This window comes from Salvelinus alpinus, chromosome 23 (genome assembly GCF_045679555.1).
Source record: "Salvelinus alpinus chromosome 23, SLU_Salpinus.1, whole genome shotgun sequence".
NCBI classification, from domain to species: Eukaryota; Metazoa; Chordata; class Actinopteri; order Salmoniformes; family Salmonidae; genus Salvelinus; species Salvelinus alpinus.
Window position 1 is genome coordinate 38,857,520 of NC_092108.1, and position 60,948 is coordinate 38,918,467.

Sequence of the window (60,948 nt, forward strand, 5' to 3'; positions counted from 1 at the left end):
CAGAAGTCAACAAATGAGGGTGACTGGGGACATGCAGGGCCTGGGTTTACCTCCACATCACCCGAGGAACAGAGGAGTAGTAGGATGAGGGTGCGGCTAAAGGCTATCAAAACTGGTCGCCTAGAGCGTTGGGGACAAAGAATAAAAGGAGCAGATTTATGGGCGTGGTAGAATAGATTCTGGGCATAATGTGCAGACAGGGGTATGGTGGGGCGCGGGTACAGCGGAGGCAAGCCCAGGCACTGGGTGATGATAAGAGAGGTTGTATCTCTGGACATGCTGGTCTCAATGGGTGAGGTCACCGCATGTGTGGGGGGTGGGATAAAGGAGGTATCAGAGGTACGGAGAGTGGAACTACAGGGTCCATTGCAAACCAAAACAATGATAATGATAACTAGCCTGAACAACAGTATGCAAGGCATATTGATATTTGAGAGAGACATACAATAAGGCATAAAGTGATTGCAGGTCTTGATTGGGAGAGCTAGCTAAAACAACAGGTAAGATAACAGCAGCAATAACAGGGTGCTAGTCTAACACAGCAACAACAGGTAAAAATGGCGACGACTAGGCAGAGAGGGTCGGATTAACTACACACAGATCCTGAGTTAAAGCACAGAGCCGACAGATAAAACACAAATAAACAGAATGGAGTACCGTGAATTAATGGACAGTCAAGCAGGCATCAGCTATGTAGCCGAGTGATCATAGTGTCCAGGGGGCATCCGTAGATGGAGCAGGGAGGCCTCCACTAAGCTAGCACGCGGCGTTTAAAGTTAGTAGCCCGGGGGGTGGTCTGCTCAGACGGAGGGGGTCTGCTCAGACGTGGTCGTGTCGACAGAGAATCCAAGCCGGATGGCGGTGGCGAAAGAGAGGTTGTGAATTGTAGAATTGTGTTTGCTAACTGGTGCTAGCTTCGTGGCAGTGGCGCTAGCTGCGCTAGCTGCAAGCTAGCTGTGAGGATCAGAAGTAGTGGCTCAGGGATTACGGCAGGAATCCGGCGTTGTTGTCGAGAGACAGTCCGATGCTGGTAAATTGGTGAGTAATATCCAGGCTAATAACAGGGCTGGTGTCTGTGCAGAAGGTAAAAGCTACTAGCAGCGGCAAAAAAAATGGCTAAATTAGCTTGTAGCTGATTTAGACCAGTTGTGATGGATTGGCAGGGCTCTGTGTCGGCAAAAAAAGGTCCAGTCCAATTGGCAAAAGAGGTATTGTAGCCCAAGAATTCGCTGGTAGACCTCTTCGGCTAGCCGGCAGATGGGCCTAGCTCGAGGCTAGCTCAAGGCTAACTGGTGCTTGCTTCGGGACAGAGGTGTTAGCAGCCAGTAGTAGCCACTCGGTTGCAGCTAGCTAGCTGTGATGATACGGTGTAATTGTCCAGAGCTTGCGTCAGGAATCCGGTGATGTGGTAGAGAAAAAGCAGTCCTATATGCTCTGGGTTGATATCGCGCTTGCAGACTGGCAGGTATTGGCCCGAGCTGAAGCTGGCTGTGTCCGAGTTAAGGGTGAAGACCGCAGCAGTGGCTAACTGACTACTAGCTAGTAGCTAGTTATCTGGCTAGCTTCTGATTGGGGTTACGGTTCTAAAGTATAAAAAATAGCAGGTCCGTACCACATTGGGTGAGGCGGAATGTAGGAATGTATATTCAGTTCCTAGATGGAAAGTGAAATTAAAATATATACGAAATGTATACGAAAAATACGAGGACTATTTACACGGGACAAGACAAGACAAAGACACGTCCGACTGCTACGCCATCTTGGATTATGAAGCAAGTGAGACTATCATTTGTTTTTCAACAGGACAATGACCCAACACACCTCCAGGCTGTGTAAGGGCTATTTTACCAAGGAGAGTGATGGAGTACTGCATCAGATGACCTGGCCTCCATAATCCCCCGACTTCAACCAAATTAAGATGGTTTGGGATAAATTTGACTGCAGAGTGAAGGAAAAGCAGCCAACAAGTGCTCAGCATATGTGGGAACTCCTTCAAGACTGTTGAAAAAGCATTCCAGGTGAAGCTGGTTGAGAGAATGCCAGTGTGGCAAAGGGTGGCTATTTGAAGAATCTCAAATATATATATTTGGATTATTTAACACTTTTTTTGATTACTACATGATTCCATATGTGTTATTTCATAGTTTTGATGTCTTCACTTTGTCTTCACTATTATTCTACAATGTAGAAAATAGTTTAAATATAAAAAAACCTTGAATGAGTAGGTGTTGACCGCCGTTCTGTCCCGAGCTCACTGGCGCAGGAAACTCTGAGGGCCCGGAATAGGCTAGTTGATAGAATGTAAGTTCGCTATAGAGACAGAGTCTGGCAGGACCGTGATGATTTGATACAATGTTGTACTTCACTATCAATAGCTCAAGTCAAGACAAAAAGGGAGGCTAACCACTGGCCTAGAACAACACATCACCATAGTTGCTCAAGGCAGTACCCTGCCCAACCACAGGTTACTGTTGGGAGGGAAGGGTAGCACCAAGCACAGCTAAACTCACACGTGAGGGTCAGCCACATTTACCTGGTAAAACCTTGCAAAGGTACTGGGCGATACCCAGCTGGCAGCTGCTCATATATCCGAGAGGGGAACTCCCTTAAGCAGTGCCCAGGAGGTGGCAACTCCCCTGGTGGAGTGCGCTACCACAGAGGATGGGGCTGGGCGGCCAGCTAGATAGGCTATATGCTTGCAGGATAGTGTCTACAATCCAATGTGACAACCGTTGTTTTGAGAGAGAGTACAGGGTAAGCCTATCTCCAAAGTACATAAACAGCTGATCAGAGCGACAGATCGCCTGAGTCCGCTCCATGTACGCATTTAGGGATCTCACAGGACACAGAGCGCGTACATCAACATCAAGAGCCCCAGGGTGCATGGGGCTCTCAGCACCATTTCCCTGTTCACGTGACCTGGCGGCAGGACCTTTGGTAGGATTAGGCCGCAGAGTAACGCTTTTCTTACCCGGCCTAGATGATAACACTCATCACTTACAGATAAAGCATGGAGCTCGCCAACCCAGAAACGCTGTCTTAAGAGAGATATTTCAAGTCTATAGCGTCTAACGGTTCGAAGGGAGGTCTAACAGTACTCAACAGATTCCCTTACAAAAAAACTTTTTTCTGCCAATCGGACCATCCTGCTCTTCATCATGGAATGCTGAAATGCCAGCTGCATATATACCTTAAGTATGGATGCAACTCTGCCAGCATCGAACAAAGACCTCAAGAACTGGAGCACAGTTTTTATACAGCAAGATTCTGGAGCAACCCCCTGCTCCCCACACCACTGGCAGAACACGGGCCACCTCGTGTCATACGTTGACGTTTACGCCAGACTGTTTACGCTGTTCAGCGGCGCGGCGAAGCCCACAGCAGCAGACGGGAGGGATTCAGATGCCACAATGTGCCCTCAGCCTGTGACAATAGGTCCGGCATCTGAGGTAGTTCCCATGCTGTCCCCGCTAGGAGTGACCGTATTTTGCTGAATCAGTGGCGTCTCGTCCATCTCGGGGCAAATATTCAGTCCAGAGTCACTGGAAACAGCGGGATCGGGGGGAAGGTGTATAGCCTCTTCCTCATCGCATCTAGGCCAAGTGGCCCAGGAGGGGTTGGACATCGAGAACCAGAGGGAGCACTGTGTGTTTCTCTCTGAGGCCAGCAGATCCACCTCTCCTCTTCCGTAGGGCCTTCCCTGGACAGCATGTCCGCTACAGTGTTCAGGATCCCTGGGAGGTATACAGCTTGTAGTGGGGACAGATTCTTATGTGGCCACAGCAGAAGGGTATGTGCCATCTGGTGGAGGCGGATGGAACCCAGATCCCCTTGGTGGTTTATGTACTCTACCACTGTAGTGCTGTCTGTCTGTACCAGCACATGTTTATCCCGCAGTTGTATGAGAAAGTTGAGCAAAGCTAGTTGGACTGCTCTCAACTCCAGCATGTTGATGTGGAGTTTGGACCAGCTGGGGCTCCATGTCTCGCTGGCCACCCTCCCTCTCAATACTGCTCCCCAGTCTCTCAAGGGGGCATTTGTTTGAACCAGTTCCCTACAATGGACTCTGCCCAGATGTATCCCACCTGAAAGGAAATTCAGGGATCACCATCTTGCCAGTGCTCGTGTGCATTCCTTGGACACAGTCAGGCAACAATACCTGTGCTCCTTGGGATGTAAACCTTGAGCATTGAACCTTTGAACCAGACTTTGTATCCAAGATGGCTTAGCAGTTCAGACGTCATTTCTGTTTCGTATTGTCGTGTCCTGTATATATATATATTTACACCTTTCTTCGCATATCTTTTATATATTTTATTATCCAAGAACTCAACTACAAAAGCTTCCCTGCAAAAGCTTTCCTGCAACCCGCTTCACCAATTACAAAAAAGTATTATTTACCTCAAATCTGAAAAACCACCGTGGAAGCTAGCCAGGGGCTAATTCAGAAGCTAGCCAGAAAGCTAACCAGAAGCTATCCGATAGCTAGCCAGAAGCTAATCTGTAGCTGCCCAGAAATTAGCCGGTCTGCTGGCTAGCGTTGGTGTTTCAGCTGCCCACGTTTTGTGGTCATCAGCTATTCCTTTAGCTCGATAATCTACCGCCACTTTTGTGCAACGCGACTCGGACCGGAGCATTCCGGGACTTTTTTTCTCTCAGTTTCCCCGGATTTCAGCCGCAGGCTCTGGACATTTGCAGCTAGCTAGCTGCAAACCGTGTGACTACTGGCTTACGTCGATCCCGGAGCAAACTCAAATCATTCCGGAGCTAGCCAGCTGAGGAGTTCCATCAGCCATTCCTGGGCTACAGTCACCTATCCGGACCCGTTTTTTTGTTGTTTTGTTGTTGCTGCAGATACGGAGCCCCACCGGGCCTTCACGACTGACTGCCGACGTTATCTGCCCGAGGGAGTTATCCAACTGGCACCTCCGTCCCGACGTTACCTGAACGCTCATCTGGGGCCCGCTAACCGTTAGCTGTCTTATCGGCTGCTATCTGAATAAGTATATCGGACAATTATTATTATTATTTATTTATTTTTATTTTTTTCTTGGGTCACTATATCTATTTTGCCAATTTGGATTGATCCCCTCTACCACACGGAACCCCACTAACCTACCGACGGAAACGCACGAGGTATCTACAAATAGACTTCCATACTATGCTATCTTGCTACCGATAGCCATCTACCCGGCCAGCTGTCTGGATCGCCGTGACCCCAACCAACCTCTACTCACTGGACCCTTATTGATCACTCGATTAAGCATGCCTCTCCTTAATGTAAATATGCCTTGTCCATTGCTGTTCTGGTTAGTGTTTATTGGCTTATTTCACTGTAGAGCCTCTAGCCCTGACCACTATACCATATCCAACCTCACAGTTCCACCACCCACATATGCGATGACATCACCTGGTTTCAATGATGTTTCTAGAGACAATATCTCTCTCATCATCACTCAATACCTAGGTTTACCTCCACTGTATTCACATCCTACCATACCTTTGTCTGTACATTATTCCTTTAAGCTATTTTATCGCCCCCAGAAACTTCCTTTTACTCTCTGCTCTAGAAGTTCTAGACGACCAATTCTCATAGCTTTTAGCCGTACCCTTATCCTACTCCTCCTCTGTTCCTCTGGTGATGTAGAGGTGAATCCAGGCCCTGCAGTACCTAGCTCCACTCCTATTCCCCAGGCGCTCTCTTTTGATGACTTCTGTAACCGTAATAGCCTTGGCTTCATGCATGTTAACATTAGAAGCCTCCTCCCTAAGTTTGTTTTGTTCACTGCTTTAGCACACTCTGCCAACCCGGATGTTTTAGCCGTGTCTGAATCCTGGCTTAGAAAGACCACCAAAAATTCTGACATTTTCATCCCCAACTACAAGATTTTCAGACAAGATAGAACGGCCAAAGGGGGCGGTGTTGCAATCTATTGCAAAGATTGCCTGCAGAGTTCTGTTTTACTATCCAGGTCTGTTCCCAAACAATTTGAACTTCTACTTTTAAAAATCCACCTCTCTAAAAACAAGTCTCTCACCGTTGCCGCCTGCTATAGACCACCCTCTGCCCCCAGCTGTGCTCTGGACACTATATGTGAACTGATTGCCCCCCATCTATCTTCAGAGCTCGTGCTGCTAGGCGACCTAAATTTTAACATGCTTAACACCCCAGCCACCCTACAATCTAAGCTTGATGCCCTCAATCTCACACAAATTATCAATGAACCTACCAGGTACCACCCCAATTCCGTAAACACGGGTACCCTCATAGATATCATCCTAACAAACTTGCCCTCCAAATACACCTCTGCTGTTTTCAACCAAGATCTCAGCGATCACTGCCTCATTGCCTGCATCCGTAATGGGTCAGCGGTCAAACGACCTCCACTCATCACTGTCAAACGCTCCCTGAAACACTTCAGCGAGCAGGCCTTTCTAATCGACCTGGCCGAGGTATCCTGGAAGGATATTGATCTCATCCCGTCAGTAGAGGATGCCTGGACATTTTAAAAAAATGCCTTCCTCACCATCTTGAATAAGCATGCCCCATTCAAGAAATTTAGAACCAGGAACAGATATAGCCCTTGGTTCTCTCCTGACCTGACTGCCCTTAACCAACAGAAAAACATCCTATGGCGTTCTGCATTAGCATCGAACAGCCCCCGTGATATGCAACTTTTCAGGGAAGCTAGAAACCAGTATACACAGGCAGTTAGAAAAGCCAAGGCTAGCTTTTTCAAGCAGAAATTTGCTTCCTGCAACACAAATTCAAAAAAGTTCTGGGACACTGTAAAGTCCATGGAGAATAAGAACACCTCCTCCCAGCTTCCAACTGCTCTGAAGATAGGAAACACTGTCACCACCGACAAATCCACTATAATTGAGAATTTCAATAAGCATTTTTCTACGGCTGGCCATGCTTTCCACCTGGCTACCCCTACCCCGGACAACAGCACTGCCCTCCCCTCTGCTACTCGCCCAAGCCTTCCCCATTTCTCTTTCTCCCAAATACAGTCAGCTGATGTTCTAAAAGAGCTGCAAAATCTGGACCCTTACAAATCAGCCGGGCTAGATAATCTGGACCCTTTCTTTCTAAAACTATCTGCTGAAATTGTTGCCACCCCTATTACTAGCCTTTTCAACCTCTCTTTCGTGTCGTCTGAGATTCCCAAAGATTGGAAAGCAGCTGCGGTTATCCCCCTCTTCAAAGGGGGGGACACTCTTGACCCTAACAGCTACAGACCTATATCTATCCTACCCTGCCTTTCTAAGGTCTTCGAAAGCCAAGTCAACAAACAGATTACCGACCATTTCGAATCCCACCATACCTTCTCCGCTATGCAATCTGGTTTCAGAGCTGGTCATGGGTGCACCTCAGCCACGCTCAAGGTCATAAACGATATCTTAACCGCCATCGATAGGAAACAATACTGTGCAGCCGTATTCATTGACCTGGCCAAGGCTTTTGACTCTGTCAATCACCACATCCTCATCGGCAGACTCGACAGCCTTGGTTTCTCTAATGATTGCCTCGCCTGGTTCACCAACTACTTCTCTGATCGAGTTCAGTGTGTCAAATCGGAGGGTCTGTTGTCCGGGCCTCTGGCAGTCTCCATGGGGGTGCCACAGGGTTCAATTCTTGGACCGACTCTCTTCTCTGTATACATCAATGATGTCGCTCTTGCTGCTGGTGATTCTCTGATCCACCTCTACGCAGACGACACTATTCTGTATACTTCTGGCCCTTCTTTTGACACTGTGTTAACAACCCTCCAGGCGAGCTTCAATGCCATACAACTCTCCTTCCGTGGCCTCCAATTGCTCTTAAATACAAGTAAAACTAAATGCATGCTCTTCAACCGATCGCTGCCTGCACCTGCCCGCCTGTCCAACATCACTACTCTGGACGGCTCTGACCTAGAATATGTGGACAACTACAAATACCTAGGTGTCTGGTTAGACTGTAAACTCTCCTTCCAGACTCACATCAAACATCTCCAATCCAAAGTTAAATCTAGAATTGGCTTCCTATTCCGCAACAAAGCATCCTTCACTCATGCTGCCAAACATACCCTTGTAAAACTGACCATCCTACCAATCCTCGACTTCGGTGATGTCATTTACAAAATAGCCTCCAAAACCCTACTCAATAAATTGGATGCAGTCTATCACAGTGCCATCCGTTTTGTCACCAAAGCCCCATATACTACCCACCACTGCGACCTGTACACTCTCGTTGGCTGGCCCTCGCTTCATACTCGTCGCCAAACCCACTGGTTCCAGGTCATCTACAAGACCCTGCTAGGTAAAGTCCCCCCTTATCTCAGCTCGCTGGTCACCATAGCAACACCTACCTGTAGCACGCGCTCCAGCAGGTTTCTCTCTGGTCACCCCCAAAACCAATTCTTCCTTTGGCCGCCTCTCCTTCCAGTTCTCTGCTGCCAATGACTGGAACGAACTACAAAAATCTCTGAAACTGGAAACACTTATCTCCCTCACTAGCTTTAAGCACCAGCTGTCAGAGCAGCTCATAGATTACTGCACCTGTACATAGCCCATCTATAATTTAGCCCAAACAACTACCTCTTTACCTACTGTATTTATTTATTTTGCTCCTTTGCACCCCATTATTTCTGTCTCTACTTTGCGCTTTCTTCAAACCAACCATTCCAGTGTTTTTAGTTTTATTTTACTTGCTGTGTTGTATTTACTTCGCCACCATGGCCTTTTTATATTTTTATTTATTTATACATATATTTGTTTGCCTTCACCTCCCTTATCTCACCTCACTTGCTCACATTGTATATAGACTTATTTTTTTTTCACTGTATCATTGACTATATGTTTGTTTTACTCCATGTGTAACTATGTGTTGTTGTATGTGTCGAACTGCTTTGCTTTATCTTGGCCAGGTCGCAATTGTAAATGAGAACGTGTTCTCAATTTGCCTACCTGGTTAAATAAAGGTTAAATAAATAAATAAAATAAAAAACCACCTTGGCAGGGGTCTCAAGTGTAGAAAGCCTAATGGGGTCAAAGAGAGGCTGCGGAGAGGAGACCTATTAGTATCTGACAATGAAGAACAGTCATCTTCTGGTCTTGGACAAAAGGATTGAGGTGATCTACAATTTTCTGGACTCTCTCTCTTTGGTGAGGGAGCCCTCAATAGAAATGAGTCGATCAGCATGCCCATGAACATCAAAGTTTGTGTGGGGACCAGGTGGCTTTTTTGCATGTTCAACCTGAGGCCTAGCTCTGAGATGTGCCTCAGGAGAGGTTGTGTCTGCTGCTGCCTGTTCACGTGACTGAGCGCAGATTATCCAGTCGTTTAGGTAATTTAGTAATATCATCCCTTGTGATGTTATGGGTGCTAGAGTGGCATCCATGCATTTTGTGAATGTTCTTGGTCCCAGGGAGAGGCCGAAAGGTAACACTTGATACTCGTACACTATGCCGCGGAATGCAAAGCGCAGTAACTTCCTGTGAGCCGGGTGAATGAGAACGTGGAAGTAGGCATCTTTTATGTCGACAGCCCACTGGCCTGGGATGATAGGCTGTAGGATGCGGGACGGAGATAGCATCTTGAAGGGGAGGGTTTTCAAGCACCGGTCGAAAAGGCCTCAAGTCCAGGATGGGGTGAAAGCCGCCATCCCTCTTGGGGACTAGGAAATATTCTCCATATAACCCACTGTGCTGTTCTGATGGTTTGAGTTGTCTGATTGCATTCTTCTCCAGAAGGGAGGCAATCTCCAGTTGGAGAGCTTCTCAGGGGGTCAGTTGTTGTAGTTCACCAAACCCCTCTGAAACTGGAGTTTGTACCCCTGTAGTATGGTATCCAGCACCCAAGGGGACTCCACAAGCTCCTCCCACTTTGCCCGATGGCCGTGGGAGAAGTGGTCGATGCTGGGGCCACACCCATCAGGATGAGTGAGGTGGCCCGTCCATCTTCGGAGCAGAGTTATGCCGCTGCCTGTGCTGGTGTTGGCGCCACTGCTGACCAAGAGCCTGTTGACGTGGCTGATCAGGGCGTGGCTGGTTTGGGGGTGGGCTCAAGCGGTCTTTCAAGGCAGGGGAGAGCTGAGGTCTAGACTGAATGGCCTCTGGGTAGGGTAACGCGGTGCAGAGGGACCCATGAAAGACTGCAGGGTTTCTCTGTGCTTCTGCAGCTTCTCCGTTTGGTCCAAAATGGCATCCACACCAGGATCAAAAACTTGGCCTGGGGAGATGGGGAGCTCCATAAACATTTTCTTCAAGGAGGCTGACATCTTTGTCTGTGAGAGCCAACAATAGATGAGATGACAGTACGCAGGGCTTTTCCATTAGCACGTGACATCTCAGCGTTTAAGAGGGAGCGGAGTGTGGACACCTGAGTCATTTCAACCGTCAGCTCAGGGCCACCATCGGTGGACAGGCAAGCTATCAGACTGTGTAGGTATGTCTGCAGCAGAGTGGTTTCATTCATGAGGTGAGCCACCATTGCCAAGGTCATGAAGGTGTGATCGTCAGCAGCCCAATGAGCTCCCGGAGGACAGTGGGGAGACCTACTAATGATATCCCTGTCTGGGAGGACCGAGTTCACCTAAGCCCAAGTTTGACGCAGTTCATTGAAGAACTTGGGGCACTGAGGAATGTACACTCTGCCCGAGCTGCTGTTAGGGTCTAGATTAATATCCAGAGCTTTCAGAACCCTAGAGAGGAGCTCCTGCATATCAGATGATGAATTGGGCGCTTCACTCTGAGCCCCCTCTGAGCCGTGGTTCAATGACCCAGAACCGGCCTCAGAGGTCTCTCTATCTAGGTCATTACAAGCTAGGTTGGAGATAACATCAGGATCCTGTCTTAAGTCTTCAACTTGCATTATTATGCACCATAGTGGTATTTTTGCATTTTCGTGCTGGGAGAGTTCAACAAATTACGTCATTGGTTGATTGAGCCTGCTGTCTGTTCTATAAATGAACGGAGTCATGTTTTGTAGCAATTAGTGTGGCCTTTGTGTTTCACCGATTGCAAGATCACGCTAGCAGGAAGTAGATATGGTTGGCATTGTTCAGTAGAGCCATTGGACTTGTCTCAATGATGTTCCCATCTGTCACAACATTGCAGGATATCTAGGTTGACATTTTTTCCTTGCCTTTGTGAAGACTACTGCCTGACTGGAGCTCTATTATTTTATCCAATTGTGTTCCCACCCTCTAAGGCAAGCTTTTCAAAACGGGGTACTAGTTTCTACAGGTTCATGGGAGCTATGTTACCGTGCACTGTCTATCCGAGATGGCTAGAGAAATAATTACAAACAATGACTGCTTCTGATGATTCCTCTTTCCAAGAAGAGCTGGATGAACCAGTTTTTATAACCAGTTATTATGCTGTTAGTATATAGTATATTCCTTGTTTTTGTATTTTTTTAAAGCTTCTGCATTGCCTTTGTCTAAAGTATACTACAATTCCAAGGGTGCATTTAATCTCCAATGATGCAATGCTCCGCCTAGTTAGCTTAGCTGGCTAGTGGTGCACGACTCCAGGAAAACATGGATGCGCACACACATACACCAGTGGAGGCTCCTCAGAGAAGGAAGGGGAGGACCATCCTCCTCAGTGAAATTTAATAAAAATAAAAATAGTGAAACACTAAAAAAAGTTATCCTTTTTAGATAAAACTTTACTAAATATATTCATATGTCACCAAATAATTGATTAAAACACTGTTTTGCAATGAAGGTCTAACGTAACTTCAACAACACTCTCTGTGGTAGCACCATGGTGTAGCCGGAGGACAGCTAGCTTCTGTCCTCCTCTGGGTACATTGACTTCAATACAAAACCTAGGAGGCTCATAGGCCTCACTCCTTCCATAGACCTACATGGTAATTATGACCACTTCCGGAGGACGACCTCCAACCAATCAAAGCTTTTGCAGTATGAACTGACATGTTGTCCATCCAAATCATAGGATTAGGATCATGAACCTAGTGTATTGGGGTTGTGCTGCAAAGCATTATGGCGGTGTTCTTTATTATTTTAATTCATTTTGTATTTTGTGTATTTGTTTTTATATCATACAAAATTATCAAAAACGTACATCACTACATCAAAAATGTCTTACAAAACAAAACACAGGTATAAACAAGAAAATACTAAATACATATAAACTATAAAAGGAAACGTCTTCTCACTGTCAACTGTGTTAATTTTCAGCAAACTCAACATGTGTAAATATTTGTATAAACATAACAAGATTCAACAACTGAGACATAAATTGAACAAGTTCCACAGACATGTGACTAACAGAAATTGAATAATGTGTCCCTAAACAAATGGAGGGGGTCAAAATCAAAAATAACAGTCAGTATCTTGTGTGGCCACCAGCTGTATTAAGTACTGCAGTGCATCTCCTCCTCATGGACTGCACCAGATTTGCCAGAGATGTTACCCCACTCTTCCACCAAGGCACCTGCAAGTTCCTGGACATTTCTGTGGGGAATGGCCCTAGCCCTCACCTTCCGATCCAACAGGTCCCAGACGTGCTCAATGGGATTGAGATCCGGGCTCTTCGCTGGCCATGGCAGAACACTGACATTCCTGTCTTGCAGGAAATCAAGCACAGAACGAGCAGTATGGCTGGTGGCATTGTCAGGATGAGCTTGCAGGAAGGGTACCACATGAAGGAGGAGGATGTCTTCCCTGTAACGCACTGCATTGAGATTGCCTGTAATGACAACAAGCTCAGTCCGATGATGCTGTGACACACCGCCCCAGACCATGATGGACCCTCTACCTACAAATCGATCCCGCTCCAGAGTACAGGCCTCGGCGTAACGCTCATTCCTTTGACGATAAACGCGAATCCGACCATCACCCCTGGTGAGACAACTGCGACTCGTCAGTGAAGAGCACTTTTTGGCAGTCCTGTCTGGTCCAGCGACGGTAGGTTTGTGCCCATAGGCAATGTTATTGCCGGTGATGTCTGGTGGGGACCTGCCTTACAACAGGCCTACAAGCCCTCAGTCCAGCCTCTCTCAGCCTATTGCAGACATTCTGAGCACTGATGGAGGGATTGTGCGTTCCTGGTGTAACTCAGGCAGTTGTTGTTGCCATCCTGTACCTGTCCTGCAGGTGTGATGTTCGGATGTACCGATCCTGTGTAGGTGTTGTTACACGTGGTCTGCCACTGCGAGGACGCTCAGCTGTCCGTCCTGTCGTCCTGTAGCGCTGTCTTAGGCGTCTCACAGTACGGACATTGCAATTTATTGCCCTGGCCACATCTGCAGTCCTCATGCCTCCTTGCAGCATGCCTGAGGCACATTCACGCAGATGAGCAGGGACCCTGGGCATCTTTCTTTTGGTGTTTTTCCAGAGTCAGTAGAAAGGCCTCTTTAGTGTCATAAGTTTTCATAACTGTGACCTTACTTGCCTACCGTCTGTAAGCTGTTAGTGTCTTAACGACCGTTCCACATGTGCATGTTCATTAATTGTTTACGGTTCATTGAACAAGCATGGGAAACAGTGTTTAAACCCTTTACAATGAAGATCTGTGAAGTTATTTGGATTTTTACGAATGATCTTTGAAAGACAGGGTCCTGAAAAAGGGCTGAGTTTACATGAATATTACTACGCCAAATAAATGATTGGAGACAGGCGCAGGAATACGCAATAGGGGGTTTTAATACTCCACCCAAAAATACAACATGCCATGAAAGGCACGGGGAGAAGCCCAAAACAAACACGTATACAAAAACACAGGGATGTAACCCAAACAAAAGAGCAAGGTTAAACCTCTAATAAATACACGGGACGAGACCCGAAATAACAAGTGCACAATACACACAGCACGAAAGCTGAAACCACAAAGCACAGGTACTCACAAGACCAACGGACATGGGAACAATAACCAGCCAGACAATGGTGAACAGAAGGCACATATACACAATTACTAATCTGGGGGGGAATGGGAACCAGGTGTGCGTAATGAGACAGTTAAGTGACACCTAGAGGCCGGTTACGTAGAACTCCGGAACTGGCGCACAGAATGAGCAGCATTACTGGGGGAATCCGTAATCCCCCCCCCCCCCAAGGACAACACCGGCCTCGAGGACGACCACAGGGAAGGTGTGCTGGTCGGTCAGGGCCAATTGCAGATGCCGAAGTTGTGGTGGCGTTTGGATGGGCCAGTTGCAGTGCTGACAGCTACAGGGACATAAACACACAAAATGCTGCTTGGAGACAAGTGTCCACGATGGTAGGATTGCCAGGTCAGGTTAGTGAGCTTGTGCTAGATTAGTTAGCTAGTTAACCTAGCCAATGAGGTGTGTGTGAATAATTAGTAATATAAATGATGCTAGTTACTACCCCTGATAACTTGCCCAAATAATCATGTTTGAAAGAGTGTGAGTGTGTATGTTAGATAAATAGTAATAGAAATGGTAGATACTACTGTACCCCTGATAATTTGGTAAGATAACTGTGTGTGTGTGTGTGTGTACAGTAGCTATCTAAAAACTATAGTTATGCTAGGTGATGATTTGGCTTATCATGTTCATGTCTATGTAGAAGAAGACTGTAAGAGGAAGTGGAGAGGACTCAGGGACAGGTATCAGAGAGAGAGAAGGGCATAGAAAGAGAAGAAGAGGTCCCGGGTCAGCAGCTTCAGGCCAGCAGCCTTGGTGCTTCTGCCACATTCTTTTCTGGATCCATTTATTGTGCCTAGGGCAACGAGTGGCAATTTTACAGCCAGACCATTTACGTCATCCACAAGTGTGGGTGCCACCCGGTGCATCAAGACCGTCTACGTCATTTACAAGTGAGACCACCACCGGTGCAGCGAGACCCTCTACAACATCTACATCATCCACGAGTATGACCACCACCGGTGCAGCCATGGAAGATGATGAAATGGAGGAAGCACCTCTGGATCTAGGACCACCTGAGATTATTATGAACCTCACGGAAGTGACCACTGAGGACCTCGTTGAACAGGATGTGGCCGTGGAGACAAACGAGGAGAGAAACGAAGAGGAACAACGTCACACCAGGCGCCATCGGCCAGATCCACTCAACTAATTTCAGCAGAGGCTCCTCCAAGCCGTCGAGATTAATGAGGCAAATGTATAGCTGTTATTTTTGGGTTAGAAAATATCCGTAAACAGTTTACGGTCTAAATAATTGCCTGTCATATTCATCTTTTGATCTGAAATGCAAATTCCATGAGTAAACAGCAAGAATGACCAATTTTACCACACTGTTCCAATATTTACACAAGTACACTATACAAGCAGTATTTAGTTAACACCATAGAAGGTGAGATTTGTTATATTATGTAATGCTTGTGTTTTTCTCTTCCCTTCCAGAGATGGAGTCAATTTAGCCAACCAGCACACAGAAAGGACAGGAAGAGGAGAGTTGTCTGGTTGTTATTTTGACCTTCTCCTTCAATGGGTTTTGTGCGGCAGGTGTCAAGGAAATGAGGAATCAAGGAAATGCAACAGATTTTCCAGCTGTCTTTATGCCGCTTACTATGTCCTGGTTAGTAAATTCTCAATACTTAGGATAGCATTCATTATTAGTTGTACATAGATTACATGAAAATTGACTGAATTGAAACTGACACACCGATGAATTCTGTTGCACTTGTTCTTTTACAAGACTAAAGGTGAAATGTGCGTTTATCTGTATTGTGGCTACACATTCACTTTTAGTTTTTTCAGACGCACCTCTCCTCCACTCCTCTCTGTATCTCAGATCTCCAGTGCCCTGCCCTCTCTCTCTTTATGGCCATGTCTGAAGTTCCCCTACTACGTTTAGGCTTTATGAGTAGTCCCTGTATCTGTCTGCAGTTGTGCCAAAAATACATGCTCTTGTTGTTCTCTTACAGATTACATACACACACACACACACACCTTTTTCAATAGTTTTTATTGTTTGTAACATTTTTACAACACACATACCTGTCAAATTTCAGCCAGAAGAGGACTGGCCACCCCTCATAGCCTGGTTCCTCTCTAGGTTTCTTCCTAGGTTTTGGCCTTTCTAGGGAGTTTTTCCTAGCCACCGTGCTTCTACACCTGCATTGCTTGCTGTTTGGGGTTTTAGGCTGGGTGTCTGTACAGCACTTCGAGATATTAGCTGATGTACGAAGGGCTATATAAAATAAACTTGATTTGATTTGATGTTCTTTCCTGTACTTGAATACTTATTAATTATAACGTTTTCATAGTCAGTTGTTTAATATCTCATTTAGACTTAATCTGCTTATTTCTTCCCTACACCTTTGCAGATCTAAGACAAGATGAAAGTAAAAACACATTCTCTTCCTAATTGTTTTTCCCCCCCACCTGCATTTTGTCAGACCAGTGAAGATGGTGGTAAACTGTACTATTTGTATGGACCCTACGTTACCCTTTCCCCATTGTTATCATACTAACTGTACGTCGTATAACCTTAGAGGTCCTGCTCACCTGATGTACCATGCCAGGTGTGTATAATACTAATGTTAATGGGAGAGGGAAGGGGTTATTAAGGTGTGGTCTTTACCCCCAAATTTCACTTAAATATAACTTCCAAATGAAGAGAGACAAGGAGACAAAATAATCTGGGGGGAAAAAATGCTATTTTATGAACAATGGAGGATGGTTTTTAAAATAACCTTGGTGTTAGGGGGCTCTTAAAAGAGCTGTTTGACTCCACGGAATACTGCCATGGGACTTCACCTGCTGGCGATGAGAAGTTAGGTGGTCAGCTTCTCCCTCACCTGGAGTGTCTGTCTGGGGGCGTTGTTGGCACCTGCTCTGGTGACATCCGGAAGGGGACCATTTGGCGTGCCCGTCTTCATCTGGAGCAGCTACTGGAATGACCTCTGCAGGTAGTTATAGAGAACACATGTGGCCTTCACGCAGGCATCGACATTTGAGGAGCTGAGACCAAGTACTCTCCGATACATTCTCCACCGGGCTGCCAGAATCCCAAAGGCGAATTCAAAAACGAACCTTGCCCGGAATAAGGATTTTAATCCAACATTGGGAAAAGTTATAGTCCTATTGAACATTCTGTAAAAGTACATCTCATGTCACATAGAGACTTTTAGCTAGCTAGGTTGCACAAGAAATATATCTAATATCAATTACGGTATCAAAGGCTTTAATAATTCACTAGAATTGAGCTTACCGGAGACAAATTGCCAGGCGTTCAACTGGGCTAATGGACTCCCGGTAGTTGGTATCCATCCAGGCAATCCTGGCTCCAACCATCTGGAGCAGGTGATCGAACTCGCTTTGGTACAGACGAAAGTAACTTCCAAATTCCTCTCGAAATTGTCGAAGCTCTTGAATGAGATGGTGGAACTCCCCTGCATGCTTTCGGGACTTCAACCAACTCTGGACCCACACAGACCTGTGCTTTCAGGACTTCAACCATCTCTGGACCCACACAGACCTGCGCTTTCAGCGGGGCTGGTCCCAGCCCAACAGCGCGATCAAAACCATTTCCTCAACGTTGGTCACATTGTTGAAAGAGCCTACTCTCTGCTATCTTGACCATTTATTATTGCATTTCCCTCCAAAAAATTATGTTATAAGCGCTCACAATACATTTTTAGATGTCTTCGAATAAATAATATGCAAATTGGCAAATAAATGAATAAAATTTAAAGAAATTATGCAATCAAACTAATTATGTAATTCCAATTTTTTTTACTGGACATGTGTGCAACAAAAATTCAACATTCACAATTTGCTACTTTCAGTCAAATCTAAGAGTACAATTTGATGCATACGTTCAATTTATAGAACGTATGCACCACACAGAACGCACTGCAACTGCCTCTCCAACGCAATGCTGCAAGGCAAACGCAGCGTTCCATTGGAAATGAATGTACTTCTGGTGTACCAAAACGCAATGACACAGTCGGTGTGTTCAAAGCATTACAGGCTGACTATACCGCTGACTATACCGCAAAAATAAATTTAGAAATCTATATCATTCAATTATTGCACCCACACTGCTCGCGCCGCCAACGAGCATCTGCGTTGCCAAGGACTAAAATAGAAGTCAGTTCTATTTCTGATGCAGATGGCACGCCAAGTCCTGCCTCTCCCATCGCCTCATTGGTTTATAGAAGCAGGTACCCACTTGCCATCTCATCATTGGTTATACCCACGATGAACAGGTCAGTGGCAGTAATGCACCTAATTTATGAAAGCTGCCAATCGCAATATAAAGTCAAGAGAAGAAAAGGCCTGGAAGGAAATAACCAACAATGGTGAACAGAGGGCACTAAATATACAATTACTATTCGGGGGGAATGGGAACCAGGTGTGCGTAATGAGACAGTTCAGTGACGCTTAGAAGCCGGTGACTAGAACTCCAGAACTGGTGCACGGAATGAGAAGTAGTACCGGGGAAATCAGTGACAGCTTGCAGAGGTAATTGCACGTTATGATGCTTTACTTGATGAACATATGGAACTTTCTACTGTCTTTTCTGGGATGTCGAAAAGAATTCCGAATTATTTGATAGCTTCCATCCCATCATCCATCAAAAGTTAGATTAAAGAGAGGTTGACGCAGCGCAGCGCTGAAGTAGGCTTTCCTCCGGTATTTATTTAGCAAAGATGATAACACAATCACTCCGGACAGAAACAAGCAAAAACTCATTGCATAAATGTTGCAGCAGCCTAGGCTACACCTAAACGTTAGAGATCTGACATGCTATATGGTATGAAAACGAGACCATTTTTCAGTCTGATCAACTGTAGGCTACTAATAAGAGCATACGCATACAGCCTATGTGCACTGTCCGTTTGGTCAGGGTAACTAATTGGTAACGTTATGTATTTATAGTCCATTTGTGTGTCCGGAGAAAATGTGATTGTGATCCAATTTGGTTTATATTCAAAATTGGGCTGTCTATTCGTTTAATCCAAAATGTAAAAAAGAATAGGGTTTCGGAATAAACACCGAAAATAAAGTCAGAGGTTAACACGGGCTTTTTTTAATATACGTTTTGTTCTGAGATAAGAGATCAGTTAACATGACCGTTATGAATTAAGAAGCCTTTATGGGATTTGTTTTTTAGTACTACATAAATTCTTCAAAATCCACAAAAAGTGAAGTTAGCTGATGATTATCAGATAGAACACAACATATAAGATCTGCTAAACCTTATTTTCAGCGTTAATCCATGGGCTTTGTCCAACGAACGATGGCGGAGTTAGTACCTACTAAAAAGACACCTTTACTATTTCTTTCTATTTGGAAAGTGCACAATGCAACCGATGCCAGAGCTGCGACCTCGACAGTGACGGTGGAAGTGGTTTTGCCGAATGGAATCATGGGAGTTTGAGCCTTGAACAACAGAAAAATATTGTAGCAAGCCAACTATAAATATCATACTATAGGTTTTTGAGCGTCTATTTAAAAATGTTATTTGAAGACAACCAGAGCAACATATAGCAGGGAGTTCCAATATGATCAGAAATCTATAGACAGGTTATATTAAATAACTGAAAATGACTGTCCATAATTTACTTTATTAGTTATCTCAGGGATTCTACTTAAACGTCACAGAGAAGCAATTTCTGGTTTTGCTCATGACTAAACAGTCAATAAATATGAAAACTACACTAAAACTGTGTAGGACATCACTAAATAAGTCATAATAACAACCCAAATGTTAAGTGGCGAAGTTGCCCTTCAAAGGTCCAAAGCAGCCATTTTATCTCAAGATCAAATCATTTCTATTTCTCAAACACATCTTAATAAGAACTACTCAAGTACTATGATTGTTTTCAATTGAAATGGTAAAAAAAGAAACAAATTGCTTCTTATTAACAAAGCAATTTCTCAAGCAAGAATTTTGGTAGCTGTGTCTGGGAGTGGTCTGAGTGGAGAGAGAACTAAAAACTAGCTGTTATTGGCAGAGGTTTGGAACTCTTTCTTAGTGATGTCAGCAGGCAGGCCAAAACTCCATCCCACCAAAACAGGCTGAATTTCAGGCAGTCTGTTCAAACAGCTCTTACATTAAAAGGGCATTATCATTTTCACAGTATTATTCCAACCTCATAGTGTGGAAATACACTGAGTATATAAAACATTAAACACCTACTCTTTCCATGACAGACTGACCAGGTGAAAGCTATGATCCCTTAATGATGTCACTTACTCCACTTCAATCAGTGAGATGAAGGGGAGACAGGCTAAAGAAAAAAGATTTTTAAGCCTTGAGACATGGATTGTGTATGTATGCCATTCAGCGGGTGAAGGGGCAAGACAAAATATTGAAAATGCCTTTGAACGGGGTATGGTAGTAGGTGCCAGGTGCACTGGTTTGTGTCAAGAACTGCAACACTGCTGGGTTTTTCCACACTCAACAGTTTCCCGTGTGTATCAAGAATGGTCACCACCCAAAGGACATCTAGCCAGTTTGAGAACTGTGGGAAGCATTGGAGTAAACATGGGCCCGCAACCCTGTGGGACGCTTTTGACACCTTGTAGAGCATGCCCTGACAAATTCAGGCTCTTCTGAGGGCAAAAGGGGGTCATAAAACTCAATATTAGGAAGGTGTTCCTAATGTGTGGTATATATAAAACACAAGCAAATCACATTGACAACACCGGGCCTTTTAAAGGGTACCTTAGTGAAGTGTCATCATGCATGGTATGGCGGACTAACTATGCCCATGTCAAGGTATTCCAATAACCAGTTACACAATAATAAATGACAGCATGGTGTTGTTCCAAACCTTTATTGCAGCCCTCGAACAGAACATTTAGAGCACGTGTCAAACTCATTCCACGGGGGCCGAGTGTCTGCAGGTTTTCGCTCCTCCCTTGTACTCGATTGATGAATTAAGGTCACTCATTAGTAAAGAACTTCCCTGGGTGTCTAGGTCTTCATTGAAAGGAAAAAAACTAAAACCCGCAGACACTAGGTCCCTCATGGAATGAGTTCGACACCCCTGATTTATAGAAACTGTGACAGCCGTCCAACCCTGCATACAGAATGCATTTTCACAATAATTTAAAAACCTGTTAGCCTATACAGCTGGATACTATGTTTACCTCTATGTATAACATGTTTGTGTGTAAACTCCTGTTCATATGTGAACTGCAATAAAAACACTGAGATTGTAGTGATGTTTTCGGGTTACTGCTTGTTGTGGAATGTCTTTCACTTGGAGTACAGTCCATTCTGAGCAGCAGAGCCTCAACTGTCACATATGGCTTTGAAAAAAGTGAAGCACTTTCTTTAACATTTTCATAATTAAAAAGGTCTGATCCTAAAAAGTGTATTTTTATTTAAAAATCTAGAACAGATCTATCTTGTAAAGTTTTGTATAATGTAAAATTAACACCACGTTAAAAATTCACATTGACTTCAAAAGTGTTAGGGAATAGAAAAAGACCCACTAGTGTTATAGAAAAAATACAAAATAAGTCCTAAGAACTAGATTGCAACCACATGTTTTCGTGTACGTCGAAACAAACCGTTATTTGGTTTCCTCAGAGAAGATTTGCATTGCAGCATTCCCTACAGTCCATCACCTTATCACCATTATATCATCCGGCAGGCCCCTTATTACCACAATGTACAGAAAACTTCTACAATTGAAAAATTTCTAACAAAAACGCACTCATCTGAATTCACAGGAACATTACAGCGTTGGAGGAAAACAAACTAAGCACAGACTGAGTTTCCTTGACAAAATTAAATCATTTTTCTTTTTCTTCACCAAAGCATGAGCTAGCATCATCCTTGTAGTAAAAACAAACCATGACAACATTAACGACAACATCAATATTAAATACTAGCAAAAGTCGAGTTAGATGTCGCTAGGACAGAGTGAGCAGGTTACACTGTCACGTTCCCTTCTAGATGTACAACAGCGTTTGTCTTTGAACAGTTGGTTGGGGGGGGTGCACTGAAACACATGCAGAGGGACAATAAGTGGTCCGAGTGTCTGCTAAATCAGCAACAATCACAGACATTCAAAAACCTTTGTTCCAAATGAAGCACTTACCCTGGGCTTGAGCCAGTTATTATACAAGTGAAAGTGGAACTGAGAAAGGGAACAAAAGTTTATGAACATTACTGACGCACTTTTATTTTTTTATTCTTTTTAGTTTAAGTGTACTGAATGATGAATTTCCTGTTGGACCATGTGTGTGCGTGTGCGGAGCAGATCTATTGGAGGACCTGGGACACTACACAGCAGCCTGTTTTACCAGGAGACTGGGTTGGGTCAGACCATTAACCCATAACAGCTACACCCACACTGAGCTGCACCTAAGGGTTACTACCATACTCTGAGACATGCCCTTCCTTCGTCTCCAGGTAAAAATCTGTTTTTCCCAGAACAAATGGCATATGCCAACATTTCTCCCATTTGGAGAGTTTACATCCAACCCAAACACAGTAAAAAAAAAAGAAGACCACAAAACAAAAGAAATAAAATAGTTTAAAAAATGGACACAAGCCTGACTTGGGGATAACTCATTGTGTTCCATTAGATATTCACTATTCTGGCTAGAGGTATGAGTAAGTCAAAAACACTTTCAGTATTAAAGAAGTAACAGTGAGAGCGAGGTACTAGGAGTTGGAACAAACAAAACTGAAATGAGTCTCAAACGCATCTTAATGAGAACTGCGGCTCATAAGACTGTTTTATAGACATACAGTCTATAAAATGCACACACGCAAACATACACTATATATACAAAAGTATGTGAACACATTTCAGCCACAGCCTTTGCTGGCAGGTTAATACAATCGAGCACACAGCCATCCATAAACAAACATTGGAAGTAGAATGGCTTTACTGAACAGCTCAGTGACTTTAAATGTGGCACCGTCCGTCATAGGATGCCACTTTTCCAACAAGTCAGTTTGTCAAATTTCTGCCCTGCTAGAGCTGCTCCAGTCAACTGTAAGTGCCGTCAGCACAAGAACTGTTCGTCAGGAGCTTCATGAAATGGGTTTCCATGGCCGAGCAGCCGCACACAAGCCTAAGATCACCATACGCAATGCCAAGCATTGGCTGGAGTGGTGTAAAGCGCGCTGCCATTGGACTCTGGAGCAGTGGAAACGCGTTCTCTGGAGTGATGAATCACGCTTCACCATCTGGTAGTCCAAAGGATGAATCTGGGTTTGGTGGATGCCAGGAGAACTCTACCTGCCCCAATGCATAGTGCCAACTGTGAAGTTTGGTGGAGGAATAATGGTCTGGGGCTGTTTTTATTGGTTCGGGCTAGGCTCCTTAGTTCAAGTGAAGGGAAATCTTAATGCTACAGCATACAATGAAATTCCAGCAGATTCTGTGCTTTAACTTTGTGACAGCAGTTTGGGGAAGGCCCTTTCCTGTTTCAGCATGACAATGCCCCCGTGCACAAAGCAAGGTCCATATAGAAATGGTTTGTCACGATCAGTGTGGAACAACTTGACTAGCCTGTACAGAGCCCTGACCTCAACCCCATCGAACACCTATGGGATGAATTGGAACACCGACTGCGAGCCAGGCCTAATCGCCCAACATCAGTGCTCAACCTCACAAAAGTTATTGTGGCTGAATGGAAGAAAGTCCCCGCAGCAATGTTCCAACATCTAGTAGAAAAGCCTTCCCAGAAGAGTGAAGTGGAGGCTGTTATAGCAGCAAAGGGGAGACCAACTCTATATTAATGCCCATGATTTTGGAATGATATGTTCGACGAGCAGGTGTTCACATACTTTTGGTCATGTAGTGTACATCTATACACATTCTCAGTCATACACGTATGGAAGCTCACACACTCAACCCTACATCACCAGACTCGTCTGTTCACCTGTCAGCATAACTTTGCCCTAGATATGCAACATCTTGACGTGTAGACTCAATACATACTGGTAATACAAAACTGCAGCTTTGCATCTTCACATTTAACCAAAAAACTGAACTCGGCTCAGACGTGAAGTTCTTTGACTAGCAACATGTACCTCTGCTTGCTATTCACAGGAAATGGGAAACAACCTACATTCCATTAGCGAAAAGCTACCCTCACATTATCTACCTACATCTGTAAGAGAAATTCATTGATACTTGTCATTATAAGAAAAGAAAAAAATATATATATACAGTGGGGAGAACAAGTATTTGATACACTGCCGATTTTGCAGGTTTTCCTACTTACAAAGCATGTAGAGGTCTGTAATTGTTATCATAGGTACACTTCAACTGTGAGAGACGGAATCTAAAACAAAAATCCAGAAAATCACATTGTATGATTTTTAAGTAATTCATTTGCATTTTATTGCATTCCGTCTCTCACAGTTGAAGTGTACCTATGATAACAATTACAGACCTCTACATGCTTTATAAGTAGGAAAACCTGCAAAATCGGCAGTGTACCAAATACTTGTTCTCCCCACTGTATATAGGGTAAATTTAAAAAATCTAACAAGTTCTGGAAGTGAGATTTTACACTAAAGAAAGAAAAACAAGATTCTGAGTGTGCGAGTGAGAAATAGGAGACAGTGATGAATGCCGTTATGGCGCTTTTCATTCTCTGGAGGGAAAGCGCGGCTGCACGCGCTCAGTGGGATGCGATGTTGGCTGGTCCTCAATCAGTCTTACCGCGCTGAGACTGCAGGCTCTACGTTTCTATGGAAAGAAGATACTGACCTCACTAAGTGACAGTGATGGAATAAAAAATCAGTTACCATTCAATTTAATTCATAATACAATTACATCTGGTAGAGAAAACATTTTGACAACATAACACTTGTTATGTTGTCAATATGTTGTCACACGATTGATACATCATAATAAAGAATTCACGGCACAATCTAACAGACAAAAACAGGATGGAGGCCCTCTATTTCAGTTGTAGTCACATCACAAGTCATCTAACAAAAATCCTCAAACAATATCAAGATATGGTAAGTCGCTCTGGATAAGAGCGTCTGCTAAATTACTTAAATGTAATGTAAATGTAATGCATGGAATGACTAGTTGACTAGTTAGTAGACTCCTGCGAGAGCCATTTTATAAGCTGTGTTTCATAAACCAGCCTCAAGGGGGAGGTATAGCCTACACTACAAATAGCTTCACTGGCCTTCATTACTCACCACAAGGGAGAGTTAAGTCTACCTACCTTGATAGGATTAATCCACAGACTACATGTGGCCTAACATATTAGAGCACACGCTACCTACTAATCACGTGTGTCCTCACTGGCATGGGCTTCAACGTCAGGAATATGTTATTGTACGACATACAAAGAAAGACTGCCTGTTTTTGTCTGCTGTGGATACATGCCCAAAGGTCAGCTTCACTGAGAAAGCTGGGATTCTTAGATGGCATGAAACCATACTGCTGGTTAATAGCCAAAGTGCAAACTATCTATTAAACAATGATTATGGACTAATCACAGTAGGCATGCATTCAGCTGTGAAATGTAGATTCTATGAAATGATGATTCTAAACTTGTTGAATGTCTGATTCTAAACGTCTTGCTGTACAATCATACAATAGAGTAAAAATGAACGAGAAGATGCAATTGCGTTTTGACAAGTTTTTAAATTAAAGTTTACCTGTTGGCTCATCTTCCATCTGTTCTTCTGCCTGGGAAAGCTCTTCTGTTGAAACGAAACAAGCCAAAGTTAGAATAAAAATGAAAACAAATGCTTCAACACACATGCTTTCAGAGAACAGGGTCAATGACCACCATGAAAGCGTATGCAGAAGAGCTGTTCATAGTAATAACATTGGACCGGAGTTAAAATAATCTTATCACCAACCTATCAACTCCTCTAGCTCATCTACTTCAGCTTCTTCCTCTGCAACAGAAAACCAACATTTGCAGTTAGTTCAAACGGAGAGAGAGAGGAGGCACTGAAGAATGACATCTGAATATTCTTGCCCTCAACTGAGTGGAGGTATAGGTACATAAAATCACACTCAACACGTACCTGCAAACTCTTCCTGAAGACCTTCCTTCTGTTGAGTTTCTTCTGACTCAGCTTCTGATTCTGCTTCTTCTGTTTGTTCTGAATCTTCTGCTGCTGCGTCTTCTACCAGCTCTTCTGTGGAGCAAAGGAACAAGTTGTATTAGAACACTATTTTTCAAAAGAGAATGAATGACAGCCTCACATTGAGAATTGACGAACTCATCCACAAAATGAGCAGACAGACTTAAGTTTCAAGTTTTATTAGTCGTATGTACGGGATATGTATGGTATACATCATCCAATGATATGCTTACTTGCAGGTTCCTTCTCCACAATGCAACAAGAAATAATAATAAGAAATAATACAAAATGAGGTGACATGAGCAACACAAAAAGCAGATAGGAGAGACAGAAAAGTGAGTGCCCTATCCACTACCCCAAGATTAGATGGAAAAGGGGCCACTGCCCGACCTCTCTACATACATGTAGCTACTCTTATCAGATAAGATAATGTGTGCATACACTTCTGCAATGCAGCACCTGGTGTTCAACTGTGCTCGTTTTAAACTGTGTGAAGACAAACACCTCATCAGCAAAAACCGAGGCCTTGAGAGGATTTTCTTTCAATACTTTCTGGACCCAGATTAAGCCTACCCCTGGACTAAAAACCATTTGTTCTGTTCTGGAATATTTTTCCTTACCCTCCTCTGTTGCTGGCTCCTCCTCTGCCTCTTCCGCCTCCTCCTCCACGGCCTCCTCCTCAACTGGTGCAGCCTCTTCTTCTGCGGGGGAAGCCTCTTCTTCTGCGGGGGCAGCCTCTTCTTCTGCGGGTGAAGCCTCTTCCTCAACAGCGACTTCCTCCTCAACTGATGCAGCAACTTCCTCCTCAGCGACCTCTTCCTCAGGTGCGGCCTCCTCCTCAACAGCTTCTTCTGTGGGAGAATCCGCTTCTTCAACCGGGGCAGCCTCTTCAGCAACCTCCTCCTCAACTGGTGCGGCTTCCTCCTCAATGGCGGCGACTTCCTCCTCGACTTGGGCGGCCTCCTCTACCTTTTCAACGGGGGCGGCCTCCTCCTTGACGACTGGGGCGGCCTCCTCCTTCTCCTTGACTGGGGCGGCCTCCTCCTCCTCCTCGACTGGGGCGGCCTCCTCCTCCTCCTCGACTGGGGCGGCCTCCTCCTCCTCCTCGACTGGGGTGGCCTCCTCCTCCTCCTCGACTGGGGCGGCCTCCTCCTCCTCTTCAGCTGGGGCGGCCTCCTCCTCCTCCTCGACTGGGGCGGCCTCCTCCTCCTCGGCTGGGGCGGCCTCCTCCTCCTCCTCGGCTGGGGCGGCCTCCTCCTCCTCCTCGACTGGGGCGGCCTCCTCCTCCTCGGCTGGGGCGGCCTCCTCCTCCTCGGCTGGGGCGGCCTCCTCCTCCTCGGCTGGGGCGACCTTCTCCTCCTCGACTGGGGTGACCTCTTCCACAGGGGCAGCCTTTTCTTCCTCCTCCAGAACCTCAGGATCTTCCTCAATGATTTCAGGCTCATCCACCTCCGGCTCTTCTTCCTCCTCATCCACCTCCGGCTCTTCTTCCTTCTCCAGAACCTCAGGCTCTTCCTCAATGATTTCAGGCTCATCCACCTCCGGCTCTTCTTCCTCCTCATCCACCTCCGGCTCTTCTTCCTCCTCCAGAACCTCAGGCTCTTCCTCAATGATTTCAGGCTCATCCACCTCCGGCTCTTCTTCCTCCTCAACCACCTCAAGTTCTTCCACAACCTCAGGCTCAGGCTCTGTAAGGAAGAGACAGCATTATGCAACTTAGCTGATAACGTCGATTTCCTGCCAAAACTAACTACAGCATTTCCCGAAAGTGATATTTAGTTTGAAAATGACACTGGGTGATACATATCTATGATATTGGCTGGCTTTTTCCTTAAAAAAATTGACAATTTCGATGTCTTCTTCAAGCTTACACACCTGGTAGGGGAGCAGAAACTTCCTCTGCTTCTGTGGCCTCGATCACTTCTTCAACAATGGGTTCTGATGCGGCTAAAGCAAGGGGACGAGGGGAAAGAGATAAGGGGTGTAGAGGGGAACAGTTAAGACCATCCTGATCGCAATTGATCCTTTTACTTAAACTACGGCCTCATCTGGCATACTTCATCATTTTCTTCTTGCACAGAACGTTCCAAATGTCTTAAGGCACATTCAAGAAAGTGCACTAACTTTATGAGGTGACTTTCCATGGTGTGTCAATAATGGGGGGAAAAAGTATGCTCCTTCAATATAGATTTCTAAAGTACTAACCCCTACGGGTTCAGAATAGAAACTGCTGACTTAAACCATGGTAGGTATATGTATGTAACATTAGTTTGTATAATGTGACAACAGGTATTGGTGTCTTGTTGACAGTAGGTGTAAGCATGTCGTGTACATGTCAGGTTTTACACAACATACAGGTTTTACACAACAACTTGCGGCAAGACCAGCTTATCAGAGCCAATGGTTAAAAGGGTAGAGAATGGCTCATGCTCCCCTGGAAAAAAACGTATAGAGCCTACAGGTGGCAGACATGAAATCAATACAGTTTACATGTACGAGTTTAATGGTTAGCTCTTGATTTAGATAGTCGTAGCAGCACCATGTGGGTGTCTGGTGGAGGACACAGTTCTACTGAGGGTAAAGGTTTCATAAACACCCTTTATGGCCCACACATACTATGATTTCAGCCGTCTTACGCCACAAATCTGCTGTCCCGGAAAATGTTCACGTTGTGGGAGAATTCTTAGGTCGTAAACAATTGTCGGACGTCCTGGCTCGTTCGGGGTGACAGGGTCTAGGTCTGCCGATTAAGTACCACCACGTGCGGTCGTAGGCGCCGACAAAGTTCTGTCAGTGTCAGTGCCTTTATCGTGTAGTGTGGCTGGTGTTACGAGATGATCCTGGTGACTGACAATAGGTACACAGAGTATGCACACAATAATATGATTGTGGATATTATTAATATCCATATTAATATAATAGTTAGATTTAAACATTGACATGCTTTGCAAGAAGAACGTTTTCCCTTAATAAACTTGTTTACATGACATCTGAAATCAGGCTACCTGATGGGATTTTGATAAACGAATAAACTCGGCAATCAAAATAAACGTTCTACTACTATTTTTGGGAAGTCTATTTGATTCCGAGTTCCGACAAAGTTTGGATGTGAAAACTATTTCTAAGATGCATACTTTCAGTTTTTCCCAAACTCATTTCACTCGCGCATAAGCATAGAGGCTTGTGCTGCTGGCACACGCTCAGATCAAACACACCGCTGCAGTTGACGTAGCCTACGTCGACTGACAGCCTCGCAAGCCAATCGCAGAATGTGACAAATGAACTGAAGCAAATCGTACATTCTGGCCAGGTTGACGTCAAGATTTTTTAAATTCGGTAACGTCACACAGTGCGGCATCTAATAATCGTAAAAGACGGAATCCGACGTACAGTGCGGGAAGGCCTTAACAGCTCGTGACGTTGTAGACGGATGCTATTTTTTGTCTAGTCAAGCCCACAGTTCAAATTCAATGAGAATAGTGATGAATAACTTGCATGTTTAAGCAATTAGGATACTGCATAAACATCTGACAAAGGGATGTTGAATGGAATTGTAATGAGGAAATTAAGTAGTAGGCTATGTTTGAGTATTTAAAAAAACAACTGGTCACATTGTTTATGTACAGAAGAGAACAGTGTAGAGTTGTATCCAGTAGCACCACCGGTGGAGCCTTCTCCTGTGTCTGTGGGTATAGTGTGCGTGTTTCATTACACACATTTCCTCTCATGAGCTTTACCATCTACTGCAGTTAATACAGGTGTGTGTGTGTGTGTGTGTGTGTGTGTGTGTGTGTGTGTGTGTGTGTGTGTGTGTGTGTGTGTGTGTGTGTGTGTGTGTGTGTGTGTGTGTGTGTGTGTGTGTGTGTGTGTGTGTACACGTGTAGACCAGCAGGAGTTCTACCTTCTTCCACAGGTGCTGCAGGAGCCTTCTCTGGTGCTGCATCTCTGGTAATGATGACGGTAGCCTTCTCTTTCAGCCCTGAGGGTTTTACAAGTGACGCAGGGGGATGAGGACGACATGGCAACAACTCTTGTTCAGGAGAAGTGCCTTTACGGAGGCTACAACTCTGTATAATGTATACGGTATTTGGCAGAGTAATATTCATGTAAACTCAGCAAAAAAAGAAACGTCCCTTTTCCAGGATGCTGTCTTTCAAAGATAATTCGTAAAAATCCAAATAACTTCACAGATTTTCATTGTAAAGGGTTTAAACACGGTTTCCCCTGCTTGTTCAATGAACCATAAACAAATAATGAACATGCACCTGTGGAACGGTCGTTAAGACACTAACAGCTTACAGACAGTAGGCAATTAAGGTCACAGTTATGAAAAGAGGCTTTTCTACAGACTCTGAAAAACACCAAAATAAAGATGCCCAGGGTCCCTGCTCATCGGCGTGAACTTGCCTTAGGCACGCTGCAAGGAGGCATGAGGACTGCAGATGTGGCCAGGGCAATACATTTCAATGTCCCTACTGTGAGACGCCTAAGATAGCGCTACAGGGAGACAGGACGGACAGCTGATCGTCCTCGCAGTGGCAGACCACGTGTAACAACACCTACACAGGATCGGTACATCCGAACATCACACCTGCAGGACAGGTACAGGATGGCAACAACAACTGCCTGAGTTACACCAGGAACGCACAATCCCTCCATCAGTGCTCAGAATGTCTGCAATAGGCTGAGAGAGGCTGGACTGAGGGCTTGTAGGCCTGTTGTAAGGCAGGTCCCCACCAGACATCACCGGCAATAACATTGCCTATGGGCACAAACCTACCGTCGCTGGACCAGACAGGACTGGCAAAAAGTGCTCTTCACTGACGAGTCACGGTTTTGTCTCACCAGGGATGATGGTCGAATTCGAGTTTGTCGTCGAAGGATTGAGTGTTACACCAAGGTCTGTACTCTGGAGCGGGATTGATTTGGAGGTGCAGGGTCTGTCATGGTCTGGGGCGGTGTGTCACAGCATCATCGGACTAAGCTTGTTGCCATTGCAGACAATCTCAACGCTGTGCGTTACAGGGAAGATATCCTCCTCCTTCATGTGGTACCCTTTCTCATCCTGACATGACCCTCCAGCATGACAATACCACCAGCCATACTGCTTGTTCTGTGCGTGATTTCCTGCAAGACAGGAATGTCAGTGTTCTGCCATGGCCAGCGAAGAGCCCGGATCACGTCTGGGACCTGTTGGATCGGAGGGTGAGGGCTAGGGCCTTTCCCCCCAGAAATTTCAGGGAACTTGCAGGTGCCTTGGTGGAAGAGTGGGGTAACATCTCACAGCAAGAACAGGCAGATCTGGTGCAGTCCATGAGGAAGAGATGCACTGCAGTACTTAATGCAGCTGGTGGCCACACCAGATACTGACTGTTATTTTTGATTTTGACCCCCCCTTTGTTCAGAGACACATTATTCCATTTCTGTTAGTCACGTCTGTGGAACTTGTTAAGTTTATGTCTCAGTTGTTAAATCTTGTTATGTTCATACAAATATTTACACATGTTAAGTTTGCTGAAAATAAACACAGTTGACAGTGAGAGGACGTTTCTTTTTTTGCTGAGTTTATATGGCTAGTAACAATATAGTAATGTACATTGGGATTTAGGTCTAGGAGGTCATATGCATAAACTTTTAGACATTAACATAATTAAAAACAAAAATATAACATTTAAAGACTGATTTGGGTTTACATTTGCACATAAACACTGAATTGGTATTGTGTTCTGATATGCTGTGGAAAGGTGAGGTCTGCAGTGCTAAGAGATATAGCAGGACAGGGGAGCAAAGAAAAAAGGAAAGAGTATTCCAATAGAAACGACTGGGAGGGAATGCCCATTTAGGCACAATGTCTAACCCAACCCTTGTGTATGCATACAATTGGCCATTTGTGTAACACCAAAACATCTTATTAAAAAGTGGGAGACAAGTGCACTTGATAACAGGAAACCTTCAAGAATCCAGCGACTTTATTAACAAAGAACAAGTACATAGCTGATCCTTTCAAATCCACTTCTGAGTTCCATCTCCACCAAATGCAAAATAAATCATTATGTCCTTGTCTAAGTCTACAAATATCTTGTCTAGCGACTTTAAATAAAGCTATATTTTCTGATGTAAATGAACACAAAACTAAACCACATCTGAAACTAAGCTTACAGCACCTTGCCGTCCTCTTGGCACCTTTCCCTGTCCAGTTCATACTTCTAGAGGACAGCATTATGATTTTTTCCACAAGCAGGAAGTGGCTAAAACACTATGCACTATACATTGCGAAAATGGCTGTCCTGCACAGTAGGGGGTTTCCTACTCCCATTCGCAGGGGTCTGTCACTGGAGACCTCTCACAGGTGGTGTTTCTCCTGAATCTTTTAACATCTCTGTCACCAGAGGGAGTGAAAGATCACCGACATCAGTGCAGGTGTGAAGAGTTTAGCATCATTTCCGGACCCCCTTATCAGACATCTTGAGCTTTTTAGCAGCAGCTTTGGGGGACTCTCTATTTTTGGCGTCTTTGGGGACCTCTACCCTCTTACCCTTCACCTCTTTCCCTGACTTCTTGTCTGGCTTTGTCGCATTCTTCTTAGCTTTCTTGCGGTGCTCCTCTTTCTTATTTTCTCCCTCCTTCTCCTCTTTCTTATTTTCACCCTCCTTCTCTTTCTGCTCTTTGCCTCTCCTAATCTTGCCCAAGGCCTTCTTAAACTCCCCCTTCTCTGGCTTGTTCTCCATCCTAGCTGCCGTTGCCACCTTAGCCTTCTTTGCCACCTCGTCCCTCGTCACCCCTAGGACCTTCTCCTTCTCCCTGGCCAGGATGTTCCTCACCTCGGCCAGAGCCATCTTGGCAATCTTTTTGGCCTCCATTCGCTCATGGATGATGGCCAGCTGCTGGTTCAGGGCCTCCCTCAGCTTCCAGCCCACGTCTTTGGTAAGAGGGTTTTCTGGGACACGAGAATACCATTTAGCGGCTTTGACAGTTTTCACTGCCAGGCTGCTAGGGTCACAACGCAAGCATATTGCTGACCACACTTCAAGCGTTTAGTAGGTTGCAAAGCACCCTGGGTAATTGGATTTGCTGACTGGGAATGTTAGGATAACAACAACTGGCATTTTTCTGCACTTTGGAAAGGTTTCGCTTTCCAGACAACATATGTGGTCAAACACGTTTTACTACACAGATGCGATTCAGTTGGTCCAACAGTTATATGATGTTGTCCAATATTACACTCAGCACACCACGCAGACATGAATGATGTTGTCCAATATTACACTCAGCACACCACGCAGACATGATGGATTTCAATTATTTCATACCAAATACCTTATAACTACAAAAGGGGTAGTCAAATACAGCATGCGGCTAGAAACCAATTCATGATTGTATGTCAAGAAGCAATCATATTTTTTCTACTAGTACACTTAAATTCAAACGATCCCAATATGGTTATTAGAACTATGGTAAGCAAGACCTTCATAGCTCAAACTCTACTGCACACTGGAACCCACACTGTTCCTCATGCAATACCTTTTTTGGCTTTTCTCTTGGAAACATGTCCGGGATTTTCATCTGAGGTTTAGGAAAACAAAAAGTTAAAATATGGATATAGTCTCAATAAGACTGGTGTATCTGCTTGGTGCTCAACCACCAATAGGAACAGGCGAATCGCAGAGCTTACCTATAGTAGGGGAGAGCAACCGTTACAACGGAACAAAACCAAGCTCAACCAATAACAGATGGAGGGAAGTCTTGTACCTCTCTCAGCTTTCATTGACACCCATAGCAAGCTTACTCAGGGATGGGGCTAAGATTTTCTCTCACAATCTGATAGTAAAGCCTTTGACATAGAGCAGTAGTAATAATCTACTTGGGCCACCCCTTGTCTGGCATTGCCAAATAGTGGCTGCGGGTGAAATCACAAAATCAGGGGCAAATTCAGTATGAATGAACAAAACTAAAAACCAGCCAGACCTCAAACAGATTCTAAATTACAGCCCCCCATTTCGTTTTTTGGGGGGGGCAAAAAACACATTTTGAGAGCATGGACTAGACTACAAAGCAATCTGGACACTCATCCACAACAAAGTACCTTTGGTCTCAGTAGCCGCCTCTTTTTTCTTGACCTTTGTTTTTGGAGATTCTGGTTCGATTAAGTTGGCTAAGAAGATTAAAAAAATATGACCACCAACATAAATTCAACACTAACTTAGCAATGTTAAGACTTCAAAACTTTAGCAGAATATACAGGTTTCTTTAACTAGCAGACCTGCTTTCCATGAATGGAATGCCATGCATTCACGCATCTGAAAATTGACATATGGCATAGTCGGCTACTCAGAGCTTCTTGAAGTTTTGCTCTCAGCAGAGAGAATAAAAAAAGGGGAGCAGGTGAAGTACCTCTGTGTCTCGCTCTTTTCCGATCGGGTCGAGGTTCATCTGATATTTTTCAAAAGGAACATGGCATTAGAATCTAACAATGACCATTACTTACTGTGACCATTACTAATGAACACCAGGCAAAACTAATATCCAAAAATTACCAGAACAAAATTTGACAACTCAAAACATGCCCATGCCAAACCCCAAAGGCGGACAGATGCTACCATTCAGGGCTCAACGCTGACCATTTTTACAAGGAGCATGTGCGCCTAAGTTGAAAAATGTAGGGGCACACCAGGAAATTTGGGAGGACAATCAAAAATATTTTGAGGTAATAAAGCTAGAATCCTTCATTTTTCTAGGCGCACTGGTGCTCCTAGATACAATTCCAGGTCTTACAGCAAAATATTTAGGTGCAAATACAAGTAAAAGGGTCACACTGTGGACCCCTGCCACACATTCACAATTGCATTGTGCTTACCCATACCTCCTATTCTGATGGTTTTATTACATTACTTGTAAGAGTATGACTTGGAAATGATGACCATGTGAGTGTGACATGACTGTATAACTAATTTTACACGTTATCAATACATTTGGGATCATATTTGTCAATGGTGCCAAAGACCAATCATCTAAAACTATAGATGGGTAGTTGCAATGGAAATATTTAAGATTAGTAAAGTTCATATTCAGTTTAGAGTGATTAACAAAATGTTTCGCAAATGTATATATTTTCCCCTTTCTGTAATACACACGATATCCAGTGTTCTGTTTTTAACACACTGGTTGGTCACATGTTATGGATTAAACTCATATCTGTTGATAGTGATTGGAGGTACAAGGACCGACGACACTGATTATTATTGTATTCTGTGAAACAGTGATTCTGTAGCAGCTGACAAAGTCACTGCCTTTAGTCTTTAACTTCCTACAAGCTTCTTGGGCTGGTGTTGTCTCCCTGTTGCAACTTGTATTAAACCAAATTGATTTATGATTGACTTTATCTGCGACTGCTCTTCTTTTGTTCACCTGCGACTGCTCTTCTTTTGTTCACCAGTTGTCCACCATCAAAAGGGGCGTCAAAGCACCATTTGTACAATGGCCCTCCAGGAGTCACTGGTTGTGTGCATACTCCACTTACCTTTTTTCGCCTGCCCGACAACTAAAAAGCAACATCAAGTCCTTCAGGGCTTGTTTGACAGGGTAATGCTAATAACCCAAAAGTCCACGCAACATGACCACACTTCACCAATTGGGTCACTTGTCTAGTTCTATTTTTAAATGGGCAGTTAAGTATTACATGACCCGCTTGAGCTGCGGCGACATAATCTACTACAGCCACTATGACTTATTTTCACACGAGAGCATGAATCTCACCAGTTCAACCTGTTCCTAGCTATACGGTCAATGCTTGGTCATTGTACTTGAGTACTAAGTCAAGCCTCTAAATGAGTGAAAGCCAATACGAAATCTGAATGGATTCCACCCAAAAGCTTGCTCAGCAGGTTTATTGCATCTTTGACAGTGCCATTCCTTATACCTTTTGTGCCAGACATGTGTTTGCTAGTACTTACAAGAAACCTGTCTTCGTTTGCTTTCAATGTTGTCACAGACAACACATTTTTGACCATACATACAATTACAAATTACTGGAACTTTCAATTCTTGAGTTCCATCTATAGACCACAATGTTTAGAGTTTGAAAACTAAACTAGCTGGGTAAGTCTCTTTAGGGCGAGTGGGAGTCAGCATTGACCCATTTCAGAGATCTGGGGTTCAGGTTATGATCTGCGTCTCAAAGCAGGTGAAAGGTCCATGGAGTGTGGAATTCGGTAAAATTCCTTGAACTCATAGTCGGGCTCAAAAAGCATGGAATCCTCCACATCAGGGAGCACGTTTTTCCAAAACCACCTCGGGCTAAGTATGCAACATCATATTTCATAACCCTGTCTCAGGACGTCTAGAAAATTGGTTTAAGGAACAGTCGAAAGCTAGTTTCTCAAAGGGTTGGCTTTAACAAAAGTGGACAGCTAACAAGAAATGATTAACACCTGTGCAATAAGTCCTCCAGCAAGCCGGTCTCTAAATATCTTATGTGCAGTTTCAACCCCCCCAAAATCTATGCTTTACCATGCAAGGAAAAAAGAACATTCACAAAAACACATAAACCTTAGCGAATAAATAATCGGAAAAACACATTTTTAATTGTGTTTAACGAATGGATGACGAAGACAGGGATGGGGACAAATAGCAGACCTGAATACGTTCAAAAACCAACAAACACAGAACATGAATAGTAATCCTAATATGGACAACAGATAAATAACTACGATAATGAGGGAATGCTTCACCGATAAAGAAAAATTATAATCTTCAACAAAACTTTCAATACAGTAAAAACTTAGACGAAAGGTCAAACTAAAGTAAAAAAGCATAAATATAATTCCTGCTAAGTGGATAAAAATGTGCTAACGTTAGGGCCCTAGGGCATGCAGTACTGTGGTTGGAAAAAATAGAACCGATCTGTTACCCAAGTGCAGCTGTTCATTGCATAAAATCGGTAGTTTGCAGTCTGTTAAGTGGAAATGCACATCATAGAAAAGCATTATTCAGCCTGGCATTTAAAAGTGCTGCAAAAATCCTGAAGGCATAGTCTTCATACCACCATCGAAAATATTCAAAAAAGACTTGAGGGGTCAACTGCTACATGACTTAACCCTTCAAATTATTCTGCCAGGGAATGGTGATTATTACAGAGGGGTTTTCAACAAACGCGCCTCAAGCAATGGGAAACAAGTCTAAAGGAGCAACAAGTCCACTTGGGACTTCATGCCACGGGGGATATGGCTACTGGTTATGGTAAGCAAGGCCTACTGGTTGTGGAGGCCTAAGATCACACAACCCTTTCCCTGAACCCCGTCAGTCTGAGAAGTGCCCCTTTCCTCCTCCGCCGCTCCATCCTCATCCTCAAACCGGTTTATGAGGCCATAGAGGAATGTGAAGAAGCCTTGAAACCAATCGGAGCCCTCCTCCACTAACATATCCAGGACCTCCTTGAGGGAGTCCAACTTTTCCTGACTGCCATCTTTGGTCAGGCCTACGCAAACAGAGGGGAAAACAAGGAAAGGGAGATAGGGAGGGAGGGAGAAAAAGAAAGAAGAGTAAAAGGTGGAAAAGGGAGGAAAGGAAAGGGTGGAAAGTTTAAAGCGAGGCCAGGCAGCGAGGGAAACTATGCAGGTCTAAGATCACATGAAGCAGAGTTGGAGACTAAAGAGAGGAGAGAATAGCAATAGCCTAGAGGGGGGTGGGCATGCAGAGGGACTCTATAGAATCTATCACTAGCAGCAGGGACCACAGCTGTGCCAGACAGGCAGTGGTCTGGGTGACAAAGCAGAGCAGTAGTCTTTATGGCAGACAGCAGCAGAGTAGACCGAGTACCAGAACATGGAACCAACTCATTGGACCAAACACTCCTGAAGTAGGTTCTTCCCTTTTGATTAGAAAGAAATGAGCAACTTTAAGATCATATAACAAGTGACTTAGAGATGAGAGAACACAGAAGTCCTTGTTATGACTGAGTAATTCTTAAGGCATGCAGCAATAGGCCCTGGATGTTATGTCAGTGGTGTGAAACGCAACAGTCACTATGGAATCGTACTCGAAACACCTTTTCACAACATGCACATGCAGACTTTGTTGATTCATTGTCCAGTTTGGTAGAATTTACTAAAATAGTATCTTGTGGCAGAGATCGGTTAAACCAGTCAGTCATGCAAAAGAAAACCCAAATCAGTTATGCAATCACACAAACACACTTCAATAAATAGCAATCCAGTTCAAATCGATGAACTTGCCTAGCAGTACTTTAGCATCCTCCACATCGAAGTCACCATCTCCATCAGCATCATAGGACGAAAGTTGACCTAGTAAAGTAACTGGAGTTAGTCTTTAGCCCCGGGTAAGTGGGGGTTGGGTATGTATGGTGAAATGGGGGTGGGTTACTATACCCTACGCAATGAAAATAGCATAGGATGGGGGATACTAGCATTTAAATTCTAATAACAAAACAGTATGTTAATTGCTATCGTTCTTGGATGAGGATTAGGATAATCATTACTGTTCATTTCTGCATTTCCAGAAGTATTGCTATTTATTTCTACGATAAGCAATATTATCATGAGTCATTTTTTTAATGATCATATTAGCGTTTCTGGTAAATCTGGTTACATAATAAAATAATAAAACATAAAATCTTGGTTACCCAGAAGAAAATTCTTGTGTAATTTGGTCAGCTGTGTGATAAACTTCTGGGTCTATGTGTGTTAGAAGTCTCCACCCTCGCAAAAGGAAACTGCTGCCACCCCCCCAACATTTTCTGCATCTTGTGCCAATATCAGTTATGTTTAAGTCATGGTTCCAATAGTTAATATTTTTTTCGAAGAGGTTGTCAGTTGGATAGGCTCTCTGCAAGGTTTTGTTCATCTTACCCACCATATGAATATCATTTTCTGACTCAAATAGGGTTCCCTCAAGATTGCTCTGATGTCCAAAATTTTACAAATCAAAATTGTGATATTTTACTTTTAAGTTGCATGTATTTGAAAATATCTACATTGGTCAGTCCAAAATTGCTTTTTAATTGTGTTATGGAAATATACTTATTTCCTATTACCAATTAATTTATAGTTTCCAAGGATTGTTCCATACGGTTGTGTTTTTGGGAGTGATATTTGTTCTTGTAGAATCTGTTTCATTTTCTTCTTCCATACTACTATGAAGTCGTTAATGTTCTTTGAAAATAGACACGTGAAAAGATTCTGGGGGTGAGCATGCGCATCTTCAATAATTACCCATTGTTCCTCTTTAGTGCATTAACAATATGTCTAAAATAAAAGCCTTGGGTGGCGAGTTGATACAATTAAAACCACCCTCAGACTCAGGGAGATGTAAAACTTTCATTTATATTTGCCCATATAAAGTCTTATGGCAGAGTATACTTTTTGAAAGAATGCCTTCAGTGGGGTAATTGGTATACAAGCCAGGCACTTCTATACGTGCTCAAGCAAAAAAATTACAAACAATAAATATTAACAAAGAGCAAACAATTGACGTAATGAAACAATAAATGCGCACAAATTAGCGGGAGACAGAGGGCATTCTGGAGAGAGACGTGCCTATTAGTGAGCCTTCTCCACACATACACCCCTTCCCTTCTTGTGTCAACATTCTAAATTAGGGATGTCATTTATCAAAATACTAAGCTGTAGTGTAGGCCACAAATCAATTATTTTAAATAGGCCGACAACAGAAAATGCATGTGAAACTTTAACGCTCACTGCCTGCCAGACAAGGCTTGTGCAGCAATAATGCGGCATTTTTTATATTTTGGATCCATTTGGGTCCGATACAGACCCGGCCCAATTTGGATCCGATTCATCTGACATATTTGGGGTAGGATCTGGTCCACCTCGGATCCGAATCGGATACTGACTTAAAAAAAAAAGAGAACAGGATCCTGTCAGTGTCGGCTGGGAATTTCACGGATCCAAGTCAGTTCAGATCTCAATTTCATGATCTGAGAATACCATGAGCCTACGCGCAGAATCTGCCCATGAGAGATTAGCATTATAGTAACATGTTAGCATTTCAATATTTCAATGTTTTAATGATGAGCTTCACATTTTTCGTTCTGAAACAAACCAATCTTTTCTTTGTTCCTTTCCACTGTTCCTACTGGAAAAATAAAAAAGTCCTGAACCAAATCGAACAAAAATGTACATTAGCCTGACATTCAATTACGTCACCAATCAATGTGAATACAGGTGCTTGCTATGGAGCGTGCAAGGTATAGGCCTAGTCATTTTGGCCTGGGTGCTATCGGCTGCGTAGCAATAGTTGTTTACAATGCGCAATAGACAATCAAGTGTAGGGCGCTAGATGCGACTGAAATTTTGCGGGGAGAGAGTGAGAGTGGGTGGAGGAGGAGGCTTGGCTTGAAGCGCTGGGCATCCTATGACATGCATTATCGGAATTAGACCCACAGCATTACACCTACAGAGGAACGGCTTCTACAGACGAACTTTGAATGTCTTTCAACTTCTGAGAGTTGGACCAGAGCTAGCTAGTTAACGAGCTTGTTAGTGCATAATTAAAAACATGTCTTAACTTTTAGTAGTTAATATATCCAATGTGAAACGTGATACTATATTATCCATAACTAGCAGTAACTAGGTTACAGTAGCCTACGCTTCGGAGGGGGAGAGGCAAGTTACACACACACACACACACACACACACACACACACACACACACACACACACACACACACACACACACACACACACACACACACACACACACACACACACACACACACACACACACACGAGCACGCAAAGATTTTCAGCTGGCAGGCAGACACTGGAATAAGTTTGAGTGACAGAGTGAGGGCTTTGGGACATGCGAGTTGTTGCGTTTGTGGGACCCCAAAAAATGCCCTGAACGTAAAATAACGTTATTAACTGTTCTGTTCCCTGAACCGGTTCCAACCCCTACCACAACATAGCCACACTGTCTTATTTGAATAAATATGACTAGCTCAGCATAAAAAAGCAAGGAAGCAATGATTCAAAATATTATTTTGCCAGCTTTGCATTACATTTGTTCATTTACATTGCATTATATATCAAATTTATTTGATTGGTATTAAATCATTAAAAAATACAGTGTGACTATTGAAAAAAGGTTAAATCTCTTTTATGACTAATGCAACTTAAAAATGTTATATTTTCTTGCAATAAGAATTTAGTCAAAAGCAAGTGATTAGACGATATGTATGGGAAATAAATTGATTATTTCAATTGGGACTGGAGGGTTGGTGAGTCTCATGGTTGACACATGATTATTTGGGGGCATGATCATGGGCGCAAATATCATACCTTGCAGTGTCTCAGACAGCTTAATGTGCAAGTCCTTTGCATTGGCTGCATGCAAGATTAAGACCAGACAAAAACATTCACATTGGAGAAATACAAATATTTACAAGATTAATAAATGATTAAGTATCAATTTGCGATCCAAACATGATTTAGTAAACAGACATATTCAGATCCACACACTGAGCAAGTGCACACACACATGCACCAAAGATAAAACTACGACAAGGTTGAGAAGTTGAAAGCTCAATGTTAAAATGCATCAAAGCACTCAGTATCACTTTGGGTTATTCCTCAATGGCATTCATGATTGTAGCAAAGGCTGAAGGTTCTACCAACTGACTGTGACAGACTGCTGTAGCTAGCAGGAAATGTAGCCCTGCTACAGTACTGTAGCATTTGTGTTTCCTGTTAAAAGGTTCAATGAAGCCGTTTTTATCTCAATATCAAATGGGTTCTGGGTTACAATTAAGTACCTGACTGTGATTTCTTTCAATTGAAATGGCCAAAAAGAAACAAAAACAGCTGCGTAGCAAAAAGCAATTTCTCAAGCAAGACTTTTGCTAGCACTGTCTGGGAGTGGCCTGAGTGAGGGGCCTTATTGGGGGAGCCTATTTGGAGGGATATGTAACCTGAAAACTAGCCGTTATTGGCAGAGAGGAGGGCAAACTATTTATTGGTCTATTAACTTATACTGCCTGGTGATATCCCCAAAAATGTCAGGCTGTCTTTTCAAACAGCTCTTACACTTATATTGCATTATCATTTTCACAATATTATTACAACTTCAGTATGTGTGTGTGTATATATATATGTGTATATACAGTGGGGAGAACAAGTATTTGATACACTGCCGATTTTGAAGGTTTTCCTACTTACAAAGCATGTAGAGGTCTGTAATTTTTATCATAGGTACACTTCAACTGTGAGAGACGGAATCTAAAACAAAAATCCAGAAAATCACATTGTATGATTTTTAAGTAATTAATTTGCATTTTATTGCATGACATAAGTATTTGATACATCAGAAAAGCAAAACTTAATATTTGGTACAGAAACCTTTGTTTGCAATTACAAAGATCATACGTTTCCTGTAGTTATTGACCAGGTTTGCACACACTGCAGCAGGGATTTTGGCCCACTCCTCCATACATACCTTCTCCAGATCCTTCAGGTTTCGGGGCTGTCGGTGGGCAATACGGACGTTCAGCTCCCTCCAAAGATTTTCTATTGGGTTCAGGTCTGGAGACTGGCTAGGCCACTCCAGGACCTTGAGATGCTTCTTACGGAGCCACTCCTTAGTTGCCCTGGCTGTGTGTTTCGGGTCGTTGTCATGCTGGAAGATCCAGCCACGACCCATCTTCAATGCTCTTACTGAGGGAAGGAGGTTTTTGGCCAAGATCTCGCGATACATGGCCCCATCCATCCTCCCCTCAATACGGTGCAGTCGTCCTGTCCCCTTTGCAGAAAAGCATCCCCAAAGAATTATGTTTCCACCTCCATGCTTCACGGTTGGGAGGGTGTTCTTGGGGTTGTACTCAACCTTCTTCTTCCTCCAAACACGGCGAGTGGAGTTTAGAGCAAAAAGCTCTATTTTTGTCTCATCAGACCACATGACCTTCTCCCATTCCTCCTCTGGATCATCCAGATGGTCATTGGCAAACTTCAGACGGGCCTGGACATGCGCTGGCTTGAGCAGGGGGACCTTGCGTGCGCTGCAGGATTTCAATCCATGACAGCGTAGTGTGTTACTAATGGTTTTCTTTGAGACTGTGGTCCCAGCTCTCTTCAGGTCATTGACCAGGTCCTGCCGTGTAGTTCTGGGCTGATCCCTCACCTTCCTTATGATCATTGATGCCCCACGAGGTGAGATCTTGCATGGAGCCCCAGACCGAGGGTGATTGACCGTCATCTTGAACATCTTCCATTTTCTAATAAATGCGCCAACAGTTGTTGCCTTCTCACCAAGCTGCTTGCCTATTGTCCTGTAGCCCATCCCAGCCTTGTGCAGGTCTACAATTTTATCCCTGATGTCCTTACACAGCTCTCTGGTCTTGGCCATTGTGGAGAGATTGGAGTCTGTTTGATTGAGTGTGTGTACAGGTGTCTTTTATACAGGTAACAAGTTCAAACAGGTGCAGTTAATACAGGTAATGAGTGGAGAACAGGAGGGCTTCTAAAAGAAAAACTAACAGGTCTGTGAGAGCCGGAATTCTTACTGGTTGGTAGGTGATCAAATACTTATGTCACGCAATAAAATGCAATTTAATTACTTAAAAATCATACAATGTGATTTTCTGGATTTTTGTTTTAGATTCCGTCTCTCACAGTTGAAGTGTACCTATGATAAAAATTACAGACCTCTACATGCTTTGTAAGTAGGAAAACCTTCAAAATCGGCAGTGTATCAAATACTTGTTCTCCCCACTGTATATATATATATATATAAAAAACACACAGGAAAATCACCTTTAAGGTGTCACTTACCGATGACGCCTTGGTAGTCGACCAGGTCGAAGTAGACGACGGCCACAGAGGTCCAGACGCCCAGGAGGGCAAGAACCATGAACCAGGTGAAGAAGGAGCTTCCTCCTGCTACCTCAGGCTTCTTGCCATTCTTACTGGCCAGCTGTGCTTTGGCTTCTGTGATGGTGGGTGGGAGAGAGATAAGTCAGAGAGTCAGACCTGAAACGAATACTATACAGGATAAAGACGTGTATACATAAGCTACACACAAATGCAATGTGTTCTATTTGAGTTGTAAGATGGTCAAAATACAGGCCTAGGCCTAAATGTTCCAGAAATCAGAAAGCTTTTGTGGTTAAAAGAAGCTGACGGCAAAGAGATATCTTGCGATAATACTCATGACGTAAGCATTTTTGTTGTTGTTTTGCAGTCAGATATAAAATGGGAAGTTAAATGGGTAAGAATGGAGAAATCTCATAAGCCACTGACCACATTTTTGATACTTACAACAAAGAAAAAGGTAGATAAAATGTTGCCTATACATAGCATGAAAACCTAAGAATGTCACATTGCAAACCTCAAGAGGCCTGAACATAGGCCTAGAGTTTTCAAGTAACTGAATTATAATTCAGTATTGTCCCCAGAGAGGCAGAAATACAGAAGCAGTGGAGTAATTATTCCGGTTTCTGTTGACACTGGACACTGAACACTGTATGGGTAAAAACAACAGTATATTCGAAGAGATGGCAGTGGAATAATGAACAGGTGCAGTCCGCTACCCTAAAGCTAGGTCAAACCATTTCACACATACAGATCAAATTAAATTATATTATTCGCATGCTTCGTAATCAACAAGTGTAGGGTAACAGTGAAACGCTTACTGGACACCATATATAGACACACAGCACCTGATTATGTCAGTGACAGTTCTTTATATTTTTTTAATATGTGTAGTCCTGAAAAAATCTCCAAATGCCATCAGTCATAATCAATGCACCCATTGGTCATTCGACTTCACTTTCATGCAAACCTCATCTACATACTACAGTTTGCGATTTCTTTCAAAAAGTTTAATAAAGTGGTTCCACATCTGCACCGAAACCAACCCAAAAACTAGGCCCAATCCTATGACCTTATCGACAGAGCTGTGTCGTGCTCCACATCGTCCCTCAGTTGAGTATAACAAACGCCAAAACATCAACCCCAGATGTGCGCCTCTCATAATAACAACGGTTTGTCCACCATCACCAAAAAAGGAACATTTCACGGGTCGAACCAACGTCTATAAAAGTAACCCTCATTCCGGAGAAGGTTGTTATCTGACGACATCGCTCCATCTACCTTCTGTGTGTTCGACAACCACCGCGGGTTCCAACACCGGGGTGGGCTTGACTATCGGCACTTCCATCCGTGCAGACCGTCCCTGACCCGTCCGAATGGGAAAAGCTTCAGTGAGTCTTATCTCCCTTATCCTTCCCCCAAAACCCTTTGCAACAGCTACCCTCCTCTATTTGTTCCAGGCAAACTCAGCAGGAACCCGATATGGGACCTGAACCAGCTAATAGGGCTATTTTTAGAGCTGTCCGCTCGTCCACCAGAAGATATTCAGGCATTGATATGGAGAGGCGGTGTTAACGCCATGCGAATGTGACATTACCCGGCATCCCTCAGGACAGAACCCCAGGGATTCAAAGGGCCATAAAAAAATGTCTGTCATTATTACCTCCCACCCCAGTAACAATAAAACAGCAGCAGGCTGAGAAGGGGAGATCTTTACTAAGTGAACTGGCTGACACTCATTCACACACTACCGTGTGGTGGAGCGGGCTGAGGGAGAGGGATTTAAAGTCTACAGGCCACAGCCCATGCAAATCCTGGCAGACTTTCAGGGACTTTGCTTGGCTGCCAGGGGGATACTCATTAGCCCTACATGGGCGGTTTAAGCAGGCTCTCCGAGAGAGTAGAGGCATTTCAAAACTTCTCTGCACACTCAGGATTGAGGGACGTCATTCACAAACGTACATCACCTGTCTGACATAGGTAGAGTACAAAGAAAATCTGCTGCAAAGAAGTGTGTGCATTTTGGGGAAGGAGCTGGGTTATTACCAATGTGTTAAATGTTGCTCATCCGAGCCTCCAGAGTGGCACAGTGGTCTAAGACACTGCATCGCAGTTAGATCCCAGGCTGTGTCACATCCGGCCGTGACCGGGAGACCCATGAGGCGGCGCACAATTGGCCCAGCGTGGTCCGGATTAGGGGAAGGTTTTGCCGGCCGGGATTTCCTTGTCTCATCGTGCTCTAGTGACTCCTTGTGGCGGGCCAAGCCCCTGCAAGCTGACCTCGGTCGTCAGTCGGACGGTGTTACCCCTGACACATTGGTGCGAGCAGTGTGTCAAGAAGCAGTGCGGTTTGGCAGGGTTGTGTTTCGGAGGACGCATGCATGGCTCTCGACCTTAGCCTCTCCCGAGTCCGTAGGGGAGTTGCAGCGATGAGACAAGATTGTAACTACCAATTAGATATCACAAAAATTTGAGAGAAAAAGGGGGTAAAGTAAAAATGTTGCTCATCCAGAATATCACTCAGATGACCACAAATCACAGCAAAACGCACAATGGGCCACACATTGCCAAGCACACATGGAAATCACCAGGGCCAGGAGATACTAGTATCGTAATACTTAGTATCGTGGCAAGGAAACAAAGCACAAAGCGGATTTTACTTCTTTAGGAAAACATCCCTAACATTGGAAACAAACATTATGTTGTCATCAAGTGTCACAGTTCTTTATTTTCCAAGCTATAGCACACAATGTTTTATTGTTTTGAAAGGACCAAAGAGAGCTCTGCCTCTGTGTTATCATTTTTGCCATGAAAAAAATAGTTCCAATACTGGTATCGTCCCGGTATTAGAAATCACATTAAAATATAAAACACAGAGGAAAACACTAACTATTATGTCATGTGCTGTCACAACCCTGGTTGGAAAGTTGTTGGTCATTCATGTTAAAAGGAAAAGTTCCACGAGAGAGAGAGATTCCACAAATCTAACAGCATAGATTGATTATATTCTTATGCTTAAGCTTATTTTTTGTTTATTATACACTTCTTTTGCAATCCGAAATTCCATTTATCAAAACTCATATTCCAACAATACATTGCTTCTTTGACATCAACAAAGGAACAGCCGGCTGGTCGCGTCGTGATGTTGGCCAATCGGGAGGTACTAAAGTGTCCATAGAGTTATGTTCCTATTTGATCAAAATAAAAGAAATAGCAGGCTATCTAAGAGCATCGGGCCATGCAAAACAAACTAGCCCACTCGGATCTAGCAGGTGTTTGGGGATGGAATAAGCTTGCTAGATAGCAAGCTACAACAACTCCAATACTGCACGTTTTGCAGAAATTAATGTTCAAATCCCAAATCAGATTAATGTCACTGTTTATTTCAAGATATTTATTTCTGCTGAACTGCCTGATCTTTATTGACCGATATAACTTGCAGGAGATCATGGTAGCCAATGTTTGTGTTAGCCATTATCTGGATTTAATGTTACTGCTGCTAGTAAAACGTTAGTAATGTTAGCACTCAGGTTAGCATGTGGCTAGCTATAGCACTGTCAGCTAACATTTACATTTAAGTCATTTAGCAGACGCTCTTATCCAGAGCGACTTACAAATTGGTGCATTCACCTTATGATATCCAGTGGAACAACCACTTTACAATAGTGCATCTAACTCTTTTAAGGGGGGGGGGTTAGAAGGATTACTTTATCCTATCCTAGGTATTCCTTAAAGAGGTGCGGTTTCAGGTGTCTCCGGAAGGTGGTGATTGACTCCGCTGACCTGGCGTCGTGAGGGAGTTTGTTCCACCATTGGGGTGCCAGAGCAGCGAACAGTTTTGACTGGGCTGAGCGGGAACTGTACTTCCTCAGAGGTAGGGAGGCGAGCAGGCCAGAGGTGGATGAACGCAGTGCCGTTGTTTGGGTGTAGGGCCTGATCAGAGCCTGAAGGTACGGAGGTGCCGTTCCCCTCACAGCTCCGTAGGCAAGCACCATGGTCTTGTAGCGGATGCGAGCTTCAACTGGAAGCCAGTGGAGAGAGCGGAGGAGCGGGGTGACGTGAGAGAACTTGGGAAGGTTGAACACCAGACGGGCTGCGGCGTTCTGGATGAGTTGTAGGGGTTTAATGGCACAGGCAGGGAGCCCAGCCAACAGCGAGTTGCAGTAATCCAGACGGGAGATGACAAGTGCCTGGATTAGGACTTGCGCCGCTTCCTGTGTGAGGCAGGTAACAACAGTGTTTTAGCCAGTTTGGTTATAGATGTTCAATGTCTACTATGATGGTAAAGGTTCATCTTGTTTTTGTGTAACAATACGAGAAATGCTATTGTGATGAACTGCTAATAAATTATGTGTTTTAAGGCTGCTAGTGGTTAGTGAGTAGGGGTAAGCCAGCAGGGGTGTAAAATATGGCCTTTTTCAAACTTATGGGCTATTCACAGATTTTTTAAAATGTTTTCTCTAAATAAGATTTGTTGTACAATTAAAGGTCAAATACACTGTACTTTAAACAGTCAGCAATAATCTTAATTATTATTATTTATTTTTGGGGTCTATTTTACCCCCTTTCTCTCCCCAATTTCGATCTTGTCTCATCGCTGCAACTCCCCAACGGGCTCGGGAGTCGAAGGTTGAGTCATGCGTCCTCCGAAACCCACCAGACCGCGCTACTTAACACCCACTTAACCCGGGAACCAGCCACACCAATATGTCGGAGGAAACACCGTTCAACTGACGACCGAGGTCAGCCTGCAGGCGCCCACAAGGAGTCGCTAGAGCGCGATGAGTCAAGTAAAGCCCCCCTGCCACAATCTCCCCCAAACCGGACAGTGCTGGGCCAATTTTGCACCGCCCTATGGGACTCCTGATCACGGCCAGTTGTGACACAGCCTGGGAACGACCCTGGGTCTGTAGTAACACCTCTAGCACTAGCGATGCAGTGCCTTAGACCGCTGCGCCACTCGGGAGGCCCAGTCAGCAATAATCTAATGAATTCAGGGCGTGTGAAATTATACTTAGGCTAAATAAGCCTTCCACAAACACAAGACCCACGAATAATTACATTATTTTATCAAAATAGTTGCAATAATCACTGATCTGGCTTTCAAATCTGTCCATGAAAATGCCCTTTTTGTTACAAATTTAACCAGCACCGTGTATAATGCACATTTAGTTCTTGTAGCTGGCATTATGGAAAATTAACACTAAGTTTATCCAACTTCAATCTATTTGCTAGTTAACAAGGCAGAACAGTTGAATTGTTATGAACACACCGTTCTGTCCGTCTCCAACTGTTTAACAGCATGCTAGCCTGTCCACTTTGTTCAGATGTTGAAATCAAGTGGCCTACCTTATTTCTCAGAATGAGAAGGAGTTGCCAATTCCTTATTTAAATTGTGTTTTATGCTTATTGCACATTTATAAAAACAGACTAGACAGTTAGTATAATAGTCTTTGGCTAAAATGCTGCACATTTTCGAGAATCAATGTTCATTGATACTCCCGTTTTAGTAGTCTGCTCTGTGCGCAATTTGAGCAGTTGAGACCAAAAAAGAGGATTGTTAAAGGTTAACTTGTTCTCTATTACAGTAAAATAATGTCTCAATGTGTTTGTGTCCATATGACCCATTCTGATGGACCAAACCTCAAATGCAAATAGCAAGTTAAAACTTTTTGTCAGAGAGGAAGAAGTGATCTCTCATTTTGTTGTGGGAGTGGCAGGGGGAGGGGCTTGCTGTGTGCGTGTATAACAGAGAGGAAGAGGTGAGGCAAGGTTTCACTCATCAAAATCTGTCCAAAATAAGCCCAATGCATTTATCAGCTATTTTGGACCTAAGCGTGTCACCGGCCTTCTCGACTTTGGGACGACTCCCCCCATTGTTAGAGGAGTGGGATTTTTCCTATGGAAAATGTCTCGGTTCTTCCATGGCCTGCATACTCACTAGACATGTCACCCATTGAGCATGTGTGGGATGCTCTGTATTGAAGTGTACGACAGCGTGTTCCAGTTCCCATCAATATCCAGCAACTTTGCACAGCCATTGAAGAGGAGTGGAACAACATTCCACAGGCCACAATCAACAGCTTGATCAACTCTATATGAAGGAGATGTGTCGCGCTGCATGAGGCTAATGGTGGTCACACAAAATAGACTGGTTTTCTGATTCACGCCCCTAGCTTTTATTTTAACTTTTTTTATATAGTACCAGTCAAAAGTTTGGACACACCTACACATATTGAATCATGTAGTAACCCCAAAAAAAGTGTTAACAAATATATTTTCTATTTGAGATTCATAAAAGTAGACACCCTTTGCATTGATGACAGCTTTGCACACTCTTGGCATTCTCTCAACCAGCTTCAACTGGAATACTTTTCCAACAGTCTTGAAGGAGTTCCCACATATGCTGAGCACTTGTTGGCTGCTTTTCCTTCACTCTGCTATCCAACTCATCCCAAACCATCTCAATTTGGTTGAGGTCGGGGCATTGTGGAGGCCAGGTCATCTGATGCAGCACTCTGTCATTTTCCTTCTTGGTCAAATAGCCCTTACACAGCCTGGAGGTGTGTTGGGTCATTGTCCTGTTGGAAAAAAATGATAGTCCCACTAAGCCCAAACCAGATGAGACGGCGTATCACTGCAGAATGCTGTGGTAGCCATGCTGGCTAAGTGTGCCTTGAATTCTAAATAAATCACTGACAGTGTCACAAGCAAAGCACACCCAAGCATCACACCTCCTCCTCCATGCTTTACTGTGGGAAATACACATGCAGAGATCATCCGTTCACCCACACCGCATATCACAAAGACATGGTGGATGGAACCAAAAATCTCCAATTTGGACTCCAGACCAAAGAACAAATTTCTCCCGGTCTAATGTCTATTACTTGTGTGTATGTGTACATACATACATACACACTACCGGTCAAAAGTTTTAGAACACCTACTCATTCAAGGATTTTTCTTTATTTTTACTATTTTCTATATTGAAGAATAATAGTGAAGACATCAACACTATGAAATAACACATATGGAATCATGTAGTAACCAAAAACTGTTTTATATTAGAGATTCTTCAAATAGCCACCCTTTGTATTGATGACAGCTTCGCACACTCTTGAAATTATCTCAACAATACATACATACATACATACATACATACATACAGTGGGGAGAACAAGTATTTGATACACTGCCGATTTTGCAGGTTTTCCTACTTACAAAGCATGTAGAGGTCTGTAATTATTATCATAGGTACACTTCAACTATGAGAGACGGAATCTAAAACAAAAATCCAGAAAATCACATTGTATGATTTTTAAGTAATTAATTTGCATTTTATTGCATGACATAAGTATTTGATACATCAGAAAAGCAGAACTTAATATTTGGTACAGAAACCTTTGTTTGCAATTACAGAGATCATACGTTTCCTGTAGTTCTTGACTAGGTTTGCACACACTGCAGCAGGGATTTTGGCCCACTCCTCCCTACAGATCTTCTCCAGATCCTTCAGGTTTCGGGGCTGTCGCTGGGCAATACGGACTTTCAGCTCCCTCCAAAGATTTTCTATTGGGTTCAAGTCTGGAGACTGGCTAGGCCACTCCAGGACCTTGAGATGCTTCTTACGGAGCCACTCCTTAGTTGCCATGGCTGTGTGCTTCGTGTCGTTGTCATGCTGGAAGACCCAGCCACGACCCATCTTCAATGCTCTTACTGAGGGAAGGAGGTTGTTGGCCAAGATCTCGCGATACATGGCCCCATCCATCCTCCCCTCAATACGGTGCAGTCGTCCTGTCCCCTTTGCAGAAAAGCATCCCCAAAGAATGATGTTTCCACCTCCATGCTTCACGGTTGGGATGGTGTTCTTGGGGTTGTACTCATACTTCTTCTTCCTCCAAACACGGCGAGTGGAGTTAGACCAAAAAGCTATATTTTTGTCTCATCAGACCACATGACCTTCTCCCATTCCTCCTTTGGATCATCCAGATGGTCATTGGCAAACTTCAGACAGGCCTGGACATGCACTGGCTTAAGCAGGGGGACCTTGCGTGCGCTGCAGGATTTTAATCCATGACGGCGTAGTGTGTTACTAATGGTTTTCTTTGAGACTGTGGTCCCAGCTCTCTTCAGGTCATTGACCAGGTCCTGCCGTGTAGTTCTGGGCTGATCCCTCACCTTCCTCATGATCATTGATGCCCCACGAGGTGAAATCTTGCATGGAGCCCCAGACCGAGGGTGATTGACCGTCATCTTGAACTTCTTCCATTTTCTAATAATTGCGCCAACAGTTGTTTCCTTCTCACCAAGCTGCTTGCCTATTGTCCTGTAGCCCATCCCAGCCTTGTGCAGGTCTACAATTTTATCCCTGATGTCCTTACACAGCTCTCTGGTCTTGGCCATTGTGGAGAGGTTGGAGTCTGTTTGATTGTGTGTGGACAGGTGTCTTTTATACAGGTAACGAGTTCAAACAGGTGCAGTTAATACAGGTAATGAGTGGAGAACAGGAGGGCTTCTTAAAGAGAAACTAACAGGTCTGTGAGAGCCGGAATTCTTACTGGTTGGTAGGTGATCAAATACTTATGTCATGCAATAAAATGCAAATTAATTACTTAAAAATCATACAATGTGATTTTCTGGATTTTTGTTTTAGATTCCGTCTCTCACAGTTGAAGTGTACCTATGATAAAAATTACAGACCTCTACATGCTTTGTAAGTAGGAAAACCTGCAAAATCGGCAGTGTATCAAATACTTGTTCTCCCCACTGTACATACATACATACATACATACATACATACATACATACATACATACATACCAGTATTGATGCACGGACGGGTTTGGATTTTTACTTTGTCATTATGGGATATTGTGTGTAGATTGACGAGGGGAAAAAACAATTTCATCCATTTTAAAATAAGGCTGTAACGTAACAAAATGTGGAAAAAAGTCAAGGGGTCTGAATACATTCCAAACACACTGTATATCATAAAAAACGGTATACCGCCCTGCCCTAGCATCACCTCATTACATACAGATCTCACACAGCACAGAAGGAGCGAAGGAGACGAGACCAAAAAGAAAACATGAGAACAATCAAGACAATCGCTCATAAAAAACAGAAAGAAAAACGTTATTCTTGCTAAACAAAGCATTTGGAATATTGTGTAAAAACATCAATCCAAATTGATTCGATATAAATTGCCCAGCCCTAGTGTAAAAGGGGACATGCTAAAAGCCTGCGTACTGTATAAGTGATACAAATATTTTTTGCTGATACAGAATACAGAAATAACAGGATATTGGCAGATGATAAGTTGGCTGTAACACAACCGGCCGTGATCAGGAGTCCCATAGGGCAGCGCTCAACGTCGTCCGGGGTAGGCCGTCATTGTAAACAAGAATTTGTTCTTAACTGACTTGCCTAGTTAAATAAAGGTAAAAGAAAACATTTTACTATCCGTTTTCAATAATAAAACTATTTGCCTCTATTTTGTATAAGGTATTTGCTACTCGCGTACATTTTCAAACACTTAGCCGTCACAAGATTACAAGAGAATGAAAATAGCCTACCAAGTGGGCCTAAAAATAAATGCCAACAAACTGTCTAAACTGTTTGCATTCCCTGTTGGAACATGGGTACTGACAGTCCTGAAAGGTTGCAGCCCTGATCTAGCAGACCTACGTTTTAAAGCCCCTAAGCCATTTGTGCAGGCGTTTACGGATTTTGCATGTCATCCTTTCAGAGGGGCCATGCTAATCTTCTCTGTATCAATCCAATTTTTGCTGCCGAAGCGTTTACTACAACCTTCCCAACCGACTCTCTCTGGAGAGACATACCCCCTCACTCACACTGGCCAGGCTTGTTTCTGGCCACAGACAGACTACCAACTGAATACTGTTACTTCCTTTTTAATTGTGTAGTTAGTTGTAAGAAACTCGCTCTCTGTTCTCTTTCTCTGCTGGTGTCGTTTGTGGGTATGTTGTTCTGTTTGAGCTTGCATAAGGATCCTGTGGAATGTCTGCTTTGACACAGTCCCCTTCTCTTTCAAACACACACACTCTCACACACACACACACCTCGATTTTAGGTCCTTAAGTTGGTGCATGTGGTCACATTGACAAGATAATGTTACCACCGTCCTCGACTCCCCCACCCCCTGGCTCTCACACAAGGCCAGTTTGATTTAATCATGATCTGTTTGGTTTCCCAACTAATACCACCTGGTTACTTTATACACTGTCATGGTTTGGCTAAAAGTGCCAGTCACAAGTTACCAAGTCCACAGAAAGGGGAGTGGAAGAGACTCCAGACCAGATACAGGAAAGATACAGGGTAAACTAATCAAATGGCTACACAGACTATTTGCATTGTCTGTCCCCCTCCTCAAATACCTCGACTAACCGGTGCCCCTGCACATTGACCCTGTACCGGTACCCCATGTATATAGCCTCGTTAATGTTATTTTACTGGTGCTCTTTAACTATTTGTTATTTGGAACTTATCTATTTATTTTTTTAACTTAACACTTATTTTTCTTAAAACTACATTGTTGGTTAAGGGCTTGTAAGTAAGCAGTTACTGTAAGATCTACACCTGTTGTATTCGGCGCATGTGACAAATAACATTTGGTTTGATGCTGCTAAATACTTCCTTCAAGCACATAAGCCTCCATTCATAACCAAAGTGACCTATAGATACTGCTCACATTACCAGTAACATAACAGCATTCTATGGACTGTGTGGGAACATCAGGAAATGAACTATGATGCTCAGTTGAAATCTAAAATGAAGCTTTTTCGCTGTTGTAGCGCCAGACACAATTTAAAAGCAACTAGCCTAAATCATTTCAAAAGCACATTACTGACTCTCCATAAAGACATGCTTGTCTCCTTTAACGTCTGTGGAACAAAGACATTCGGTACCATAGTGCAAACTGAACAAACATTGTCCGGTCTCTGAGATGCAGCAGGACCACATACTGTACAAAGGACTCTAGTAATAAAATGGGCAAATTTACTTATTCAAATATTGATACTTCGGTGCCATCAATTCAATAGCAGTAAAATTAACTCAAGGATCAGTGAGAGCAACAAAAAAAACAAATTCAGCGTAGCTGACGAGAATGTGTGAAATGTTCCCAACCCTCATTCATCAGTTATACAACATTTTCAGTCCTACAACTCTTGTACAGCTCGGTGCAAAATCCAAAGCAGAACAGGCAAGCAAAACAACATCCCCTACAAACAAGCTCACACCACACATGCAAGATTATTCCCCAACTAAGAGTAGTATTTAGTTTGGGGGGGGAATACACTGCAAAGAAAACACACGAGGTCACATGTCAGTTGTTGCCTTTACCAGTTCTGTGGCCTTCGTCCAATTAAACCATGAGGCTGAGAGAAGAGGCTGGAGGGAGCAAATGCATTGTTTATAAATAATAATACGACAAGACATCATAAAATATGGCAAGTCAATAGAAACACTGTGTAGAATATCAATGACAATCCAACCTCTGAACAAACAATATGTTGAAAGGATGCAGATTCAAAAGGAACAGATGTTTTTATATTTTGGTCATACAGTACAGTAATTGACTTCCACATACCTTTTCTGTCTTATTACATAAATGCAGCATGTTGAAAGGGAAACTAGGAAATAGCTTTCACGTTGAGGCATCAATAAGTCCCCATAGCTTTAAATTGTTTTTTAAATGTAACCTTTATTTAGTTAGACAAGTCAGTCAAGAACAAATTCTTATTTACAATGACGGCCTACACCCGCTAAACACGGATGACGCTGGGCCATTTGTGCGCCACCCTATGGGACTCCCAATAACAGCCGTTGTGATACAGCCTGGATTCGAAACAGGGTGTCTGTAGTGATGCCTCTAGCACTGAGATGCAGTGCCTTACACAGAACCCAAACCGGCTGCGCGCATGCCCCATCGTGCGCCATCGCGCATAAATGTATTTTGTACCCCCACATCAAATGCAATCACGACAAGCAGGTTCAATTATATAAATTTGAGCTAATTTGTCATATTTAGCTAGCTTGCTGTTGCTAGCTAATTTGTCCTGGGATATAAACATTTGAGTTGTTATTTTACCTGAAATGCACAAGGTCCTCTACTCCACCAATTAATCCACACATAAAACGGTCAACCAAATTGTTTCTAGTCATCTCTCCTCCTTCCAGGCCTTTTCTTCTCTTGACTTTATATTGCGATTGGCAACTTTCATAAATTAGGTGCATTACCGCCACTGACCTCGTTCGTCTTTCAGTCACCCACGTGGGTATAACCAATGAGGAGATGGCACGTGGGTACCTGCTTCTATAAACCAATTAGGAGATGGGAGAGGCAGGACTTGCAGCGCGATCTGCGTCAGAAATAGAACTGACTTCTATTTTATCCCTTGGCAACACAGACGCTCATTGGTGCGCGCGAGCAGTGTGGGTGCAATAATTCAAATCAAATGTATTTATATAGCCCTTCTTACATCAGCTGATATCTCAAAGTGCTGTACAGAAACCCAGCCTAAAACCCCAAACAGCAAGCAATGCAGGTGTAGAAGCACGGTGGCTAGGAAAAACTCCCTAGAAAGGCCAAAACCCAGGAAGAAACCTAGAGAGGAACCAGGCTATGAGGGGTGGCCAGTCCTCTTCTGGCTTAATTGAATAAATGATTTCAAAATTGATTTTGCAATGCTCGCGCACGCGACACGAGCGGTGTAGTCAGCCTGTTAGACCACTGCGCCACTCGGGAGCTATAGGCACGCAGTTGATAGTCATCAGATGTTGGGCAGTGAGTATGAGGCCTGTTCAGGGGGGGAGGGTGCAACATAACCAATGTTAACTAACAGAAATGTATCACAGATACATCTGTCTTGTTGAATAGTGAATAGTGCCAGTTCTATACATTACATTTCTATCAGCAACTTCCTGAACAGTTCACCTAATGAATATGCCCCTGTACAACTTCAACATACAGTGGGGAGAACAAGTATTTGATACACTGCCGATTTTGCAGGTTTTCCTACTTACAAAGCATGTAGAGGTCTGTAATTTTTATCATAGGTACACTTCAACTGTGAGAGACGGAATCTAAAACAAAAATCCAGAAAATCACATTGTATGATTTTTAAATAATTAATTTGCATTTTATTGCATGACATAAGTATTTGATCACCTACCAACCAGTAAGAATTCCGGCTCTCACAGACCTGTTAGTTTTTCTTTAAGAAGCCCTCCTGTTCTCCACTCATTACCTGTATTAACTGCACCTGTTTGAACTCGTTACCTGTATGAAAGACACCTGTCCACACACTCAATCAAACAGATTCCAACCTCTCCACAATGGCCAAGACCAGAGAGCTGTGTAAGGACATCAGGGATAAAATTGTAGACCTGCACAAGGCTGGGATGGGCTACAGGACAATAGGCAAGCAGCTTGGTGAGAAGGAAACAACTGTTGGCGCAATTATTAGAAAATGGAAGAAGTTCAAGATGACGGTCAATCACCCTCGGTCTGGGGCTCCATGCAAGATTTCACCTCGTGGGGCATCAATGATCATGAGGAAGGTGAGGGATCAGCCCAGAACTACACGGCAGGACCTGGTCAATGACCTGAAGAGAGCTGGGACCACAGTCTCAAAGAAAACCATTAGTAACACACTACGCCGTCATGGATTAAAATCCTGCAGCGCACGCAAGGTCCCCCTGCTTAAGCCAGTGCATGTCCAGGCCTGTCTGAAGTTTGCCAATGACCATCTGGATGATGCAGAGGAGGAATGGGAGAAGGTCATGTGGTCTGATGAGACAAAAATAGAGCTTTTTGGTCTAACTCCACTTGCCGTGTTTGGAGGAAGAAGAAGGATGAGTACAACCCCAAGAACACCATCCCAACCGTGAAGCATGGAGGTGGAAACATCATTCTTTGGGGATGCTTTTCTGCAAAGGGGACAGGACGACTGCACCGTATTGAGGGGAGGATGGATGGGGCCATGTATCGCGAGATCTTGGCCAACAACCTCCTTCCCTCAGTAAGAGCATTGAAGATGGGTCGTGGCTGGGTCTTCCAGCATGACAACGACACGAAGCACACAGCCATGGCAACTAAGGAGTGGCTCCGTAAGAAGCATCTCAAGGTCCTGGAGTGGCCTAGCCAGTCTCCAGACCTGAACCCAATAGAACATTTTTGGAGGGAGCTGAAAGTCCGTATTGCCCAGCGACAGCCCCGAAACCTGAAGGATCTGGAGAAGATCTGTAGGGAGGAGTGGGCCAAAATCCCTGCTGCAGTGTGTGCAAACCTAGTCAAGAACTACAGGAAACGTATGATCTCTGTAATTGCAAACAAAGGTTTCTGTACCAAATATTAAGTTCTGCTTTTCTGATGTATCAAATACTTATGTCATGCAATAAAATGCAAATTAATTACTTAAAAATCATACAATGTGATTTTCTGGATTTTTGTTTTAGATTCCGTCTCTCATAGTTGAAGTGTACCTATGATAGAAATTACAGACCTCTACATGCTTTGTAAGTAGGAAAACCTGCAAAATCGGCAGTGTATCAAATACTTGTTCTCCCCACTGTACATGTAAGGGGAGGAGCCTTGAGTTGTGAAACGCTCCGATAAGAACAGTACATAATGTTCCAAAGGACTTTTTATTCTTACAACCACCGTTTGATCATGCATAACATGCAAAGTGTGTACCTTCAACTCATTTGCAACCACTTTAAGTTTATAAAAAGTTTGCAATTGCTTACTTGATGACTTCTCAACTTTCCCTTTTGGCAGGAACCATAATATTCACACTGATATGATCGATTTGCATGATAGTGGCCTGATGATTATCATCTTATTGAAAGTGTAACAAAACATGGTGTAAATGCAGCGTTCTATATCAGATGAATAAAAAAAATAGTTATGGAAGTAGCCTAAAATGAGGGGCACTGAAACACTGATAGCCACAATCTACTTACCTTTGTGCAACACATTCTAAGGTTATATAAGTCTACAAGAACTAGAAGTATACAAAAAACAACTGACTTGCCTAGTTAAATAAAGGTTAAATATATTTTTAAATACAAAAAAACTTCGGGTAAACTTTTCTATGGACACGTGTCACAATGACACTGGAGTTTTTGAAAAGGGGCCCAATATTTAGCATGACTTGTACAAGCACCCCCTTGCAGTCTGCCCTGAAACCATTAGTTTAGAAAGTTTAAAGCAGGGAGCTCAGCCCATGCCAATGTAATTAATCAACTCGATAACTTGGGGAGCGGTCCCGCGATGAGAAAAAGGGGGGTCCATATAATTAAAAGGGATCCATATGGGTCCTAGTTCGCAACAGTGACGATATAAGCCACGTGTAACCCCTCCCACGTTCTCCCACTATTGACACGTGAGCACTTGGTAGAAATTAAAGAAAAGTAAATGGGGGGGGGACAATACACGCAACTGATGCCGTTTCCGCTGAAGTCTACGAGGTGGATATGTAATTGGCCTCATATGACACATATTGTCATACGTGAGCACAAGATGACACAGATCCTCACTATTCTTGGCTACCATTGCCAATCTAAAATGCACGGGCTATGGTCGTGCAACTATTCTTTGCAACCTGACGAATTGCACGAAACATTTTCAAATCGAACAAATGCGCTGTTATGAATAGTATGTATAATGTATAGTAAAATAGGGAACGCGTCTGAAATATGGATATAAAGAGACACTGTTTGTGCTGTTTACTATAACTCGAAACAATGTACTGTACAGTTGATGGCTCCGTAAAAAGGGGCACAATTGCTGGCTTACGTTGTTGGTATATTGTTGACGTTATGCTACATATTGTTCAGTTTTATAGGCTTCGTATTGTTGTAGGCTAACTTGCAATGCTTAAATGAAAATGTCAATATTGCCTCCCGATTAACTTTTAAAGCCATTCTGCAGCTAAGTGAAGGTTGGTTCCATGCACCACTGCCACTACTAAAATTACGAACCTTTCATTTTGTGTCCTCGTGCGTTTTTCTTCGGGGCCATGGCTATTCGAAGTTGATTGAATTCAAGTAGAAATGTGGAAATTCAAAATTAACGAGCTTCACTCAATTTCTTGCACTAAAGGTGGCCCAGTAGAAATCAAATCTCTGCCCTCATAACCCGAAGCCCATAGCAACCCCGTCCACTGTTTAGTGAATGCGCCCTCAGCCAGTGTGAGCTTCACGAAGATGAGGTGGGCGGAGAAAAGGAAAATCTCGTCCAATTCGCTTTCAGAGGTGGTTGTCTTATTCAATCGTATGGATACAGTCATTGGGATACCCCCGCAGGCTAGAACCGCCTTGTTTATCCCCCCTTTATGTGGTTTTAACTATAAGGGATACAGCTTTTGTTAAAATGTACTTTTCGTAGGTTATGAGAACTACCCTGATGAACTGATGAAGACAGCTTGTCTGTCGAAACGTTGGTTATTAAATTATTGCATCTGAGCTCCTAGAGTGTGCGGCAGTTTTTTAGGAGAACTTACGCAGAATGTTAGTAGAATTAACGTAGCAGTTTAGGATAATTATGTTAGGGTTAGCTAAAATGCAAAAAATATATTTTCGACATTAATTTGACAAAAGCTGTATCCCATCTAGACATTACCGTTTTACGTCAGCGCTCGAACGTGGCAAGATGGAAGATACACCCATCGCGAGAACTGACTGTTTTTCACAGTACTGTATTAGCTCGTTATTACATAACCTATGTAATCTCTGAGCCTTTGTGAAGTTGTAACCAGTTTTTAACAAATATGTCGCTTAAAACCACGTAATCTCGTTGTGGAATGTGATTGATGCATGTTTTATGTGCATTTGATAGAGAACTCTCACTCAGTATCACAAAGATGAGACCATGCAGAGAATGACCACCGTCAGCGTCACACAGATGAGAGACCATGCAGAGAATGAATCACATAGAGTAACCTAGCTTCCATGAGCTCAGTAGTGCTTGCGCACTTAAATCCAGTGTCAACAGTGGTGATTCTACACTTATTCATCAGAAACCAATATCTATTATTATCAAAGTAGAGTACCCCCTTCATAAATTGCAAATATTCCATCGACAGCATACTAAA

General features: G+C 43.5%; 2 protein-coding genes and 1 non-coding gene across 13 annotated transcripts; all 3 read right to left on the reverse strand.

The window, feature by feature from the left end:
• Nucleotides 1-24,444: 24,444 nt before the first annotated feature.
• On the reverse strand, nucleotides 24,445-60,033 carry asph (aspartate beta-hydroxylase). 11 transcript variants are annotated; one of them, XM_071362229.1, is made up of 12 exons: nucleotides 59,837-59,974; nucleotides 55,193-55,240; nucleotides 43,790-43,945; nucleotides 41,306-41,350; nucleotides 38,222-38,290; nucleotides 29,893-29,970; nucleotides 27,867-27,938; nucleotides 26,612-27,679; nucleotides 25,932-26,045; nucleotides 25,761-25,799; nucleotides 25,554-25,598; nucleotides 24,445-24,646 (listed from the first exon to the last, which is right to left on the reverse strand). In XM_071362229.1, exons 3-12 carry the CDS (start codon nucleotides 43,866-43,868, stop codon nucleotides 24,591-24,593), a joined length of 1,665 nt encoding a protein of 554 aa, XP_071218330.1. In that variant the 5' UTR covers nucleotides 43,869-43,945; nucleotides 55,193-55,240; nucleotides 59,837-59,974; the 3' UTR covers nucleotides 24,445-24,590. The 11 variants fall into 11 exon arrangements, with proteins under 11 accessions (XP_071218330.1, XP_071218322.1, XP_071218331.1 ...); XM_071362221.1 differs by lacking the exon at nucleotides 55,193-55,240 and having other exon boundaries at nucleotides 59,837-60,033; XM_071362230.1 differs by lacking the exon at nucleotides 41,306-41,350.
• Nucleotides 31,922-34,173, reverse strand: LOC139550937 (uncharacterized). Its single transcript, XM_071362231.1, has 3 exons — nucleotides 34,075-34,173; nucleotides 33,513-33,554; nucleotides 31,922-32,928 (listed from the first exon to the last, which is right to left on the reverse strand). Exon 3 carries the CDS (start codon nucleotides 32,849-32,851, stop codon nucleotides 32,429-32,431), a length of 423 nt encoding a protein of 140 aa, XP_071218332.1. The 5' UTR covers nucleotides 32,852-32,928; nucleotides 33,513-33,554; nucleotides 34,075-34,173; the 3' UTR covers nucleotides 31,922-32,428.
• On the reverse strand, nucleotides 53,533-53,635 carry LOC139551423 (U6 spliceosomal RNA). The gene has a single exon (XR_011670289.1). It is a non-coding gene; the product is annotated as a U6 spliceosomal RNA (small nuclear RNA).
• Nucleotides 60,034-60,948: the final 915 nt, after the last annotated feature.

What these genes read in the sequence shown, in the direction of transcription:
- asph (XM_071362219.1), bottom strand. Translation starts at nt 45,176, where the DNA reads ATGGAAGTGCCGATAGTCAAGCCCACCCCGGTGTTGGAACCCGCGGTG. An exon ending in GGTTGTCGAACACACAGAAG is followed by an intron (nt 43,946 to 45,109) that starts GTAGATGGAGCG and finishes CCACCATCACAG; the next exon opens with AAGCCAAAGCACAGCTGGCC. An exon ending in GCTGTCTGAGACACTGCAAG is followed by an intron (nt 38,291 to 41,305) that starts GTATGATATTTG and finishes TTACTTTACTAG; the next exon opens with GTCAACTTTCGTCCTATGAT.
- LOC139550937 (XM_071362231.1), bottom strand. Translation starts at nt 32,851, where the DNA reads ATGGAGGCCAAAAAGATTGCCAAGATGGCTCTGGCCGAGGTGAGGAAC.